Source organism: Myotis nattereri (genome assembly GCF_964212035.1).
Source record: "Myotis nattereri genome assembly, chromosome: 12".
Lineage (NCBI taxonomy): Eukaryota > Metazoa > Chordata > Mammalia > Chiroptera > Vespertilionidae > Myotis > Myotis nattereri.
This window is the reverse complement of record NC_138087.1, coordinates 36,521,937-36,594,025: the sequence shown is the minus strand read 5'-3', so window position 1 is coordinate 36,594,025 and position 72,089 is coordinate 36,521,937. Positions and strand designations below refer to the sequence as shown.

At 43.0% G+C, this 72,089-nt stretch overlaps 1 protein-coding gene across 2 annotated transcripts; it reads left to right on the top strand.

Moving 5' to 3' along the window:
• The first annotated feature begins 33,531 nt into the window (after positions 1-33,531).
• VLDLR (very low density lipoprotein receptor) lies at positions 33,532-67,638 on the top strand. 2 transcript variants are annotated; one of them, XM_081103230.1, is made up of 19 exons: positions 33,544-34,254; positions 46,100-46,219; positions 50,344-50,466; positions 51,839-51,961; positions 53,647-54,018; positions 54,121-54,243; positions 54,330-54,452; positions 54,885-55,004; positions 55,109-55,234; positions 56,011-56,182; positions 56,768-56,986; positions 58,029-58,147; positions 58,959-59,098; positions 59,430-59,571; positions 63,154-63,300; positions 64,410-64,493; positions 64,869-64,949; positions 65,783-65,952; positions 66,809-67,638. In XM_081103230.1, exons 1-19 carry the CDS (start codon positions 34,173-34,175, stop codon positions 66,842-66,844), a joined length of 2,622 nt encoding a protein of 873 aa, XP_080959356.1. In that variant the 5' UTR covers positions 33,544-34,172; the 3' UTR covers positions 66,845-67,638. The 2 variants fall into 2 exon arrangements, with proteins under 2 accessions (XP_080959357.1, XP_080959356.1); XM_081103231.1 differs by lacking the exon at positions 64,410-64,493 and having other exon boundaries at positions 33,532-34,254.
• Positions 67,639-72,089: the final 4,451 nt, after the last annotated feature.

The window sequence follows — 72,089 nt, the reverse complement described above, 5'->3', positions numbered from 1 at the left end:
TGAGCATAGCCTGGGAACACACTTACACATTAGTTAGAGTAATGCCGGCTGGTGTGGCTCAGTTGGTTGAGGGTCATCCCATGCACCCAGAGGTCACTGATTCAATACCCAGTCAGGGCACATGTCGAGGTTGCGGGCTCAATTCCCAGTAGGGGGCATGCAGGAGGCAGGTGATCAAAGTTTCTCTCTCTCTCTCTCTCTCTCTCTCTCTCTCTCTCTCTCTCTCTCCCCTACCTTCCTCTCTCTGTAAAAATTTTAAAAAGCAACAACATATTTTTTTGAATTAGCTAGAGTAATAATCCACATCAAAGTAATTGGTTTCACACTATATCTTCTATTTCCTAACTTATTTCAATTTCCTTAGTCCATTCAAAAATACAGTGACATCTTGGCATAGAAAGAGTATCTCCTCATACACCCATCACGAACTCTTATTCATTAGAAAAATATGTATTTGCTCAAGAATTTTTTAAACCATCATTCATCGATCAGCTTTTAATCAGTTGTCTATTGGTAGCACCTGAAGTGCCAGAGCTTGTTTGCCATGAATGGCAGGGTAATTGCTAGTGTATGGACCAGTTTATGGACCAGCAAGACCACATGGGTAACATGAGATTGAAAACGCCATCACGTTAAACAGTTTTAAATGTTTTTCAAAGTTTAAAGATTTTTTTCAAAGCATGCACAAGAATCACCTAGTTGCTCATACCTACCCTTAGTTTGAATGGAAAGTAATTTCAAAAGCTACTTTTACATGGAAATTTTGAACATGAATTTGTTGTCCAAAATCTCTTATTTTAACTCTTTGATCCTGTCTTCCACCTGGAGCATGTTCTATTCTATTCTACTATGCAGTTCAACTTATCTCACCTTCACATAAAGATTATGAGGACTCCAGAGGTTTCTCCCTTCTTTGAGTTGCTTTGGCCTTCTCCTATAAGTCATTAAGACTCTTCATATGTGGTCATCTGTCATTTTTTCATGTACAGATGTCTTTTGTTCCTTGTAAAGATTATACCTTCTCTGAGAAGAAGAATTAGATATTATACACATCATACTATAACAAAACCTTATGGAAAAATAAAGTAACTGCACTAGGTCTTTAAAATAGAGGAATTATGACATGGTGAAAATTTGGAGGGAACTGACTACACAGTGAGAGAAGGGTTGAGAAGCCAAGTGGAGTGACCCAACCCATGAGTTAGCAATAATAAGAGGCCTCTCCACCCTTAGGAACAGGGAAGACCATGGGAAGAGCTGTTACCACAGCCCAGAAGCCAGGGCCCTCCAGTAAGAGCTGGAACCATGGAGGAGACACAGCTACTGTCAGAGACATCAAAGGAAACAAAAAGAGAGGTGAGGATTCCCCAACTTCTTCCCTGTTCTTGCCTCCAATGCCTCCTTTGGACACATACTTGGAAGCCGAAAAGTAAGAGAGCCTATATCTATTATACAAATCATAGAAGAAAAGAAGGAATGGATCTGAGAGTAAACAAGAAATTTATAGAAAGTGATCATTAAATTTTTACTGATAGACACAGAAATCAATTAATCCATGTGCAATCATTGTATATTACTACTCAACTTTCCCTTTTAGAATGATTAGTGTAAAAGACTCCAGGATGAGATATTGTTTAAGAGATATTCAGAATAGGCTATTGCTTCGAATAATGGTAGACAAGGAGATATAGACCAATCCTTCTACTGAGGATAAACTAAGGTACACATACACATATACACACACATCATATACATATACACACATATATACACACATATACATATACATATACATATACATATACATATACATATACATATTCATATACATATACATATACATATTCTGCTTGACACATTGGGGAGCTAACATTAGTAAAGATCCAATGTTTGAATTTTTCTTCTGGGGGAATTTACCAATTCAAGAAGAGTCAGCCAAAATGCTAAGCAGCACTTTTGGCAGTCAATCTCATGGGGATAGAGTCACAAATGTTGTAGTCTGGGGCTTGGTAAGAGAGCTTAAGCCACCCTAACAGGGTGAACTAGAGGGGACTGGCTTTTGTAGTAACTTCAGTTCAGCTTTGAATCATCTTCATGCTTGAATTGGGATGAAGATGATTCCAGATGCAAAAGCTGCCAGGCATGTAGTAGAAAGAATATATAAACCTTCCCTGCAGATATAAATTATCCTAAACATCAATTATTTCTACAAATGGGCTTTTAATAGATTTCTGAAACACAATAAAATAATAGCAAGAAGACAGAAATAAGAAACAGCAGAACCAACAGAAAATAGAAATAGACCCATAGGGGATTCAGATACTAGGTTTATCAGGTATGAACCTTAATATAACTACGGTTGCTAAATGTTGATAATTGTTGAAAATGGGTGATAGATTTTTGTGGGCTCATTTAATTTCCCTTCTACTTTAATATTTATTATTATTTTTCATAATAAAAAAGCCTATGAACCAACCCGAAGATAATCTTAGTTGGCTCTTTTGTTACCATGTCAGAAATACACTGAAAACCATTGCCTTTAGGGAAACACTGCATCATCTCTGTGACATTCCTCAAAGTAGGTACGTCATGAATAGCAATGAAACGTAGAAACCATAAAAGTAAAAACAACTTACTCTTTCCAAGAAATAAAAGACTCAATTGTGAATTCAGCACAGAATAAAAATTATTTTTGAAGGATATATTAGATCAAAAAATAACTTAGAAATTTTAGAATTGAAAAATATAATAACTAAGTACATCAAACTTAGAATCAATTCTGTGTCTTTACCTGTCTGATAATGATATTAGTCATAATAATAGTTATATTTGTTATTTGAGTGTTTCTATACAATCCAACATATATAAGATAAGGGTTAATACTCTTTTTATGGCTTATATAAATGTTACATTATATGTCAAATATGGAAAGGTGAAACAGAAGGCCAAAAGAAAAATACAGTAATCAAATTAAGATTTAGTGGATCAGTTTAGAGCAACTGATACACAGCTAAAGACATTTCATAAACTAGAACTAGTGGACAAGGTTAGAAAAAAATACTCAGATTGAAGCATAAAGAGATACAAAGTTGGAAAATATTTTTTAAAAGGGTAGGAGGCGATAGAAAATAGTGAAAAGATCTAACATACTTCTGGAATCCTGGGGAGTAAGGAGAGAAAGAATGAGACCAAAGCAACATTTGAAGAAATAGTGTCTGATCATTTTCCAAAATGATGAAAAACAATAAATTGTGTTCAACAGGTCCTATGAACTTCAATTTGGATAAAGACATTCTCACATAGGAAATCATAGTAAAATGGCTTAAAATCAAATACAAAAAAGAAAAAAAAATTTAATACAGCTAGAATTTAAAAATTGCTTTCAAAGAAGCAAGGACACCAACAGCCATCTTCTCAAAACATAGACATGAAAGCCAAATGAAATGATTTCTTCAAAGTGATTGCCTTTTGGCACGAGAAGGAGGGACCAGGAGGAGACATGAGGGGGACTTTTGGGCTGCTGTCAGTATTTTACTTCTTTGTTTTTTCCTTTAAAAATTTTTAAGTTAAATTTATTGGGGTGACATTGGTCAACATGATCATATAAGTTTCAGGTGTGGGTTTCTGTTACAATTACTTTACTTCTTAATCTGGATATGCTTCTATAGATATTTACTTCATGGTAAACCAATGAGCTATACATTTATGACGTGTACTTTCCTGTATGTAATAGTTCACAGTAAGTTCAAAAAATAGATTGTGATAAAAAATGCTATTATTACTAATCATACCATAACTGCCAAATACCACACTAGCTGCATTTGAAAGCTTTATTGTACCATGGAAGTTTAGGCTACAGCAGGAAAAGGCTGAATATTTGAGAAAAAAAAAAGTGATATGAGCTCCAGGTATATAACTAACACTAGTGTAACCTCACTTCTTATTTGTGATGCAAAAGAAGCCTGGCTCTGTTAAACAAATAAATACGCTAGCCACAAATATTCATATCAATAATATGTTACAGATGCTTCTAAAGTGTTTAGTTGAAATATTTGAAAGACATTTTTCCTCCAAGCTCTTAACTACACACCATCTACTGCTCTTATTGTTTGTTTTTAAAATTTTAAATAACAACATTTAACAAAGGGGCAAGACTAGTTTTTTTTTTAAAAAAATTATCCCCTCATTAATTGTACTATCTCTGATGACTGACTTTTATCTATAATAAAATACTTAGGCCATAAGATCATAGGACTAGAAATGGACTGATGCCATTCATTCTGGCAGTGGTGAGGCTGCATCCATGCTGCTTGTCACACTCCCAGGGTTGCCATGAAAACATGACGAGAAGCTGATCGCACATAGTAAGAGTTTTAATGGATGAGCACCTGACCATTACAGCAATTTCCACTTTCAAAAGCATCCCAACTGCCACTGTTACAGAGCGTCCTCGATGAAAAGAGTGGGACTAATTGGAGCAATTAATTAAAAGCACACAATAGCTTCCATGGCAGAGATTATTTTCTTTTAGTTCTTATCCTCATCGCTTGAGGCCTGTGAGAATTTTATTGTCTTACCACAGTAGGGGTTGTCTGTGCTGATCATTAGCAAGGAGAGAGGACTGGGAAAGAGGGGTAGGGCTCACAGCCCAGCCGGTGATGGAGTCTGGCCAGTTTCCAATGTGGCAAGCCAGGAACAGAGCAAAGACCAGGAGCTGAATGAGAACACGGGGTGCTGTTGCCCAGCCTGAGGTTGGGGGATTGCAAGGTTTGGTGGCTAATTACTAGAATAAAGTCTGATTTATTGATTTTTCACTCATTCATTCATTCATTCATTCATTTATAATGATCTTAATGATTTCAGCCTCCCGCCCTACCAGAATGATAAGCTGGAGTCAGACGTCTCTAGAAAGACATGAAGAGTCAAAAAGGGACAGTCTCCTCCACCCACATCCCTATCTCACAAAGAACTGACCCAGCTCATGCCTGGAAGCATGTAAAGAACATACCAGTAAGCCTGGGGTGCAGGATAGACCACAAAAATCCCTTTACATATTTCAAATCAAGATGTCAGGCTGAAGCTCCAGCCCAGTTATCTGGCCACAAAGGAAGCTGAAACTGATGAAGCGAATTAAAAGTAAAGGTTCTGGAAAAGGCTGCTACATGATCTCATGTGTCCATCTGCAAAGGACCTGCCTGGGTTTTCCTCTGCCTGGGCATTCTGCTGGGAAATACCACCTACACAGGCTCACTTTTTTCATAATCAATCTCCGTTCTGATTAGATGGAGCTAGAATCACGGTGATTCTGGAAAGAGGATGCCCTAGTAATCAAGTATTAGGACCAACGCTTCAAAATAAGCTCTTTTTCATAGCTGCTTTCACGGTCTAGTATATGTTGCATCTGAAAAATAAGATGAACTTGGTGATTCTTGGTTACAAATAAACTGGGTCTTCGTTTCAGCATTTTAGTTTGAGGCTAGAATTGAAAATACCTATTTTTTTGTTATGCTTTCCACAGACTTAAGATGAGTTAAATGCAGTGGCAAAATACTGACCAGTTCTAGAAATTCCTACACATTTAATAGAAACAAATAGTGAACAGCTAGAAAACAACGCAAAACCTATCTAAAAATCTCTTAGCTAAAAATTTGAAACAGGTAAAGCTTGTGATGATTATATAGAGGAAAGAGATTAAATTTACCTTTATTTTCCCACTTGATTCAACACTTAGCTGTTCTAGTAATGACTGGACATTTGATATGTTTCTCTTTAAGCTCAAACATATTTGCTTTTTCTTGGCCATCCCCTGGTTGCACATACATAAATTATATCTACTTGTGTTCAGTAAACATGTACATCACATAGCCTATCAAAAATTTATGATGCTTCAGTGATTAATGCAAAATGCCAAAATAGTTTAATTGCTTTCTATACCCAAGGCTTCAAGCTCACCCTAACAAAACCAATTAAGGCACTGGCATAACGTTTGGCTGCACAGAGTAAATAGATGTAACCTTAAATAACATTCATTACCAATCAGTAAGGGTCAGGAAAATGGTGTCAAAATTGGATCCATGTAGATGGCATTCAGAGCAAGAAGTACCAATATCCTGTCTTAGATCTCAGTCTCCCAGCCTACCAGAATTGTGAAAGATAGAAACCCACAAGAAACAAAAGCAAATAGGAAGCAAACAGCTGTCATAAAGTGTGCTTGTGGGCTCTAAAACGAAAACTTGGAGAAGTTGATATAAACAAGAATGTCCCATTTTTTAATTTAAATTAAGCCTAAATAGCTTTACACTGAAGCAAGCTTACCTACCAACATAGGCAGGAACATAATCAGAGACAGACAACAAGAAGCAGTGACTTTCCCCAGTTCTTAGCCCAATAACTGCCCCAAATCTGACCACTGCCCGAAGGAGGGCGAAGAGAATACAAGGGAGATAAGACAGCTAGGCCTTGTCCCCTTGAGGAATGGTCTTGGTCTTTATAACTCAACTCTAAAATGAAAGAACTAGGAAACCATAAGCTATAATCAATGGTTAAATGTGATACTGACTTCTCTTTGGGTGAGCCAAAAATGCTTTCAGCTAACACTAACAGAAAAAACATCAACTCAACAGGCAATGGTTAGTATAGATTCACCAGCTCAAAGATAACAGAGCCCATGTCTCTGCTATTCTCTTGGTCTTTTTCTCAGATCGGCTACCTCGTGGTTGCAAGATGGCCACTGCAATCCAGGCATCACATCAGAATGAAAGGCCAGGGACAAGGGAAGGGGGTTCCAATATCAATTCAGAAAATAAGACCCTTCCCCCCAAACTGTCAGCAGAATGTTGTTTACATGTAATTAGACAAAACTGTGTTCTATGGCCACTCTTGGCTGCAAGAGTATGAGTGTTCGGGATGTGGGAGAGGGAGTTCTCCTCCTGCTTGGGAAAGAGTACGGGAGGATGATGGGGGCAAGATAAAAATAAGGAAATAAGAGCTTTTAAGGAGAAGACATAAATATCTGGCATCAGATCTTGAGGAAAGGTTACTAGAAGTGAGAAGGACATATTCCTTATTTCTTACATACCAGAAAATATTTTGCCAAAGAGCAGAATATTTCCTATTAGCTTATCCTAACAGGGTGAGTATAGTAAATGGTTTCCCTGGACTAATGTAACCAAAAATGGGACCCAGAACATGTCTGGCACTTCATCAAACCTGACAAGCCAAACTACTTATAGTCTTCTTTAGTATTTTTATCTAGCAAACAAATAAAATGAGGAAATGATGTTACACTAGTATACAGCATAAAACCTTGCATTGACAAGGCATGGTCTAGTGATAAAAATGCCAAAATAAATGAAATAACTGATACAAATAACTTTGATGCAAATGAAATTAAGGCCATTTAAATTTACTACTTCTAAAAGAAGACAATTTAATTCTACCACTCTAAAAGAGTCTTAGAGATATAAAGATTAGAGATGAAATGGGGGAAATAGAAGAGGCCCTGTAAAACGTTTCTAAAATGAATGTTAGATGAGGGGGATTAGGGGGAGGATGCTGTCGTGGTATAGAAATGGCCTTATTATTTCCCCCAAGTATATGAAAATCCATTGGGGCAAAATATTTTGGTCAGGACCATAATTTCACAGTATGTATTTTAAGCTAATGAGGCAAACATACACTACTTAGATGCTAATGTGCTTTGATATCAAAGGGCTTTGAAACAGAATACTTTTCACTTGCTCAATTAGCAAAGTGCTTCTATCAACTAGACTCATTTTGGAGTTTTTAAACTTGCAGATGCCTTGGGCCCCCAACTCCCTAGAAATTCTGATTTAATTGGTTTGGGGGTAGAGCTTAGGCATGGGCTTGTTTTGTTGGTTTGTTTGTTTAAAGCTCTGGATTGATTCCAAAGTGAAGCCAGAGTTGAGAAAAATTGGATCAAAAAGATAATGCTCAGTGACATTGAGGGTACAGGAAAGTCAGAACACACAGAAACACTAATATGTGACAATTAACATCATCTGTCTAAAATACAATTTGGCAATATATCAAATACCTAAACAAAATGATTTCCTTTCTAAGAATATATCCTAAAAAAATGGGCAGAGAATCAAGGATTAATATACTGAAATGTTCCCAGCAACAATAGTTATTTTTGGCAATATCCATTAATGAATAAAATTAAATAGGTTATACATTTGTGTTAAAACATTTTCAAAAAGAAAATTTCAAAAATGAGAACCCACTAATGAGATTATATGTAAAAGTCAGATGAAAGTGTATATATTATGGTATAATCCAAACTATGTGAAAAATGTATACATACAAAAAAGAAAGAAAGCGTATTGAGTACTAACAGCAAAGTATTAGTAAGTCTTCGGGAACAGATAGGGTCCCTAGAGGCTGCCGGCTGCCAGCCGGGGCCTTCCTTCATTCCGCACCACCCCCTGGTGGTCAGCACACGTCATAGCGAGCAACTGACCTCCCAGTCAGTCAGTCGAACTCCCGAGGGGACACTTTGCATATTAGGCTTTTATATATCTAGATATTAATTTCTTTATACTTTTCTGTATTTTTTCAAATAATCTATGTACACATGTTAAACTTATACTCAGGGGAAAAAACTTTTTCTAAAGTCTTTGGTTGTAATACTTGTGGGACCCTTATTTGGTTGGAAAGTACTACTGCCATATTAACTGAGTATAGGGGTGCCTAGAAAACTTGATTTTCAACATTAAGTGATCAAATAAGTTGGAAAGAAAGTACATTTTTAAAGAAAGCTTCCATAGTTCCTTTGTAAAATTAGCATTTCTATTTTATGAAACGTGTAATTTAATCTTAAAAATGTAATTTTAAAAGAAATACAAGTATATACAGTCAGCATGTATAATATGGTTAGCCCGATTTTTTTTTACACCATTGTTGCCAAAATTATTAGCCTCCTAGGAGAAATTTAACCAGAACTTTTCCTTACTATGTTAAATATAGTAGATAATGTGTGATACAATAAACAACATAGGAAGCTGTGGATATTCATTTATAAAGATGTTTCCCAAGACTTAGGTATTCTCTTTTGTTCATTCTTCCTTCTGAACATTTCTCTTTGTTCCCATGATTCTTTCTCCAAAAAGAAGAGGCTGTCCACTGCCCCTCTGAACTATAATATTTATAATATTTACACTTGTAATGTTTGGTTTCGCTTCATGGAAGCTCATAGCTAAACCAAACACACTGTAGCATTGGTTTCCAATTTTACATTCCCCAGGGAAACAGCTGGCTTAATGTCATGGTTTGAGTTAATTACTGTTTTGATGACTTGAGGTAACCCCCTAATTTAAATCATTTTAGAAAAAGTGCACAAGTTCTGTTGGAATCCAGATAGGCAGATGCCCTGCTGTCAATGGACACAGATTCTTGTTGGCAGGACGAGGTGCTCACTGAGAGGTCTGGCTGGTGATTCGAGTCTTGAGCATGTTCTAATTTCCAGAAAGTTAGGGAAGTTTTGTTTTGTTTGGCGTTTTATGTTGTTTAGTTATGTTATTTGGTTTGTTTTTCTTAAGAAGCATGAAAAGGGGACAGGTGAGAGGCATAAAACACTATGCCTTAACCTTGAAGAGAGATGGCATGTTTGTAAGCAGAAAAGTGGACCAATTACTCTTCCTCATGAGCCACAAGTTTAATCACTGGGAGGGGGGTGGGGGTAGAAGACCAATGAACACTAAAAAGAGTATATGTAAAAATAGTTGTTCTTGAATAATATTCTCTTTTTACAGACTCTAAATAGAATCTCCTCCCTCCCCCACTCACCCCTGCCCTGAGCAAATACAATCTACAACACGAGTCCTGAATCTCAGGCACTTGTTGGAAATTATCACCCTACGATATTATTTCCCTGGAATTTAATGAAAGTGAGAAGCGATGATGAAAAATTTGGCAGGCTTTACACAAGGCTGATCAATAGTTTCTATTTCCCTATTTATGTGCCACTACAACTCACCTGCTGAGAGGACAAATAAACTGGATACAGCATGAGAGAGAAAGCCAAACAGACTCATAAGTCAATGCAAAATGAGAAGGAAAAAATTAACATAGAGAAGCTGGAGGAAGAAAGGTGAGAAGAAGCATGGCAATTAAGAAGCTCATAAAGAAGCTTGTGAATTGACTGATTCACATAGAATGAAGCTGGCAGAGTGAGTGAAAAGGTACCCTACGTACACCCAGCAGTATCCTGGCACTGTCAGGCTCAGTTTCCATGTCACTGTGAACATTTCCTGGAGCTCTTGAAAAAAGAGTCTTCAATCTCAGATTCAGTACCAAGAGGAGACCTAGACAAGAACATTGAACTATGGCCAATTTCAACATCCACTCGCTCCTTCTAAGACCTGTCTTAGTAGGCTGCAGGCTGACTTTTAGAATTGATGTTGACAGCACAGACTCCAGGCTCCCTGACCTGCTAAGTCTTGGTGCCATGTTTTTCAGGTCCCTACTTACCCTGAGGACCCGAGAGTTGGCAGTAAGGGAACAACGCTGTGCAGATTTAGGGGCAACGTCAACTCTTAGCCAGGTAGCTTACCAGGTCTTACCTATCTCCTAGCATGCTCTGGTGGGTTCAGATGAAGAGACAATCTGAGCCCATTGCTGAGTTTCTTCAACTAAATTAGGCAGAGCTTTGGGATGGTGTTAGATTTAAGAACATCAATACCAAACCATTATACAACCAGGGAATCAGAAAACAGCCATGAGGCCAGGGCTAGAAATGTGGACTCAGAATCCATAAGAAGCCAAGAGAACATAAAGAATGTGATCAGAAATCCTAAATCCCCAAGTTAGGTTTGCTGGAAAAGAAAGGAGAATAAGGGGCAGTCACAAAGACCTAGCTGCTTACACAGACAGGACTCCAACAAGAACAGGTCCTGTGGCTTGAAAGAACCTAGCTGCATCAGCTGAGGTCTCCTGCACATAATTCTTCCTCACAAGTTCACCCCCTGGGCCGCTCAATCTTCTTATTTTCCCATATAGTAGAGGTAAGAGTGGATATTTATTTAGTTTCCTTCTGGAGACCCCTAGACCCATCATCCTATAATAAAGTAATCACCCAGAGCAAGAGAACGGCCTTTTGTGGGGCTCCAGTTGGCATGGCCTTGCAGACAAAGAAGGGCCATCTGATGAGTCTCTGGCCTGAGGGGATACACACTAGATGGGGATTACCTCCAGGAAGGGTAAGGAAAAATATGGGTCAAGGACATCAAAGGACTTTAATTTCATCTCTAATGTTTTGTTTTATTTTAAAAAAACCAAATTTGAAGTTTAAAATGTTAGTTATTAATTTTTCATAGTAGAAATAAGGTGTTTGTTATATTATTGCCTGTGCTTTTCTATAGTTTTTAATGTATCAAAACAAAGAGAAGAGAGCCCAAAAGATGCTGAGAGGAAGGTAGGGGCATTAGAAGAGAGAGGGTTAGAACTAGAGGGAGGCGGTATGAGAGGAAAGGGGAGTGGATGGGGGAAAGGATGAAGCATTCATGTTGAAAGGCTCCATGAGGCTATCAGTGAACCCAGTGGTAAACTGCTACAGAAACCCAGCTCCGCAGAGGTATTACAGGTACCCAAAGGGAAGAATGAAGTGCTAGAAGCCACGACTGGAGCCAGAAATGCTTAGGATCCAGGGAAAGACCACAGAAGTCCTTCTAGGAAAAGTGGTACCCACGGCGCCAAAGGAGAGAAGACCATTATAGTCAACAGGTGGATTCTATTGACGTTACCAGAATCCCAGGGACAGTGTGAAATCATTTACACAGTCTAGCATGGCAGTGTTTCTCTGGCTTTAAAATGGAAGCCAGCGAGAAAAGAGAACCCACTCTACAATGACTTCTGAATCAACCTGTCAGGAAATTGACCTTTCCGATGATGCGGACCTATATTGCATTTACATTTCTGAAATAGACCTGTGGCCAGTAAACAGTACCACCCGGTGAGAAGCACAAAAATTCATTCCCTTTGATATAACAAAGAAAGCTGCGGTTTCTATTCTTCAGAGACTTTAACATCCAGAAATAAAACTAGCAGCTTATAAAATTTTCAGTGTTGGAGAGGAGATGAAATTCCAAACATGTATCGATTGCTTCCTTTCATTAACTGAATACTAGGCAATGGAGGAGGAGTCATAACTGCCACCAACACACATCCTCTCATTAATCCCAGCTGCTTAATTAAATCAATCAAAAGGTTCTAATTTCATTGTGTCTTTCCAGATACTCACACTCATTTATTGGGAAGGGAAGATTTTAGATGGTTAAAATCCCATTTGATTGAATTTCCTGAGGGGGAAAAAATAGTCTTACTACAAAAGGGATTGTCTGAGACAAGCTACTGACAGATTCCCTCTTCCGTCTTTTTAACCTATCAGAGAACAAAGCGGTTGTGCACAGTGGGACTGATTCCATTGGCCACATAGGATAACAGCAAAAAGGTGAGCCTCTTCACTAGACAGTCACATTTCAGTCCCTAGGGAAGGTGGGATTTTACCACAGCATTTGGCCAGCAGCAAATGACCACAATGTGAAAAAACGTACTTATCCGTCCCTTCCTGGACCAGAAGGCAATGCCAAGTAACTAAAAGAAAGTGGCACATTTCAAAGCCATACGACCAGGGGAGAAGACATCTATGCAAGGTCAACAGTGGGGTATCAGAATCTAGAGGTCACACAAGACACGATTTCAGTGAATCTGTGTTTTACCGCTGGAAAGGAACTCCAACCTAAACAGAGTGAACACTGGGTTGATGGGAAGTGTTTGCATTGGTTTGAATGTAAACCCCAGGGTCTCCCTGCATAATAAAAGATGACTTTTGGTACCCACCCCCCAAAAAGAAGAAACATTCTTGATCATGAAAAAGGAACTGCTAGAAGAACTCCTTTAAATGAGAAAAAAACTTGCCAAATAGCACCACTATAATGTCACATTTGTTGACCCATTGAATGTTCTAATTTTACCTCGTTTATGAAAAGGCAGATCTTATTCATGTTTATATATTTTAAAAAACATTATAGGAGGTGCACTTACTTCACCTTGAGATACACATGAAATTAAAACCCGATTCCCACATTCGGTGGGGAGCCCCAAGGGTTTAGACATCCTCTATGGCAGCGGTTCTCAACCTGTGGGTCGCGACCCCTTTGGCAGTCGAACGACCCTTTCACAGGGGTTGCCTAAGACCATCCTGCATATCAGATATTTACATTACGATTCATAACAGTAGCAACATTACAGTTATGAAGTAGCAACGAAAATAATTTTATGGTTGGGTCACAACGTGAGGAACTGTATTTAAAGGGCCAGAAGGTTGAGAACCACTGCTCTAGGAATTTATGTTCTCACAGAATTCCTCCTCCTGATTCTAGGTTCCTGTTATGCTCCTTCCCACTCTCAGGTCTCACCCTCTCCTCCCCACGACCCCTCTGGTCTCTTTACTGATCACCAATCCATTTAAACAGCCTCCTGTCTTATTTTTCACAAAACGCCATGTATTTGTGTCATGTGACCATATTACACACTCTACAGAGGGCTGCAGCTATGGTGGGAATTCTATCCCAGCACCCACACACCAAACAATATAAAATACATTAGCTTATTTTATGCTGCTTAAAGAAGAATGATATAACCTTGTATGCAAATTATGATTGTGTTAACATTATCTATTGGGAGAAAAGGAAGGAAATATACAAAAGGGTTAATAGCAGTTACCTTAAAGCAGCAATTTTCAACCTTTTTCATCTCAAAGGTTGGCACACATAAACTAATTACTAAAGTTCTGCTGCACACCAAAAAATATATTTTATTGTAGATCTGACCAGAAAAAAAAAGGTATAATTTTGATTCATTCACACCAGGCGGCTATGGTTGTGTTGGCTGTTGTCATTTTTTTATTTGACAATCTAAGGGAAAAGAAGCCAGGGCCCCTGGCTAAATAGGTATTGCATGATTTTAAAATTCTTGCAGCACACTGGTTGAAAATTGATGCATTAAAGTAATAAAACTATCATTCATTTTTTTCTTCCCTTCCCCCCAAATTTTCTACATCTTTGATGCATTTGCCTTTGCATGCAGAGGTGGGTAGCCTTCTCTCCCAGCTTCCATACCTTTGGTTTTCTTTCTTTTTTAAAAATCCTACCTGAGGATATTTTTTCCATTGATTTCTAGAGAGAGTGGAAGGGATAGGGGGAGAGAGGGAGAGAGAGAGAGAGGGAGAGAGAGAGAGAGGGAGAGAGAGAGAGAGGGAGAGAGAGAGAGAGGGAGAGAGAGAGAGAGAGAGAGAGAGAGAGAGAGAGAGAGAGAGAGAGATGAGAGCGACACATTGATGGGTTGCCTCTTACATGCACCCTGAGCAGGCCAGAGATCGAACCTGCAACCCAGGTACATACCCTTGACCAGAAATTGAACCCATGACCCTTCAGTTCTTGGGCTCTCTAACCACTGAACACACTGGCCAAGGCAGGGTTTCATTTTAACATTCATAAAGCAATGTCATTTCTGCCCCAGCTTATGGAACTGTTTTAAGCCGGTGGCTCCACATTTTCCCTTTTCCAAGGAATTGCATTCCAGGTACTTATCAGAGATGACCTCTAACTCTTCGTTGCTCAACATTTCACAAACGCTCAGTTGAAAATTGAGAACACAAATGGAAAATTGCCTGGAGGTCCTTTCTCTGCCTTTATAGAATGATGCTTTGACAAAACGCCAACGATGAGAGCTGTCTATAGTCCCTTATAATTCAGTAGCAAATGCCAACAATGAGGGCTGTCTACAGGCCCATATAATTCAGGAGCAGGCACGGGGGGGGGGGGCGGGGGCGGGGGGGCTCAGAGGAAATTCACCATCAGAGCTCAAAAATGTCCTCTTCACTACTGCCTGTGAGAACACTGACTTCTGTCCTCAGTGCCAGGGACAACTGCGCCCATCCTAAGAAACTTCACTTTTTAACAGTTATGCAACCAATTGAGATTTTCCTCTTTCCCTGGTCACTGGGAAGCCCAAAGCCACATTTTTGCTCTATCGGCACACATGTTCTGCCCCAGCTTTGCCTTATTTCTCTCTCCCTTCAGTCCTTCTTATATTGTGCATACTTGTTTTTTCATGGCTTTAAAGCCTTTATGAGACAAAGACAGTATTTTTATGGGCCTGGGTTAATGTTATAAAGGAAAACAAATTTGGAAAAAGTGCCCCCGGATTGATGTAAGCCTATAACCAGAACTTCCTTTCACTCTGCAGTGAAAAAGACAGTCAGCATCTTCTTTGGCAAAAGGATATCGATAAAGAGAAAGAAGAGTATTTCTCCAACCTTCAAAATTTCCTCTAAGAATCCCGGGCTGTTTTCCATAAGAAAGCTGGATCTCTTTAAGAATTGTTAAACTTGGAAAATGTTTCCATTAAATACATTCAAACAGTTCTTCTCTGTGGTTTCTCCCAGGAAAACGTGTATGCACAAGAAAGCCTGGTTGCTTGTTTTGTATGAGCATAGCACATATTCATATTCATTTTTTTAGGGACAGATTGAAGGTAAGGAAGAATCCTGAGTTTCTGTTCCAGGCCCCTTCCCCACAGAGAAGTAGTAATAGGTGCTAACTCTGTTTGGCTGAGGAGATGACAAACCTGCAATTCCATGGCAGCCCTTGAATATACCTCAGTTGTATAAAGATTTTTGTGTGATTGCCATATTCCCCTAATTCCTCAGAGGTCCCTTAGGACTCAGCATGAAATATGAAGAAGGAATACCCTTAAGTATTAAGGGTCAGAAGGATATTTTCTCTCATGTTTAAAACATCCCATTGAATGTGATTCAGAGCTGATTTGTTTCCCCCCTAAATTACTTTCTAGAAAACCTTCCATCCCTTTTTGCTGAAATAGCGCTGTGCCTTGTCACAGGGCTGTTCTGTGTACCCGCAGTTGTGACTAATGCCCTCCCCACAAAAACAACTCCTCAAAGGATGGCTGCATTAGCAAGAGCAACATCGTTCAATGGAGTGAGTTCTTACCATGTGCGTGGAACCCTGCAAAGCTCTTGATGCAAGATCTCATTACCCCTCACCCCCAGTTTTTTGAGGAAAAGCTATCCCCATTTTCGTGCTGAGGCTCAAAACACTGAGTAATTTGCACAGGGTCACAGAGCTAGCTGCCAGATGACAGAAGTAGTATTAAAACCCAGATTTGTCCCACTCTCAGGTAGATGCTCCTAAACATGACTTGATTGGAACTCTACTTGTCCAGAGGAGCAAAAAAACCTAAATTTTCTTTCCAGGGTCTTCCCACCTCAACAGATCTAAGAACTCCCCAGTATTTTCTCATGGACAAAGGGTCTGTTAGTCCTTGCCCCCAGTTAGACCCTAGAGCCAGAACTCAGAGGTGCTCCTTGACCTCATAGTAGGAGAGCATAGTAGTTTCCAATAGAAGATGGTTGCTTTAGAAAACAACGGTAGGCCAGAAACCTGGTGGTGTAGAATGAATGTTTGTATCCAAATGCTCAGATGTTGAAGCCCTGGAGGTGACATCTTGGAAATAACTAGGTTTAGATGAGGACATGACATGAGGGTGGGGCTTCCATGATGGCATTAGTGCCCTAAGAAGAGAAGGAGAGACCAGAGTGCTCTCCCTGCCATGTGAGGACACAGCGAGAAGGCAGCCGTCAGTAAGCCAGAAAGAGAGCCCTCACCAGGAACCAAATCAGCTGGCACCTTAATCTTGGAATTGCCAGCTTCCAGAATAATGAGAAATAAATTTCTGGTGTTTAAGTCATCCAGTTTATGGTATTTTTAAAATATTTTTTTATTGATTTCAAAGAAGAAGGGAGAGGGAGAAGGACAGGGAGAGAGAGAGATCAATGATGAGAGAGAATCATTGGTTGCCTCCTACATGCCCCACACTGGGGATTGAGCCTGCAACCTGGGCATGTGCCCTGACCAAGAATTGAACCATGACCTCCTGGTTCATAGTTGACCCTCAACCACTTAGCCATACCAGCTGGGCCAATTTATGGCATTTTTTATGCCAGCCAAGTTGATTAATATACCTGGTGTTCTACTGGTGTTCTGGGGCCAGCCATGTGGCTCAGTGGTTGAGTGTCAACCCATGAACCAAGAGGTCCCTGGTAGATTCCTGGTCAGGGCATGTGCCCGGGTTGCGGGCTCAATCCCCAGTAGGCATGTGCAGGAGGCAGCCAATTGATGTCTCTCTCTCATCAATGTTTCTCTCTATTCCCTCTCCCTTCTTCTCTCTCCCTCAAAAAAAAAAATCAATAAAAACATATTAAAAAAGAAAAGTGACTTGGGCTCCCACTGACATCTCTTTAGATTCACTCACCCAAGCCATTTGCTTAAGGCCAAATCCTTTGCTTTTTTCGGAACAAGGCAACATCCAGAACATTTTTCTATCCTGGGGGCTTTGATAGAGGCCTCTTTATACTCCTATGGTAGTGAATCACCAGCACATCCTGAAGGTTTCTGTGATCTGAAATTATAGGAGATGGGAATGAGATTTTGGTCCCTTCCTTCCCAGGAGTGTCATTAGAGTCCTTATGCAAATGTACTTACTCCACCCTCTCCATCCTCTATAATTTTAAATTCTGACTGTCAGTACAACTGTCACAGCAAAAACCTCACTGGATACTCCATGAAAACCACTGACAATCACTTATATGTACATTCTCTCTTTTGAGTCAGATAAGATGCTGTAAGAGATAGGCAGGGCAAGAACTATCTCCTTACGCAGATGAGGAAAGTGAGGCTCAGGAGCAAGTAAGGGGCTCTCTTCAGGACACAGAGCTTGCAAATAGCAGGACCTACACTCAGCTCCCAGTTTTTGAATCCAAATGCCAGAACAGGTCACATAACATTAAAGGGATGAAAATGGAAAATGTTGCAAAGCTATCCCAGGGTCAAATAGGCCCCTCTGCCTAAATATCCTCTAGACCTGTGGTCGGCAAACCGCGGCTCTTCCACAAAATACCACGTGCAGGCACGCATGTACAGTGCAATTGAAACTTCGTGGCCCATGCGCAAAAGTCGATATTTTGTGGAAGAGCTGGTATTTTGTGGAAGAGCCACACTGAAGGGGCCAAAGAGCCACATGTGGCTCGTGAGCCGTGGTTTGCCGAGCCACAGTTTGCCAACCACTGCTCTAGACCAGTGGTTCTCAACCTTCTGGCCCTTTAAATACAGTTCCTCACGTTGTGACCCAACCATAAAATTATTGTCGTTGCTACTTCATAACTGTAATGTTGCTACTGTTATGAATCGTAATGTAAATATCTGATATGCAGGATGGTCTTAGGCGACCCCTGTGAAAGGGTCGTTCGACCGCCAAAGGGGTCGTAACCCACAGGTTGAGAACCACTACTCCAGACAGAAAGGATATTTATAATTGGACAGTATTTTACCACCAATAGGGGCAGAAATCCTTCTAATCCTCTCACATCCAATCTCCCACCTGTCATTTCCTTGCCTGCTTATTAATGGGACACATCCAGGAAATTTAAAATTGTGCCCAGGGGCTGCCACCTTCCTACTGGAATTAGCAGACACCACTGCTGGTTATCCCCTGCGTTCCTAAGCCCAAAGGCCCTGCAGAGCCTGGGAAGAGCAGGACATTTCAAGAGCACCACTCCTGGTATGAGTTCCTCATCACTGCAGGACAGTTAAGGTCTCTGTCTTCTCTGAAATCCTGTGTTGCTTGGACAAGGGCCATTCTGTCTTTCCCTTATCAAACACGGGCCCCTCACCATTTCTCCTCAGAGGGCATGACAGGTTCCAGTGAGCTGCATGCAGCTCTGTGAGTGAGAAAGGCTTTGGGCTTCTGGGACCCAGAAGCAGTGTTGTTACCACAGGCCTGCAGCCCCAATGCCCACCCATCAGAGCTCATCCTTAACAATGGTGCTTGTGCTGCATAATCTACATCAATGAACAACTATCCTAGATCACATTCAATGGTTAAATCACACACAGTGGAATCCCACTGTTAACTTCTTTCCGTGAAGCAACTTTATTACAAGACTAGAGGCCTGGTGCACGGATTCGTGCACATTGAAAGGAAATTAATTAGAAGGTGGCCAGACACACCCTGGAGCCAACCTCCTGTGGTCCCTCCCTGGCCGGCCACACCTGGGGTGGCGCCGGGGCTTGAAGGGCATCTGTGGAGTGAGTGGGGCCCTCTGGCAGGTGGGGTCACTTGGCCTGGCCTGCAGGGATCAGGCCAAAACTGGCAGTCCTACATCCCCTGAGGGGTCCCAGAGTGTGAGAGGGCACTCTGCAAAGTTGCTGTTGCTCAGCAGCTCCTAAGTTAAGCGTCTGCCCCTGGTGGTCAGTGCACATCAGACCTACCAGCTGGTCAGCTGGTCGCTTAGTCTTTTATATATATAGATAGATTTCTCCTGTGTACAATTCCAGATTCTCTGCTACCAAGTTACACAAGGGTTCCAGTACAAAGGGTAACATCTATGAGAGGCCATGCTATGTGCTCCAAAGGACAGAACTATATGAGCGTTTCCAGTACTGTGAGTCTGAACCCTGATTCCAGCAGGAATTTCAGTAGGTTGTGGAAGGTACAGTCAGTACAGGCTGGGTACAGATAATCTTAATCAACCACTGAAAGAGCTCTTTACATGTGTGCATGCTAGCCATTCCAGAGTCATCACATTCTAGTGTGAGCTCCCAAAATGTGTGATCCCAAAAATTACAGGAATGTCAATGTAGTTAAAAGTCTGGGCAGAGCCTTAAAAAATTAAAAATAACAAAAGGAGGGCAGAGTTACATGTCAAACAAATAGTCATGGTTTGTGATTCCCAACTGGATATGACAACATGTATATAATGGCAAAAATGTCATAGACACCCCCCCTCCCCCTTCCCACATGATACTCGCTCCAAGGTAAACGATGAGAATACACATGACTATAGCAGGGGTTCCAGGTGGGAAGAGGGTGTGGTGAACTCACAGAGATGGGTGGGGACAGGAGGCTCCAAGTATCCATATTAAGGAGGTTAAATTTTGAAAAGAAAGACACTGGACATTTCTCAGCAAGAGCAATGTGTACAACAGGAAAGTTGAGAAGATGAATTTGGCAGTCTCATTCTAAATAAATGACACAAATCATCACCATCTCTCATTCAATGCAAATAAGTCAAAGATTCCCACCATATCCCCAAGAAGATATTTTCAAAAACTAACAAGGGAGGACCTGGCTGATGTGGCTCAGTTGGTTGAGCATTGTCCTGTGCACCGAAAGATCACCTTTTTGATTCCTGGTCAGGGCACATGCCCGGGAGGCAATCGATCAATATTTCTCTCTTACGTCAATGTTTCTCTTTCCCTCTCCTCTCCTCTCCTCTCCTCTCCTCTCCTCTCCTCTCCTCTCCTCTCCTCTCCTCTCCTCTCCTCTCCTCTCCTCTCCTCTCCTCTCCTCTCCTCTCCTCTCCTCTCCTCTCCCCTCCTCCTCCTCCTCCTCCTCCTCCTCCTCCTCCTCCTCCTCCTCCTCCTCCTCCTCCTCCTCCTCTTCTTCTTCTTCTTCTTCTTCTTCTTCTTCTTCTCTCTCTCTCTCTCTCTCTCTCTCTCTCTCTCTCTCTCTCCATTTAAAAAAAAATAAAGGAGTATTTAGAGAAAGAAACACAAAAAGCCCTCAAAAAAAATCCAGATAACCACATGAAAAGGCAGTTGACTTGCTGCTGTGATTGTCAGTCCAACATGCGCACTGTCAGGTCCAGACACAGAGCAAGTATTTACAGCAGAGCAAGATTTAAATGGCCAGTAACACTCCCTTCCAGAGATACTTTGGTGGTTAAATAAAGTTTATAATGAAACAGCTACTCTGTCTGACAGGCTATCAGACCTGTTAGTAGAAATCCATGAACTGAAGCCAGTCACATCAGAGTCAAAGGAAATGGGAAGAGAATTTGACCTGATGTTAATAGTTCCTGTTTTCACCCTCAATTTCCAAATAACCCTTGTTGCAATATTTCCGATAATTTCTCCAGTGAATCTTCCCCTGAAGTGGACTTGATTTGAGGAAATGATATTAGATCTACAAGACACAGTTCCATTTCTCTTCATATCCTGTAAATTTTTTCCCATGGACAGTACCTCCTGAGTTCTTTTTTTTTTTTTTAATGCTCACCCAAGGATATGTTTTTATTGATTTTTCAGAGAGAGGGGGAGGGAGGGAGGGAGGGAGGGAAAAAGAGGGAGAGAGAGAAACATCAATGTGAGAGAGAAACACTGATTGGTTGCCTCCTGTACTCACCCTGACTGGGCATCGAACCCACAACCTTTTGGTGTACAGGAAAATGCTCCAACCAACTGAGCCATCTGGCAAGGCCCTCCTGAGAATTTTTAAGAGAGCCGGGCAGAAGGCAGGGCAGGGACTGTGAGTGGGGGGATGGAATGAAGTAAAGAAAAATATGCAACTTTAGTCGATATGATTTAAATTTCCTTGCAAAGACGAAAAAAAGAAATAACTACTGCCATTTTTTCCCCTCATGTTATTAACAAAATTTCTAACTACTGCACTCTGCCATGAGGTCCTAATCAAAACAGAGGGAGAAAGAATGTTTTCATGTCTCTCTTCAAGGAATCTTGTCTAAGACTCCAGGTTTTACCTGGGATGAGAATTTGGTTCTGTCATAATAACACAAATGCTACTTGGCATCTCTTGTTCTGTTCTATCATTTTATTTTTGCCTGGCTCAAAAACAAAAACAAAAAAAGATGCTAGATGGAGGCTAGTTCTAAGTATGATCCTTTGGAAGAAAAGAATAAGAAACTATAAAAATTTACTTTTTGAAGCATGAGACGTAGAATTCATCAAGAGACCTCACTTAGACTTCATCTAGCCATGTTTAGTATTAATGCCCATCTTATCATGAGATTCAGAACTCATGCTATCTGGGGACACTGGCTTAAGCTCAGTAAGGACATGGGTCTGTGCCTGAGCGCCTCCAAACTGCTGTAGAGGGATTATTCTCCTGAGAGTCAGTCCTCAGTCTCCACCCAGGGAGTGATGATGTCATGTTTGCAGAGCACTTTGAACCTCCTCAGCAGAGGAGTGTGCAAACCCAAGACATTCCTCTCACACGACGTAAGACATAGCCATCATTACTTTTTTGTTTCACATATTGAAACTGTCCTTCTAGCGAGGCGAGCTCCATGGAGCCACTAGCAAAGAAAGAGATCTTCCATAAATGACCTCATAGATTTTTCTGTGGGGTATTTTGAATAGTCTTTGTGCCAGCTAGCACTCTCTCCCTCACCTCTTTGTTCTTTCTTGTTAAAAATATGTTTTTATTGATTTTTTTTCAGAGAGACAGGAAGGGAGAGGAAGAGAGAATGAGAGAGAGAGAGAGAGAGAGAGAGAGAGAGAAGAGGGAAACATCGAGAGAAACATGGATCGATCAACTGCCTCTTGCACGCCCCGGACCAGGGATTGAGCCCGCAACCTGGGCATGTGCCCTGATGGAGAATCAAACCTGCAACCGCTCAGCGCACAAGATGACACTCAACCAGCTGAGCCACACTGGCCAGGCCCTCACTGTTCTTTCCCGGAGCGACTGCCAAAGGGCAGGAAGAGAGAAATGAAGGACTATAAAGAGAAAACTAAACAATGATCCATCCTCTTCGCAGTCACTTATTCCCAGAAGGGTGCCTTTCCCACGTTCACCAAAAGAACCTGATTAAAATTTCTGTTTGTACATTCCAATTCAATTTTACATACAGGGCCGGCCATCATCATTTTTCCCCCTCAAAGTGCTTACATCTTATAGTGGAGGCTGAGGGGAGAGTAAATTTTGATTTCAAAGGACATTGGTAATGTTGGGGTGTTGCAGATAAGAAGGTAAAAAGCAAGTATTTCATTTGGAGAAGTCTCAGGTATGTCTCATTTCTCAAACTCCCTCATCTTAATCCCAATCCTTCCCCATCTCTTCACCTCTATCTATGTAAGACCTCTAATCTGTGATTCCAAATGGCCTTCCTTTACCTTCTTCCAAAAGCAAATCCTAAATAATTTAGGAACAAGGTCTGATTTGGGTCAGTAAGCATCAATTGTCCTTCCCTTTGGGGTCAATAACCATGAACTATCATTCAACTCTAGAAGGAAACCTCACCCAAAGGGTGAAGCCTTTTATTTCCCTCACATGCAAGAACCGCCCATTCATAAAAATAATCAGACCTAGAAAACTACTGTGATAAACACACTTTCTGAGAAAGTCTGATTTCTCCTGGTGTAGGGAAAATAATCCTTAAGATCCCAAAACAGAATTCCAGTTTCTACCAGGCGTTCAGTCTGTTGCCACCATGGTTTAGCAAAAGCACAATCTGCACTTCGTTATCCCATCAGATGATCAGCTAACGTCACTACCCCTTTATATTAAAAAACACACTTTCTCTCCCACACAACTGATTCAAGGGCTCCTTTAAGGTTTCAGTGGGAGACCAGCTCCTGCTAAAAGTGCTTCTCCAATTACAGTGAAACCCCCTTCACTCTTTGATCTGTCTATCCATTTACTCCAGACTTCTGACTCTAGAAATCATTAAGTGGTCCTTCCTCTTTCATACGGCAAACTCTGTCATGCCTCATAATTGAGTGGGCACTGGCTAAATGAATGCTATAGTGCTCTGAGGAATAATACACTTCCTATTGGCAGCGAATCCAAGAGAAAACTTAGAAGAAAGGACTGTCAATGACCACTTAACAAGCCCGATTTTGGCTCCTATAGAAAAAGCAAACAAAGCGACAGCAACTCACTCTGCAACAGCAACCACTTGGCCATCTAGCTGTTGCCCTCCAGTCACCTGGCAGGCGGCTGGTCCCACAGAAGGTACTCCACCGGCCCTTGTTGGTAGATCGAATTGTAAAGTCATGAGACTGGTGATCTGTAATCCATCACCGATGGGCAGAGGCCAGCTGGGTTCCTAACAGTCTGGCTGTGCAGGCCTCTGACCACCCACAGCCCTTGGCTCTCTGACAGCTGAGCAATCTAGTTGGACTTGAGATGCCGAGCCAGGAGCGGGACCCACAGTGTGAGGAAGGGGAGAGCATTCTGGAACACTGGCAGGGAAGAATTCCAGTGTTGGCAGTCTTAAAAGCTCTCCTGGGAATTTTAATTTGCGGTCAGAGTGCAGAACCACTGCCTTCCGGTTTTCTAATCCTGGGCCCATACCTGTAGCTTCTTTGCTTATCTTTTATAGGGTGCCTGCTGATAATAACAACAATACTAAATGTCATTATTATTAACAATAGGAGCTAACAATTCCTGAGCATTTATTACATGCACTTCTGATCATTTTCCAGGTGAAAAACCCGAGACATAGAGAGAGGTTACATAACGTGCCTAAAATATCAGTTAGTAAGTGAGGGAACCAGGCTTTGAATCCAGAAAGACTGGCTCCAGCACCTTCTCTTTCTTTTTAAAATTTTATTTTTCTATTACAGTTTACATTTAACATTGTTTTGTATTAGCTTCAGGTGTATGGCATAGTGGTTTTAGACTGGGGGTCCTCAAACTATGGTCCGCGGGCCACACGCAAATACAAATATTGTATTTGTTCCCGTTTTGTTTTTTTACTTCAAAATAAGATATGTGCAGTGTGCATAGGAATTTGTTCATAGTTTTTTTTAAAACTATAGGCTGGCCCTCCAACGGTCTGAGGGACAGTGAACTGGCCCCCTGTTTAAAAAGTTTGAGGGACCCTGCTTTAGACCATCACATACTTTACAAAGTGTTCCCCCAATATTTCCAGTGCCCACCTGTCGCCATATTTAGTTATCACATTATTGCTTATGCTGTGCTTTACATCCCCGTGATTATTTTGTAACTACTAATGTGTACTTCTTATCCCCTCCTCATTTTTCACCCAGCCCCCAACCTCTCTCCCCTCTGGCAGCCATCAGTCTGTTCCCTATATCTATGAGTCTGCTTTTATTTTGTCTGTTCGTTTATTTTGTTCTTTAGACTCCACACGTAAGTGAAATCATATGGTACTTGTCTTTTCCTGACTGACTTATTTCACTTATCATAGTACCCTCTAGGTCCACTCATGCTGTCAGAAATGGTAAGATTTCATTCTCTTTTTATGAGTAATATTCATATATATCCACTCATCTATTGACGAGCCCCTGGGTTGTTTCCATATCTTGGCTATTGTAAATAACACTGCAATGAACATAGGGGCAGCACTTTCTCTCCTAACCGTTAACTTACACTGCCTCTCGGCATTAATTCAATGCACGAAGGCTTGCAGGTACCACCTGGGTGCCTTCCAGACCGTGTACAAACATAATAACCTTCTCAGATAGTCATTCTTACAAGTACACATATCTGATCTCACTGTCCCTTGATCAAAAACTTTTGGTGGCTTAGTAACTTTTTATTAGATACAAATCCAAACCGTATTCAAATACCTTATGCACTTGTCCTCCCACCTTACACCAATCTACCCTCCAACAATTCTGAATTACTTGCACCTCCTTCACCCCACCATTGAACCCTAAAGTCAGGCTCGAGCATTAGGACTCTCCGCCCACTCTAGATATGACTGTTATTAGCATTGCAGCACCTCGTTAATGTGTTTCTAAAACAATTAATGGATGTGAAGACAAGACCTTCCCAAAGAGCCAGGTTAGAAGGACGCATATTCATTCAGAAACTCGGCCTTTCAAGGAGTGTGAGCAATAGCGTAAGATAAAAGTAAACCATACAGTAAGTAAGAAAGCGTTAGATACATCCACTAACCACTCCCACAAAACTAAGCATTTGAAAATGGAAATTTCATAGTTAAATGATACCTACTGCATCACTCATAACTTGCAAATTCAAGTTCTTATGTCCAAAACTGCACCTATACTTAGCTAGCCCAGTAGGGGCCACACAACCTCCTGTTACAAGAGTGTTTTAAATGCTCTAGCTTTCCATTCCAAAACCTCTGCAAATCACATTTATGACAAATGAGAACAATCAAGTTTTGGGCCAAAAATCATAGGGATTAATTATCAGAGTTTCTGGAAAGTAAAAGAGAATTGGTCCAGTGCTTTATTCCTCATAGAAAAACAAGCCAAAGACAACGCAACACTTTGCAAAACTAAAGGACACCAATGAGTTCACAAGGCAACCAGAACGTAGGTGTCCTCTACGGGGCTACTTCAGTTTAATTGTAAACTGTTCGTGGTTTGCTTCACATCTCCCAGGTCTGTGGATGGACCCACTGCCCTGATGCTTTCGTTGTTCAGAAAGAGACCATCTTTTTACTGGGCCATCTGAGTTCCAAACAATGTACCCCTACCCTTCTCCAGACAGAAAGCTCACACATTCCGAAAATCATCTAACTTCTCATAAGCCTAGACCAGGATGTTTCAACTGTGGCAGCACTGACACTTTGGACCAAATACCTCTTTGTTGTGGGGACTTCCCTGTGCACGGTGGCATATTCAACAGCAGCCCTGGCCTCTACTGCCTAAATGCCAGGAATACCTTCCCCAAGGCACGGACGCTAAAAATGTCTCAAGACATTACTAAATGTTCACTGGTGTTGTAGTAAAATATAGAAATGTTTAAAAAAAAGTTTTAAAATGTCTAAAAATGTCAAAAAGGTTTTAAAATGTTTGAGTTAACTTTCCTGAAACCTAAAGCGTGCTGTTAAGGACACATTCCCCACTGCCCTGAAGCATGTGTATCCCGTAGATAAGGATTTGATCGTCGATTACTGACTTAGAGTGACTTGCTATGGTAGCCATATGTGTGAGGGATGTACTTCTCCAGATATGCACCTACGAGTGCACACCCTGATTGATAAGCACATGTAGCCCCTCGCCCTGTTAAGATTAACATGTATGCATTGACATAATTCATTGATCGCCACCTGAACTGCTGCGGTACGAACAGGCTTTAAAAACGGGTCTTGACCAGCCAACAGTGCTCGCCTGTCCAGACAGCCACAAAGGCACATCCTTTTGACAGTCCGGCAAGCGATGTCACACTGTGCCGCTCCACGCTCCACTCCCTGCCAGATGACAGAAGAACGGCTAGTACCCCCCCACCCCCCAGTCAAGACACGACCAAGCTCTCTGGTGGGGAACGCTGGCCCCCTGCATCCCGACCGGACCAGTCCAACTGCCGGACCCCAGAGGACAGCACCACCAAGATCCCGTTAAGCCTCTACCTGCAGCATCAGGAACTTTTGTGGGTAATAAAGTGCTGTGTGATTTGCAACTGCATGTGTTTTATGTGGTGTAATTCCTCCGGCCGGTAATTGAATTGTTTTGCGTATGCTTGAAACTGAAATTAAGGTTTTTGGTCTTTTCGGTCCTAGGCCTGCCCTTGGTCCTGCTTGCATAGAGCAGCCTCTTTACTAGCAACGACTTGAATGTCCCAACACCTGCACGGTTAAAGTTTATCTCAAGGGAGGCATTGGATAAACACCCCAGATGCTTTCCCGGGATCTACTTGGGACAACTGGGGACATAACTGCTCCAGCTGGGAACCACTGGACTAACCTCATACTCAACTCATTTTGAAGTTTCACTCAAGCCATAAACTCTTTACCATATTTGACCATATTTTTCTTTCTTAAATTGCTCAAAAACAGTCTGCAAAATAGTTTTGGACTTGGGGGTTTCAAAAAACATATTCTTATTAGATCAGAGCCAGGGGTCCTCAAACTACGGCCCGCGGGCCACATGCAAATACAAATATTATATTTGTTCCCCTTTTGTTTTTTTACTTCAAAATAAGATATGTGCAGTGTGCATAGGAATTTGTTTATAGTGGGGTTTTTTTTAACTATAGTCCGGCCCTCCAAAGGTCTGAGGGACAGTGAACTGGCCCCCTGTTTAAAAAGTTTGAGGACCCCTGGATCAGACCCTCAATAAGGGTTCATTAGTAGTAAGTCCTCATTGAGCGTTTGAGTTGGGATAGAAGTAGGAGTGAGTGTTGACCCTGCCAGCATGCAGAAGAAAGCAATTGTTTAAGACAGTCCTTACTAATACCTACATGCCTCTTCTGAATACTCTCCAGGAGGGGTCAGGCATGTTATTCCCATTGGATGGCCACATGTGTTTTGCTCAATGCCTACAGTACGCATATTATATCCCTCAAGAGGGCACCTGTGTCAGTTAGGTAGCAGGTAACAGAAAACTCAAACCAAACTGGCTTAAGCAACAAAAGGAATGTACTGGCTCAGGTAACTGAGAAGCTCTGCAGAATGGCAGCTTTCAGGAGACGCTAACCTGGGCTCAATTTGGATGCCATTTCTCTGATTCTCTCAGCCTCCTCTTCTCTATGAGTGAGTCAGTCTTCAAATTGGCTTCCTTCCTGGGGGCACAATGGCTACAACACTTCTGGCCTAATATCCATACACCACATCGCTTAGAAGTACCTTTCTAATCTAGCCAAAGCCCTGAGCTTCACTGTAACTGGATCGACTTTGGTAATGTGCTAAAGGCTGAAATAGCCAATCAGTGTGCCCAGAAGACCACAAGCAGACTGATTGAGGCCCATGAATCAATCACAGTGGCTGAGGGGGGAAGTTATACTGATGGGTTTAAAAGAGTGGTTCTCAACGTGTATTCCCTGACCAATGACATCAACATCACCTGAGGACTTCTTAGAAATATAAATTCTTGGGCCCCCTTCTGGACCTGGTGAATCAGAAACTCTTCGGGTGGAGCCCAATAATCTGTGTTTTCACAAGCCTTCCAGGTGATTCCTATGAAAACTGAAGTGTGTGATCCACTGGTTAGAGCATCAGGTCCTCCCTAGGGAATCCAAAGTGGGGAAAATCCCACTCATTTCACTGAGTTGCCACACAATTAGAAAATGATTACATGAAGGCCTGAGAAGTTGCCGGCAACTACTTCAGAAGGGGACATCTTCAGAAGGGGACAGTTCATTTCACTTCCTAGTTCCTATGGTGAGGCTATGGCATAGAAAACACATTAATCAGTGCTTCAAACTAACAAATTGGCTTGAAGATCACTTCTGCTGCCCATATTTATTAGTTTATAGAACTTAAAAAGAAAAAAGCCCAACATTAACCTTAGCATTTTTTATGGAGAAATTGGACAAGTAAATATACACATATTTGAGAGAAGAAAGCTACATGGTAGTTAAAACTGCATTCAAGAAGAATTCTCTAAGAAAGTTTCTTAGTCATGGCTAACCCGAAGACTCATCTGGGGTCAGGTCACACACACAGCTTCTTGGGCACTGCCCTACACCCACAGAATCAGGGTCTCCGAGGGAGAACCTGGGAATCTGTGCTCTCAGCAGACATGACCAGAGATTCTTATGGATTGTGCATGTCTGGAAAACACTGTTCTAAGAGATACACCCATAGGACTGGGGAGAAAAACTCATAAAGGAGTTACATGAACATTTTTGGTTGCCAATAGCTTCTTCCCCTCCTTTCTTTATGTGTTCCCTCACCACCAGAGTCTCTATCTGTCCTTCCTCTAGTCTTATTTTACTCTGCTTCCCAAATAAATCACCCTTCATACCACTGACAGAGTGAACTTTATAAAACACACTGGAGGTCTGGCCTCTGATCAAATGCATCACAACAGCAGCTTCCTTCAGGGGCGAAGGCTAGGAGATGCCTATGTGGAGAAGCACCTTGGTGGATGTCTTACTGTGAATATTCCACTTCTTGGGCTCTACTAGTGGGCTCATGGATATATATATTTTTAATTTACAAAAGTAAATTAACAAATAATTAAATAAATAGAGCCATAACTGTACCAATTAAAATAATGTCAATATAATTCTGTGAAAAAAAATTATATATATATAATTCTGTGACTTGAGGACAAAATTAAATACATTTTTAAAAGGAAAGAAATAAAGTATGTTCATATCTCTGGGTATTGAAAGTATGCTTTTAAAATTTTATTTTTCTCTGTATTTTATAATAAATTGCATAACTTAATAAATTTTTTTATAATTAAGAAAAAATGATCACAAGTCCTCATCATGGCCTATGGGATGAAATCCAAAGTGTCAGCATGACATTTAAATATCCATATCATCTAGTCCAGGGGTCCTCAAACTTTTTAAACAGGGGGCCAGTTCACTGTCCCTCAGACCGTTGGAGGGCTGGACTATAGTTTTAAAAAAAACTATGAACAAATTCCTATGCACACTGCACATATCTTATTTTGAAGTAAAAAAACAAAACAGGAACAAATATAATATTTGTATTTGCATGTGGCCCGCGGGCTGTAGTTTGAGGACCCCTGATCTAGTCCTTGCCTGTCTTCTGCCTCACTTCCCACCATTGAGCATTCCTGAATCCCTTGCATTTTCTTTAATATTTGATGCTCTTTTGCTTCCCTTCCTCCTTCACCCCCTACATCAGTCAGGTTGATGCTAGGTCATGCTGAGGTAACAAAAACTCAATAGATGAAAAAAAAAAAGGGTTTATTTCTCACTCACTCTGTGTTAGGGGTCAGTGAGAATTTTTTGTTTTCTCTAGAGACAAAGATGGTAAATATGTTAGAATTTGTGAGCAACATATGGTTCCTGTTGCATAGTCTTCTCTCTCGGCACAAATATATATATATTTGAGGCCACAGAGAACTTTGATATGTTGTGGTCTTCTTTTCACTTTACAGGTCAAAGGCAGGCACAGAGATGCACAATGATTTTCCCAAGTTACACAGCCAATCAGAGTCAGAGTCAAAAGTTATGCTTCCCTTTGATTCAACAAAAAAGCTATGGGACTGAGCATAGAGCAGCAGCTAAATTCACCAACAGTTTATTTGTATCCCTTAGAGAGATAGAAAGCATAAGATATATTTGTCAAGTATGCCTTGTTTAACTTGTCATATACATTTGTCTCTGAGTAACATATATATGTATACACACACACACACACTCACACACACATACTATTCTTTTTGACAGATCATACAAAACAGGCCAGTGACCACTTGCTAATTTCTACCCTCTGTGATCGTTGCCAGAGACAGGCAGAAAGTGGAGAACTATGTTCCAGTCTGCAATTGGCACCCTGTAACTTCTGCTCACAAATAACTGGCCAAAATTAATCTCTCAGTCCCACCCAACCATTAGGAGGCCAGGAAGTACAATCCTGTCATGTGTCCAGCAGTAAGAAGAATTGGAGTTGCTTGGTAAAAATGACGAATCTACTCAGCTTGAAGACAAGTGCTCTAGAAAGCCTCTCCTGTTACCCTTGCCCCCAGCCGGCTTAGCTGCTTCCCCTCTGGAATCTTATAGCACTTGGAGCATCCTTGTGCTGTGCATAGGGTAGTGTAATTGCCACTTCTCTGCCTCCCCCACCAGATCCTGCATGAACTTCCTGGGGTTAGCGTCTCCACATGCCCACTGCCTAGCACAGTGCCTGCCTGCCCTTCAGGGATGCTCAGTGCATATTCCTCCAACAAATAAATAAATGTGGTGGATTGTGGGAAGAATGGGATTGCCTATGGACTTCCCTGGAGGCTTCTGAATCTCTCTAACCCCAGTTAGTTCAACCACACTAGACTCCATTCATGATACATTTACCTTTTTGGTCATTCAGTTATTTTCTATATTAATCAAATGCATTCCTCCTTATAAACCTATTCTTCTAAAAACCAGTACTTTATAGAGAGCTGATACTTTGAGGCCACAGAGAACTTTGATATGTTGTGGTCTTCTTTTCACTTTACAGATCAAAGGCAGGCACAGAGATGCACAATGATTTTCCCAAGTTACACAGCCAATCAGAGTCAGAGTCAAAAGTTATGCTTCCCTTTGATTCAACAAAAAAGCTATGGGACTGAGCATAGAGCAGCAGCTAAATTCACCAACAGTTTATTTGTATCCCTTAGAGAGATAGAAAGCATAAGATATATTTGTCAAGTATGCCTTGTTTAACTTGTCATACACATTTGTCTCTGAGTAAAATATTAAAAACAAGCCATACGACTGTTTATTAATACTGTGTCTATTCCTACGAAGGCCACAGTTCATTACCAGATGCTCTTTCAGAATCCTCAGAATACTGAAGGTGCTATGCACCTAAGGTTTTACCATCACACTGTAATGCCCAGTAAGTGAATACTCGTAGTACCTCCATGCATTTTCACTACTAAATGGCATAAAACAAATTTTAAATCAGTTTCACATGCAACATGTGTGTGGCTGCTGTAGGTCTCAAACATGTAAACATGGGGTGGGCAAAATAGCATTCAAAATGAGCTGCTGTGCAAGACCCCACCAATACATACATAGACTTAAGCCCTTTCATGGGCATTAGTCACTATGTGGATAACCTCTGGTCCTATCAAAGTGTATCCTTCTGGAATTTTCCTATCCTCTTTGTCTCCTGGACACAGTAAGTTGCTAATAAACATGCCACCTGACAACTAGCCTTGACAAATGCCCAGGAGAACCAGAACAAGGAGAATACAGCTAGGTAGTGCCCACCGCTTCCCATCTCAACAACAGAATAGAGCCAGAGCGCGGTCCTATTCGAATCAGCAGAGTTTGAGCATTCGTGATAAAAACAACTTTTTTAAAAACATAAACTATTTATTTAAGAAGGTAAAATAGCTCGGTGTGCCCACTGTGTCCTGTTATGTCTAACAGATCACAGCAGGGGAAACTGTGTAAGAAAACTCAAGTGCCCAAAAAGCATTTCACGTGGACTCGGTACTGCCAGGCACCAAAAGAATCCATCCTTTAGAGAAGTCATGCCTTTGCTCCTTTTTTCCGTCCCTGGGCCATGTAATTGAATATTACAAACTACATCAGGAAGAATAAACTTGTGTGTTTCCCCTCCCCCAAACAAGAAAAAGTTAAGCTTTTAATTACAGGCCCTCAAACTATCATTCTGTGCAATTAGCAATTAACTCTAATGTTGATGAGAGAATGCGGGGCTGCTGTGACAATTTCCCTGAGTTATTTTAGTCTGGTTCTATACAGGGGACAAGCCACAACCTGCACGCTCTCACCCACACTCTCACACACTGAAAGACACATTTAATTTTTAGCAAACATGGCATCTCGGCGTGCAATTGAGACAGACATCCCGAACCCCACATCAGGGCAGCCCGCACGTTTGGACCCCCTTCTCCTGACCACTTTCACTCACGTGGGAAGCAGAGGCCAGAGGAAGATGCTACCCACCAGCCTCACATTACCAGTCTCTCTCTGGGGCGCAGGAGAGGGTGGTAGCGAGATGGGTAGTGCCCCCTGGAAGCTGCGAGCAGCGTTAGTGGAAAGGCGGTGGCAACAGCAGCAATCGTTGCATCAGCGTTAACTGCTGCTGCTGCCCCAGCTGCTGCCGCCGCCGCCGCTGCTGCATTTACTGTTGGCGGCTGCTGGGAGGGTACAGTCAGTAATGACTGTAGGGAGCGCACAGTTGCTGCGGCGGCAGGTTCCCTGGATCAGGAAATTAGGACAGGCATCCAGGATTGGAGGCGCGGGCTGCCGGAGAACCAACCAGCAGCCGCTCCGGGCCCCCGTGAGCTCTGGGGGACGTGCGGAGCAACCGGCCCCGGGAGCAGTCCGGGTGGCAGCGGCGGCCACGGCCAAGGCTACGGCTACGGCCACTCGCGCCCGCATGCTCACACTCGCACACACACTCACACCCCCCAGGCACAGGCACCTTAGGAGACCAGCGCATCAATGAGAAAGGAGGGCTGAATCCCCCCCTCTCCCCCCGCCCCGCCGCCCCGCTGACCACTCCCCCTGCTGACCCCTCCTCGCTCCTCACCCCTAGCTCCAGCAGTGGGTGCTCGGCTGCGGGCTCCTCTCTCTTCGGTCTTCTCCTTGGTTCTCGACTCCCCACCCCCTCTTCCCTCCCTCTCCTTCTCTCCTGCACCCTCCCCTCTCCTGCAGCGCCTGCATTATTTCTGCCCACAGGCTCGGCTTGCACTGCTGCTGCAGCCCTGGGAGGTGGGTGGGTGGGAGGGTGGGTGGGCCAGCAGGTGGGGAGGAAATTGTGCAAGTTGTAGGAGAGGGGGTGTCCTCTACTCCCCAGCTCCCTTTCCCCCCTTCTAACTCCTTCCCCTCCTCCTTTCCCCTCCTCTCCCTGCCCCCAACTCCTTCCTCCTTTCCGAAAGGCTGGTAACTTGTTGTGCGGAGCAAACGGCGGCGGCGGCGGCGGCGGCGGCAGCGGCACCATCCAGGCGGGCACCATGGGCACGTCCGCGCTCTGGGCGCTCGGGCTGCTGCTCGCGCTGTGCTGGGCGCCCGGGGAGAGCGACGCCACCGGAGCAGGTAAGTGAGGATGCACCCCTCCGCGGGCTGCCCGGACCCAGCCGCGCCCAGGGGCCCCGAGGCTCGGGTCTCCTCCTGCCCACCCCCCTCCTAGGAGGCACCTCTCCACTCTCCTCGCCTTTCCCCCCTCCCCACCCTGGTGGCGCCTCTGAGCTGTCAGCGTAGCCGCCACGGAGAGCCGGGCTTGGGGGAGAGAGGGGTTTGGGGTGTCCTAAAGCCTTGCCTGAACTAGTCTTCATTCCCTTACACTCCCTCCCACGGTTTCGCCTCCTTTTTCAGCCCCGCTTGGCGGGGGCGAGGGCATGTGGGCTTCTGAGCCGCTGAACAATGGTGCTGCCTCCCCTGCCAGGCGGAGTGTTAGCGAGGAGGCAGAGGGCCCGGAGACGTGCGCGGCAGCCCGGGCGCGCTCCGTGGACTCCAGGGAGGGGGTGGGTGAGGGTGGGCGTCTCTGGGGACACGGCACCCGGGAGAGGGGCCCGGGTGTCAGCGGGGGCTGTCAGCCCCCCTGTGGCGCTGAGCAGGGCGCACGGTCCGTGGGCTGCAGCCCGTAGTCGCCCGGGAGCTGCTGGAAGTGTGCAGCCTGCGCACCCGGACTGACTCCCCCGGCGCCGGGCTGTCTCTCCGGAGTGCAGGTTAGAGGGCGAGTGAGGCTTGAAACTGGACTCCCCTCTAGGTGTTGCTCCCCTCTCCCCTGCCCACCCCGCCCGTGGCGGCGCTTGTACACCTCGTGGGTCTTCCGTTTAGCTGAACGGGGGAGGGGAGTGGAACAAAGACTTAATCAGGTTAGTTTGCTGATCCTTATTCCGGCGAGATTTCCTCCAGAGGAACTGGGTCCTGATCTAGTGACTGCAATTAGCCTTCGACTTAAACAATGGATCAAAGGGGATGGCGCGAGAGCTGGTGTGCGGCTGGGGCTTGTGCGGAGGGCAGTGGTGACCGCTGTCGGGGCCCCGGGGTCTGCCCCCTGGGCCTGGGAGCCCTGGCTCTGCCACCCTCCCGACTGGGGACGCACAACTTTCCTGGGCAAAGACAGGAAGCCCCTCTCAGGGGACTCGATCGGAGCCCTGCGGTGATCTTGGCGGGACACCCAGGGGGCTTGCTCGCCAGCTCCAGGGGGTTGGACAGAACGCTGCCCCGTCCTCAGTGCCCATCTCAGAGTCCCCGGCTCGGGGTGCCTGGGGGCTGGGGAGACCCGCCGGCCTGCAGTCACGTGTCTCCCGAAGTGAGAGCGAACTTGAAAGCGTGTGGTCAGACAGCCTCTCTCCGGCAATACTTGGTGGTTGTAAGTCTCCGAATGCCCCCTGCCCTTTGGTTCCATTTGTCCCGGAGCGTGTGTGAAGCTGGGACGGACTTGTCTGCGCGCTGCGATTGGCTGGCCGCAGGGTCACGTTTAGGTTGGTCACATGGCTCTGCGGACTCGCAATTGAGCAGCCCGAGGAGTGTTATCTTTAAGGGAATGTAAAAACCCCACAGGCGGAGACCCACTGTTCTCGCGAATGCTTTCCCCTGCCGGGCCTCCTCGGAGAGCGCCCTGAACATGGCCTCTGACGTGTAACAAACCCGGGAGCCTGAAAAGCGCTGCTCACAAGTTTTCAGATTCCAACATTAATCATTAATGGATGAGCAGCACTAACTTACTAAGCCATTTTTCAGAATAGTGCCATGACTTGCATTACACTTTCCACACCATTTCCAGGACTAGGAAAATATACGAGAGCTTACTGATAACTGCCCAGGAAGGTGGGAGAAAGCACTCATTTGTACTCCAGCTTCTCTTTGCTGTGTGGAATTCTCTTAAATTCACACAGGCCTTTACATTGGAGGGTAACTGGATCCTCTAAAATGCCAGGAATGTACTTGCATTGTTGGAAACAGTCACTTGCAGCCATATGCTCACCTGTGTGACGTAGGTGAGGACCCTCCGCTCCCCTAGGTCACTTATGAAATGTGTGACATGCCATGAAGAGTGGAGAAGCCCACGCAAGACTTAAATGCTTCAAAGGAAAGGAGGCACAGCCTTCTGACCTCGTGGGAAGTTGGAGTCTGCTGATGTAGGTACTGACAAACCAACCCAGACTGGCTCCTGTTTGAAGTTCAAAGTCCCAGGGCATGTAGGCTGACATCTGGCCCTGGTCTTCTACACTTTCCTCCCTGCTGCACCACCCCCCCTGCCCCAACACACACACACACACACACACACACACACACACGCACACACACACTCACTCACTTGCGCACATACACTTATGGTGCTGGTCTAAAATACTCTAGGGCAGGGAAGGTGTGCTCTAAGGCCCTGGCAAGGAACGTAAGGCAGGCTAAGGAGAGGAGTTAAAATTCAGTGATGCAGTATACCTGACTGCAAAATCCCTGGAATTCTACGACATTTTCCTCCAGCCTATGGAGTCAAGACTAGGATCTGGGTACCATAGACTTGTTAAGGCCAAAGCCCAGAAGAGCAAGGTTGTGTGAGAGCTATTCAGATATGGCTAGCAACAAGCAAAAGAGTACACAGCGCTTTTCTTATTGTGGGGGGTGGGTTGGTGGAAAGGCAGTGGTCATGGACCTGGAGGGATAGGAGACTAGAGGGCAAGAAGGAAGTAACCCTGGTTCATCTGGTAGCACCAAGGGAAGGTGTGGCAATGGCCATAATTCTCATCTGGGCCAAAGCATGAGGACATGAGCAGGGCTCTTTAAATGGCGGGAGAGGGAGGGGGTGTCATCAGGCAAGCCCGTATTGGCAGAGACAGCTTCTTGAGCAGCTTTGTGTCCCCAAATCGCCCCAAATTGGCCACTTCATGTGACATTCAGCCATGCACCTGTCCTGTGTCATTTTGATTCTTTGGTTTTATTGCCTGAGTCACAAGATACCTAAAGCCAAGTTCAGTAGAGCTGCCAACAGTTAAGACTTTGGGACAACAAAACTGCACATGTTAATTATGGCAGGTCTGTTAGAAGTGTTTCTGCCTTTGATACAATTGGATGGCCATAGACTCGAGTTCACTTGAGTAGTTTTTATAATTCTAGAAAATTTGAGAAGTAGTTACAAGCCCTTCTGATTCAGGAGGAGCATCACATTGATAAGATGTAACAAGATCTCCTAGAGTAGAACATGGCTGTAAGATCAAGGGAACAGATACTCCCAGCTGTATGGCTTTGAGTTTTGATTCAAAGACCAGAAGACTCAGAGCACAGCATAAATATATAGATACTCGTTAACTATAGACCATTTTCTATTTCTCACAGAATGTGAATAAAGCTGTCCTTCTCAATAGAGCAGTAGTTCTCAACCTTCCTAATGCCGTGGCCCTTTAATACAGTTCCTCATGTTGTAGTGACCCCCAACCATAAAATTATTTTTGTTGATACTTCATAACTGTAATTTTGCTACTGTTATGAATCGTAATGTAAATATCTGATATGCAGGATGTATTTTCATTGTTACAAATTGAACATAATTAAAGCATAGTGATTAATCACCAAAACAATATGTAATTATATATGTGTTTTCTGATGGTCTTAGGTGACCCCCTGTGAAAGGGTCGTTCGACCCCCAAAGGGGTCGCGACCCACAGGTTGAGAACCGCTGCAATAGAGGGAGTAGTGATCAAGTGTAGTCAGTCACCTATATGATTTTGAGTCATAATTAAATTTACTCTGGATGCTGACCTTTCTTTGGAAAGCTGCCTTCACATATTAGCCTGTAAGAAATTAAATGCGCCCAGCTGGTGCGGCTCAGTGAATTGAGTGTCATCCTCTGTACGAAGAGATTGCTGGTTTGATTCCTGGTGAGGGAACATGTCCGGGTTGTGGGCTCGATCCCCAGTAGGGGGTGTGCAGTAGGCAACCAATCAAAGTTTCTCTCCCAATGATGTTTCTATCTCTCCCCATCTCCCTTTCTCTCTCCCTAAAATCAATAAAGACATATTTAAAAAAGAAAAGAAATTAAGTGCCTCAGCAGGCTATGATAAGGTCTGTGATGATGCTTATAATAAATGTACCTGCCTTAGGAGAGCTTCTTGGTGGGCTGATGCAGCTGCTCTCCAGCTCTCCAGATGGTTAGTTGATAGCTTCAAAATTGCTTAGGATGTTCCCTTCTACTTCAAGTTAATCTCAAAACAGTACTTAGGCCACAGCACAGTGACTATTTTCAAGGCAACAAGTCCAAGAATACCTTCTGCAGAGGGGATGGATTAGATGTACTTGTTGAGCAGAGGTAAGTGGTCCAGAGGCAATTTCTTTTGCCCAGCTAAAGAGTTTTTAGCTAAGAGACCCGAGGATAGCTTTTCATAGGACTTCAAGGCTGAGTATGCCTTAGCTCTACGAAAATCTGGCTTCGTAAGTGAAAATCATCTCGATTTCACTCTGTGCATTTTTCAGTTTGAATCGGCATCTCTTTGCTAAGCTCTTCTGTTGGTTTGCAATAAAAAAATCTGGATATTGTTAATGCCACCTGGTTAGATCTGCTAGGTGCACTGCAGGATCTAATGAGATGGCAGGTGAAACCTTAAAGTTAGCACACTTTCCCCTTCATGTGACGTTCCCTAGGAAAGCCTGGGCCTGATGGCTATTTGGGGCTCTAAATTAAGCAAGAGGATGCCTGCTGGGTGCTGGGGGACAAAGTACAGATTCTACTTTAGAAAAATGTCTTCATGTCTGCTTAGGGATCCTTTGCCCACTTTGTATTTCAGAGATGCCACATTGGGGGGGGGGGGGGTGTTATTCATGGCCTTATATTTAAGAGATACTGTTGGAGGCAGACACTAAAGATTGGACCACTGGCTAGAATGGTTCGTCTTGCCACCAACTTGGGTCATCCATGTTGGCCTTGCTGGCTAGGAGCTTTTATGTACCTAGATGTGATATGGGGGATGGAGTGAGTCTTGCAAGCTGCCAAGCAAAGGGGGTGATAAAACCTTGGCAAAAGACAACTTTTGCAAGTTACTTCATGTGTTTTAACTTAATACTTCACCCAAATACCATGAGTAAATAGGGTTCCTCTTTTACAAACTGCCTCTGATCTATAATTCTCCTAAGAAGCCTTCCCAAGATCTGAATGATTAACTGATCTGTAGGTTTACTAAGTAGGTGGTGGAGTGGTGCTGACCTTTGTACATCTGCTTGAGCCCACTTTACCTCTAATCTACTGAGCACCTACCATATGGCACCAGCCATGGAGACACTGTGACCAGGTGGTTGGTCCCTTCCTTTCTGGCATTTAATCTAACGAGGAAGTTAACCTGAGAAATCAGTGATTCAAACACAGCGTGGAAGAGAAGCACTGGATAGAAGTGAGCAGACCAGAGCTTAAGACTTAATCATAAAAGAGGCTGCCAGCACCTAAAAGTTGCTGGAGTTCCCACATGCTGCCTGGGTTACACCTTACGAAGTTTCCCCCAAGTCACCAAGAACTTAGGTTCCCATGTGACAAAGCCAGAAACTCTTCCACCTCTGCAGATGATCTTACAGCTGTGATGCAACTCAAGCCCCCAATAGATTGCTGCCAACATTACCACAGAGCGCTCAAACATGTCAGAAGTAAAATCTGGGCCCCACATATCCAATTTCTAACTTTACCAGTCAGCCACTGCTAACTTTCCCTGTGTGTCAAACCTTTCTCCTCACATGGAAATGAGGCCGACATACCCACACTGGCACCCTCATTCTGACAGATCAGTTTGGAAGAAGCATGCTTTTAAAATGAGAAAGTGTCACAAAGATAAGGGGAAGGAACCCTCAAAGGCATAGGGAACAGTGGCCTTTATAACCTAGATTCTTTCAAAGTACTCGAGCTAGTGAAACGGCTTGTCACACTTGGTTTCAAGTTCACAAAAGTTGGGAAGAATGCTTGGGGAAAGTCTATAGTTCAAACCAGCTTTATTAATGAACTAACAAATCAACTAGCGCATCCATGAATACTCACTAGTGCTGAAAGAATCATTAGCGGTAGACACCAGGGCCTGAATTACAAAGATAAATTCCAGGCCCTATGTTAGGGGATGTCCACTGGGAGAGATGCAAACCGGTGGGTAAGAGCATCTCAGACCATGACATCTGTATGATTGGCACAGGAGACCATGGAAACACAGCCAAACCATACCTAACTGGTCAAGATAGGAACTGAGGGCCTCATTCAAGGGGTGACATCTGGACCCACTCCTGGTAGATAAATGGACAGGGGTAACACGAGCAAATCAAGACAAAGCAACAGTGAGGGTGCAGGCCTGGGAAGTGAGCGGGGCAACTTGGTGTAGCCAGAGCAGATGGCAGGGGGTAATTAATAGGAGAGAGTTGGGAGGAATATGTCATAAACTAGACTCAATTCTAGAGTCAGTAGGAAACCTGGAAGTGATACCATCCTTGGCACTAGGTTGTTTGAATCACCATCTTGATTTGGATACAGAATGTGGCAGCCTAGAGGCAGACGGACAGGAGACAAATTTAGATCAAGTGAGAGATGAGGGCTTAGACAGGCCAGGGCTTGATGCCAAAATGAGAAGAATCTGGCCTCGTTTTTGGATTACTGATGTAGAGGAAGTGATGGGGCCAATCAAAGATGGGACACATGAGAGATCAAGGCAGATTTTAGAACCACATTTTTCGGTGCGTGCTGATTAAGGCATCTGGATAAAATTTCCCTACCTAATGGGCACAAAGGCTTTATGGCAGGCTGTCACCTGATATATTTTGTAAGGCTGGCATTTATCACCAATATCCATCCAGTGATGGGCAGGAGGGCTTATGGGGATGAGTACTGTAAATCCCAACCCTGAAAATGGAAGTCACTTCCATGGTCGGTAGAATCTGAGCCTTCTAACCTTCCTGCAGTGGTTTCAATGTGTGGTCAGGGGCCAGGAGTGTCAGCATCATCTGGGAACTCCTTACAAATGTAAACGTGGGCCCCACTCTATACCCACTGGATCAGAATTTTTAGGGGGTGGGGCCCAGCATTGTGTCTTATAAGCTCTCCAGGGGATTCTGATGCAAAGGAGAGCTTGAGAACCACCCAGTGAAAACCAATAGCTTCCAAAGAGTACCAGAGGGCCTTTGCACTACTTGTCCAATATGTCCTCAGTAGGAACACCAAGCACGGTTGTCCTCCTAGGAAAGGACCCGCTAGGAAATGCTCCAGGATACTCAGGAGCATTTTTTAAAAATTAAGATGGGGACAGGAGAAAGGGCTCCATCTCCACAATAAAGCTACATGGGATAGTGTCATTAGGACAAGTGAAAAACTACCTAATTCTGGAATAAGTTGACTCGACTGGCCAACTTACAAATCAACAGGACACTCTAGAAAGAAATAGTCCTGAGTGAGGTGCTCTTGGTTGCATACATGCTCAGTAACACGGAATTTGGAGCCAGACTGCCCAGGTTCAAATTCTAGTTCTTCCCAGAGTGATCTTGGGCAAGTACTTTACTTCCGTTCTCTGAACAGGTTTCCTGATACACGTATACAAGGGGAATAGTAGCTCTGACCCTGTAGCATGGAGGTGTGAATGAGTTATTTGTCCATGATCCTTAAGATCATTTCAATCTGACGTAAGTGGGAAAAACTGTTTGACAATTGAATTATAACAGTGGTCGGCAAACTCATTAGTCAACAGAGCCAAATATCAACAGTACAACGATTGAGATTTCTTTTGAGAGCCAAATTTTAAAAACTTAAACTATAAAGGTAGGTACATTGTTATTAACTTAATTAGGGTACTCCTAAGGCTTAGGAAGAGCCACACTCAAGGGGCCAAAAAGCTGCATGTGGCTCGAGAGCCGCAGTTTGCCGACCACGGAATTATAAGATTCACTCATTGCAGTGAATCAGAAGGCTTAACCTAAGTAGTTAACAGTTTTTAGTTGGCCCCCACCTGTGTTTCAGAGGCTGCCTTGAAGGCTAGAACACAGACTTGGTGCTTGATATCTTGGGGGCCTCTCGCTGAGTTCCTCTTACTAACCTTCCCTGTGGGAAACGTTGCTGACTAGGATATCTGCTTGTCTAAAAACAAGCTTTCGCCTATGAATAGAAAGATTGGCATTCAAGTGCCAAGCAGAAGTGAGTCCTACTAAAAATAAATGCCCTTGGCAGCCTCAGAAGTGCCAAAACAAATGGACTGAAGAAATTCCAGTAGATGATAACACCCGCATGCTCAGGCTGAGAGGAGGGGTGTGGGCGATTGGAGTACTTGGCCCTGCTAGTCCCAGCAGTGTGGCCACACGAGCCCCTCTGAGTAGTCGAAGTTCAGTCTGAGCCTGATACTCAGAAACATCTGCATATTCCAGGCATTGCCGGTGGACACTCCTGCCAAGGTGTCACTCCGAGCCCTCCTGGGACATTTGTAGCCCACTGTGAGGCTTGGTATTTATTATAAGGTCTATGCCATTTTTTACTGAAGCTTACGTATTGCTCTTCCGTGTAACCCTTGCAGGGACAATTAGACACTGGCAGGCTGACTTCTATTTGCATTGAAACCCTGAGTTTCTTGGAGCCAGTGAGCTGCCAACGTGCCTGGGTAGTCAACTATTTAGATACGCAAGGCTCCTGGGACATGGGCTCCTTGAAGTAAGTTTGCATAGTCTGATTCCCTCTGTGTAAGTGACAGTATGAGTGAGTAATCTTTCGACACTTCATTCAGTACAAATTTAAATAGCCATGTGTGTGCCGACCCTGATCCAAAGGGGTAGGGATATTCAAAGTGTCAGAGCTAGAAGGAAACCTAGATCCAGTCCAACAGTTTGAATTCTCAAAGCAATAGAACCCTTTTCAAATTCTTCGATGTAACTCCAAGTCAAAAGAAAGTCATCCTGCTTCAAACCTACTTCTGCCCCACCCTGTAGAGTGCCTTGCTCCTCTACTTCACAGGTTATTTTTCCAGGCATCGCTGGCTCTAGCTGCGCCTAAGATTAAAAGAATCACAGTATGTGATTTCAAGTTCATCCTGCTCCCTCTATGAAAGTATAACCCTGAACTTGAGACTTAACTGTTCTGGGTGGAAACAGACTACAGGTCCACAAGCCTGTAAACCCCAAAGCTTCACAAACCAAAAGCATCTTAACTCGTGTGGTGCTTTTGGCTCTCCTCTGGGCAGCAGCATTCCCAGGTGAACCTTGGAGGCATAAGGCAGAATCCTTCTGAAACTCAGACAGAAAGCCCACACGGGGTTGCAGTCAGGTGGCCGAGGTCTCAGCACTGGAGTTCGTGTCTGAGCTCTGCCGCTCTGCACGAGGCAGGGAATTAACAGAACCGGGAGTACCTCCTGCCCAGTAACAATCTCTGGAAACAAAGTACTTGGGAAACGGAGAGACGCGGCCATGAAGCTGAAGGCCTTTATGCGCCTCACTCTCTAAAGGGTCCTTTATAAAGCCTGGCAGCCTTACCCAGCCCATCTCGCTCCTTTTGTAAACAAGCAGGGACATTTAGGAGCAGACTGTACTCCTAACCCCATGTGCCCCTCCTTCTTAATGGAGGGCTGTGCGTGTGTCATGGTAAAACACAGCTTTATGACAGCCAGGCAGAAGCCTGGGGGAAGTGGAAACAGCTCAGATAAGAAAAGGTAGAAATTACACTCCTTTTCATCTTGGGCTATTGGAATAAACACTAAGAAAATGCTCATGCCTGCCCTGAGCCTGCTCAGTATGGACACGGGAAACAGCGTGGCTGGAATGGTTAATGTCTCTTGTTACTGTTGATAGCTTGTATGTTACAGCTACATTCAGAGCCCCTCTTGAAGGGAACATTGGACTAAACATCAGGCTTAAGGGGTTGTGTGTCTGTATTTAATCTCAAGACAGTTTGAGTGTCTATAAAATATGTAGCTTCCAGGTGACTCATTTGTAAGGAGATTTCCAGGTACCTAACCCTGACGTGGAAAACCATCATTAGGCACCTACTTTTAAGTCCATGTCCAAGTCTGACCATACGGTTACCTTTGTGACAGTGTAGATATCAATGTCAGTGTTTTTGTCTCATTTTGACCTGGGTGACTAAAACCTTTGAAAAATTCAGAGCCTTTCAATCTGCACAGTATCCTAACTATAACCCAGCTGTTCTTTCCAAGTACATTTATATCTATGTACTCTATCAGTTGTTGTTGTTTTTCCTACTTTTTAAATGCAATGCTCCGCATAGATCCTTATTACTCCCACAGACCTCAAACATAGTGGGGATACAGAACTACAGCCAATGGCCCCTGGAGCAGGTACCTCAACCCTGAGCATATTGAGAATAGATTGAGACTAGACTGATGATGAGGGAGAGTTGGGAGGCAGCCAGGTACTTCTATAAAAACTAGCAGGTGATGCTTCCTGACAGCAACCTCTACTCTCCCCTGTTTTCCCTTCTAAGTCCCTGGTATCTTATACCCAACAAAATATTTGTGGAATGAATGAATAATATGAAGTGTATGTAGGAAATGCGATCGAATCACACTGCTTTTTACCTGGGTCTTAGCTTAACTAGACTCCTGGGAGCAGGTTTTAAGCAAATACATTTAGTACCTAAGAAAATAACCACACCCATACGGTGAACTTGACTTGGACCAAATTTTAATCTCCCTGGGAATTTGCCACAAAGCATAGAATCTTCCCGACAGTGGGGAGTAGCCAGCCAACAGTAGGGAGGCCAACTAGAGTATTGTGTGCATAACACAAGAGTTCCAGTCTGTGCTTGTCACTGTAGCATCTGTTCTGACGCCAGCATGTCACAGCTGCAGATGCTGAAAGGTGGCAGGAAATCGGAAGGCCTCCCTAAGTAATCTGCTTGAACTATATATGGCTCCACTGGGTTTCTCGAATATTTGCAGGATATTGGCATTAAGCAACCGGATCTTTGCCTTTTATCTCAAAGACATCATATCCTCCAGAAGGACAGACCTGCTAATGATGGGAAACACCTGGATGTTAGCTGTCTGTGCCAGGCAAAAAACAAAAACAACCCAAGTGCCCTACTTATTTACAAGAATTAGTCCATATCATTGTGTGAGTGAAATGTTTATACATTGAACATAAGAAAACTGATGTTCGGAGGAATGGAACCCAAGTCTGTGGCTCTACCTTACTTGCTTTTCTCCTGTCACTAAGTTAAAAAAGATTTTCATTTGTCTCTAAACTATACCTTCTTGATGCTTTTTATCTTATCTTGGAGTCATTGTGTAAACATGTGTTTTTTGCAATCAGACCTCAAGGTCTGAGATGAGGAACCATGGTATTAAACCTCTATGTCTCCCCTTTCCCGGCTGCTCCTTCTAAATCTCCTTCACTTTGCTTGTAATAGGAGCATCATTCATGAATAACAGTATGGAATGTGGACCAGAAATGCCATTGAAGGATTAGGATTTGGCTGTGTGGTTATAGCCACACAAGTGACTTTTAAACAAATGAGAGGAGTGAGTCCAGGGCAGATGGAAATGCCCCATGTTCTCTGGGAAATCTAGATCCCTTCTATCTTGATCTGGCTGCATTGGTCCAAGATCATTATTCCAGCCACCAGGCCCAAATTTCAGGAACCAGAAAGGAATAAAGGGAAGGAAAATAGAGGATATTTCCTAGAAGTTGTATATGCCAATCCTGCTTACAGTGCATTAACCAGAATTGATTTTCATGGTGATTCCTCATTGCGAGGGAGGCTGGGAAATCTAGTCTTATCTAAATGGTGTGTGCCCAACTAAGAACTCAGTTACTATCAGTCACTGCCCCAAGACCCACCCAAGTCTGCATCCGAGAATGTGTTAGCCTACTGAGTCTGTAGCTGTCCTTCTCAGAGGACCCCTGTCCATAGGTTTTGGGTAACTGGAATCTCTAACTTATCACCCCTATATCCCAGGCTTAGCTAAGTGTTCCCTCCTGATTTTAGGAAGAAAAGCCAAATGTGATCCTTCCCAATTCCAGTGCACAAACGGCCGCTGTATCACACTGCTGTGGAAATGCGATGGGGACGAAGACTGTGCTGACGGCAGTGACGAAAAGAACTGTGGTGAGTCAAGAGTTTGACAGTCTCACTTGCCACCTCACTGGGACTAATGCATTTCATTGAAAAGGGGTGATGTTATCTTAGTTTCTACAAATGTATCGAGATTCTGAAAACAGAATCTACTCCTAAGACTTCCTTTGAACCAGCGTCCAAAGATTCTGTACTCCCTGGTCTAGAGGAATATAATTGAATGTTTGACACGGGGTTATCAACTTGGGTACAGAATGTTGAAGATCAAGTGGAGTCCCTTTCAAATGACAGGAGCTGGTTTATCTGAGATCAGGCAAACATTTGGTGTAGGAAGCTAGGAGAAGGGAGGGGAGGACCAGAAGTGAAGATAGACAGAAGACTGCTTAGAACAGACTTTCTTTGTCCAATTTTCAAATAGCTTTGATTTCCCCCCTCCCCCCAAAAGGAAGTCACAGATGGTAAAAAGATCCCATAAAGTTTCATGGGATCAATTAACTCCTGGCACAGAAGCTACAAGCCAGCACAGATCAAAGATTAGATAAGAATTATTCTTTAATTCTCTGTCTACAATAGATGCTAATTCTAAAGCATTAGACAGGGTGGAAGACATCTCTCCCAAGACCACGGGGATATGCCATCGTGACAACTGATCAGCATCTATGAAAAGATCATTGTGAGGAATGCTTGTTTATGCAATGTGTATAACCTCATGTCAAGCCAGAACCGCTGAGAACTACATGTTCTCATGTAGGTACCTTGACCCCTTTGTTCTATGCTGTAAAAATAATGTTGTGTGTGAATTCCGGTGATAACATCGTCATCTGCCTTTTAAAAGATGTTACATAGAGATCTCCACTATATAAACTAGAAATACAGAAGAAAACTAGCTTAATGTAAATTTCACCAACTGCTATCTTGTTATACCGTTACCTACTTCTTTATGCATCATTACTAACATGTTATAGAGTGAACATTGTAGCCGACTGTCCTGTGCTTGAGCTCTCACCAACACCATGGATGTTGTCGTGCCAATCTGTGGATTAGTAGCTTATGTGGAAGCATAAGAAGTCCATTCTACAGTCTCGGGGAAGAAACTTCTCTCCAATCTCAAGACAAAAAAAAAAAAAATAGTTCTGGGCAACACTTTTCCATCATTTGCATTCTAACACTAAGATTTTCATATATTCTATAAGACACTCAGTTCTATGATATTTCTGGGTTTACTTAGTTAGGTACTATAATTTCCTCAGTAACTATCCCACTCGTAAACTCACTCTTGTCAGCTGTTCTCTTGGTGTAAGTAGTAATTCTTCCTCTAGTCTAAGCGTACATGTTTGGCAAAACCCACTGTTTTTTCTTAGAAAGTAATTATTCTCTTCATGGGTGGGAAGTCTTTTACCATCTGACCAGTTCTGTAATGGGAAGTCAACTAAAAGCTGACAATTTGCTGACAATTTGAAAGGGACCGCTTCAAGTCAGGGGTTTAAACTTGGTCCCACTCTCAGAGTTTAGAACAGTGGTTCTCAACCTGTGGGTCGAGACCCCTCTGGTGGTCGAACGACCCTTTCACAGGGGTCGCCTAAGACCATCCTGCATCTCAGATATTTACATGACGATTCATAACAGTAGCAACATTACAGCTATGAAGTAGCAACGAAAATAATTTTATGGTTGGGTCACAACGTGAGGAACTGTATTTAAAGGGCCAGAAGGTTGAGAACCACTGGGTTAGAGTGTCCTGAAGGAGAGGGCCACTCTGGTTTAGCCTCTGATATTGTAAAGGGGGAAACAGCGATGAGAGTCAATTACTAGTAGGAACTGACCTGGGTCATCTTAGGGTCATCGCTGGCTTTTCCTAAAACAGTCTTTGCATAAATAACTTCTAGCCGCATGGCAGGAGGGCTTGGAAGAGGTAAAGAGAAGGATGTGTATCAAGATCACACAAGATGGAAAAAATTAAATATTTCTTCACTAGAATTTGTCTCCACCTCCCAGGTATGAAAGCGGGAAAGGAAAGCGCTCAGGGGATCCCTGAATATGCTTATTTTGAGATGTTCCAAAGGGGAAAGCTACACAATTACTGGAAACTTATAAAGCCACTTTCTGTTTTTCTGGTCCAACCTCTTGATATTGAACTTGGTTACAGTTTCAGCCGAGCTCTTTCTTTCAAGTATGTCAACTAGCGTATTTAGTCAACTGCAGCTTGAACTCCACAAGCTGTGTGTTCTTGTTGGCCCCAGTACCTCATTCTTGTGTGTGAGGCTGAGCTGATTATCAGTGACTCAGATACCCTAAGGATGCAAGGAGTAGCTCTCTTGCCCTGTGGCACATCGAACTTTCTATCCATCTCAAGGCTCAGTTCAAGTAGCCTCCTTACCCTCCCAGTCTATGCTCAGAATAGAGAGAGAGATGAACTCTAGCAATCTGTCTGTCGCTATTTATCTTTTTCTCAAACACTATGTAATACAGCCAGTCTTTCCTATTCCTGTAATATTTTCTGCTTCTTAAAGACATGTGGTTTCTTTACAACCAGCCATCTCCTACTCCCTCTTTTACAACTTCTAAGGAATATCACAGGTTGAATTACAGCAAGTGGCTTTGTAAACTCCCCAACTCCCATCCACCCCAACCCCACTACATGCTCAGGAGAACATGGGCCTAGGATATCACTTAAACATTAACACTGGGGGGTTGGTATTTTCAGTGATTTTAGAAATAGGTGTGACTCGAAGAGCTAATGTGGCCTTTCTTGTTTCCTTGGCTACACAATTCAAGGAGATAAATAACCCTTTTCGAATCATTATAATTCCTCATCTTGAGTTCTAGCAATTGACTCTAATCACTGTCTCCCCGCTTTATAATATCAGAGGGTAAACCAGAGTGGCCCTCTCATTTAGGATACTCTAAGCTCTGAGTGTTGTTCCTAGTTTAAACCCCTGTCGTGAAGCGGTTCCTTTCAAATTTTCAGCAAATCGTCAGCTTTTAGTTGACTTACCATTACATAATATTTGTTGGAGAAGAATGTTTAAAACTAGAAATTACGATGGAAGGTATAGACACCTGGGTAAGGAAGAATATAGTCTGAGAAGGACGAGCCTAGAATATCCTATGTGGCTACTTTTTAACACACTTCTTGCCCTCTGACTTCCTCGTGGGTAGGGGGACCGAGCTGCCTGGTTTACTTAGGATAGCCGTGGTTTATGCTTATCTTCTTGGTACAATGAACAGTGCCCCCTTTCTACTGAGATTGTTCCAACTTGGACAATAAATTGCATGGTCACCCTAACTACAGGAGAAAAGGCCTGCCCTAGTAAGAATAGCAAAATGGATACCTTGCAGGCCATCCGTTATGGGTATTTGCAACTGCAATCACTTCAAGCTGGATTCTGGCACCTCTCCTGTTTTTGGATTCAAGCTCCGTTTATTTCTTACTGAGTGGGTTCCTCTCCCCTATAGACCTGTAGGGGTGACAGTATTCAGTACTGAGGCTTCATCTGTCTCTATACCAGCCGTGGGCAAACTACAGCCCACGGGCTGGATCCGGCCGTTTGAAATGAATAAAACTATTGGGGAAAAAAAGACCGTACCCTTTTATGTAATGATTTTTACTTTGAATTTATATTAGTTCACACAAACACTCTATCCATGCTTTTGTTCCGGCCCTCCGGTCCAGTTTAAGAACGCATTGTGGCCCTCGAGTCAAAAAGTTTGCCCACTCCTGCTCTATACCATGTGTTGTTAAGGTATGCCCCTAGAGCAATTATACTATGATCCAGTCAGAGGATGGAATGTTTGGCTATTCAATTTACAAAGAACTTGAAAGAGTTGGAAGAAATTCATGAAGAGCATGAAACTATTACTTAATCTCAACCTTATCGAACAGACAGGAGCTGTACGGAACCCCTGGGCTGTAAGATAATTAGCAACCTTGGTCTTAGCTTGACCTCAGTATCCTCCAGGTTTCTTGAGTGAGTGGCTTTGGCCTCTGGGGAGGGTGGGGTTTTTCTATAGTTCTCCTGGATATGGGCAGTTGGGTGCTAACTGATTCAGCTTCATTTCACAAGTGAAATACATCAAAATGCAGTTTTACCCCCATGGGATTATAGGGCTCTTGGGTAAGGGACTCCAACTTTAACCCTGCAAATAAACTTTTGTAGAGAAGAAGACATGTGCCGAGTCTGACTTTGTGTGCAACAACGGCCAGTGTGTCCCCAGCCGATGGCTGTGCGATGGGGATCCCGACTGTGAAGATGGCTCTGATGACAGCCCAGAACAGTGCCGTGAGTGTGCCTTGTTTTAGACTTGAACTTTTCTAAGCCGTTCTGTCTCTCATATCTCTACGTATTGTTTAATCCAATACTTGGTGTTAATTTCCTTTGACTCCCGTGAAGTGTAGGCCAATTGACTCCAAAGTCAGTCAAGTCATGAACAGTTGATCAGTAGCCTCTAAAGAATGTTCTCCTTAGTTTAACAAGACTGACGTTCTCTTGGGTAGCTTCACTATTGCACATTTAAGACTGAAGCCAGCAGACTTCATTGAGAACTCCTTGACTAGGTGCACAGATTTCAAATGTTTGATAATGATGAATATGAGCAGATGGTACTCTGGTCCTGGAAGCTAAGTCAAGATGTAAGGCTCCCCTGTAGGCCAAATATAAGCTTTTAGATACACAGCTTCTCCTTTTAAAAAAAAAAAGGAAAAAAAAATCTGTTACAGAAGAGGTAGAATGGCTAGAAGTAGGGTGATATCGTTATTTTGAATAAACATGTAATCTAAAGTTATTAGAGTAGGAAACTTACAGCTTGTTCTTAAATAAGAGAAATTTCATAGTTAAGCAAATGTATATCTGAGTTCTTAGGCTGATATTCGGAAAAAACCTATGAGGTGATAGAGGAGGAGGATATGCAATTATTTGAATGTCAAGATGAAGAAAGTCTAGGAGTTCATTTTCAGGCAATAGAGACCTATTGTGGAGGAACAATGAACAAAGTTTTAGTTGGGAAAATGGTTACAAAAGCAAATCAAGCAGAAAGGAAAATAAATGTGTGATATCAATTTTCTAGGCAGGAAGCAAGGGGAGTAATAAGAATCTTGGTTAAGGCATGTAAGCTAGTACATGTAAAGACTGGTTCCATAAAGATTCAGCCCCACATTTTAGTAGAGGATGACCCAGTAAAGTCAAAATGTATGGGATGTCACTACTTTGCAAAATATAAATCTAAAGGAGATTGTGAAGGAGACCTGTAAAGGAACTAGAAGGAAGACTTCATGTGTCTTAGACCATCTGGCCTTTAATGAAATTGGGATTGTGTGTACCACTTGATAGCCAACAGATAAACAATGGTCCAGGAGCAGGCCAGCCAGTAAACCTAACTAGGCCAAGTAAAACAAAAGCCAGAACTGGGCACTCCACGGAACCTTGAAGGAGTAACACGGTCAAGGCTCTCAGGTGTACTGCCAGGTAGCATAGGTTGGCATGGCTTCTAAGCAACGGAGCTGGCAAAGGATCTACCCAGGCTTCAACTAGTTAAGTCCAATTTCACCAGCATGCCAGGCCACTGAGTCAATAGGTGTACCTCCAAGCAGCACAGGAGCAGCGACTTTGCACTGATGAGTCTGGAGGCTCTTTTGAGACTGTATATCATCAACAGATATGAGAACATGCCGCACAAATGAAATCAGCTGTGGCGCCCATTCTACTCAGTGTATCCCAGAGTCCTGGAGATGTGATGGTGAAAATGATTGTGACAATGGAGAAGATGAAGAAAACTGTGGTAAGAAGATCAGTGTTGAGTGGCTTATCCCAAGGACCCTTTTGCTCAAAGAAGGGTGGGCAGGGGAAGCTAACTTAAGCATGAAGAGGCAGTTACGTTGACTCGCTTTCCAGTGACTTTACTATCTGCTCAACTACTTGCCCTTCCTAACTGCCCCAAAAAGTCTGAAAGGAGTTCACATGGTCATTGACCACGGCTTGCTTTGGTGTTTCTTCTAGACAAATAGAAATAAAAAGGTAAGTCATTCAAGGCACTTACATTTAGAAGTAGCCCAGTCAAGCACCAAGTGGGTGGGCTTTTGTCTGTGTGAGGACAGTAATTCATGGGCCTTCCTCGCTTTGGCGCCATCCCAGGAGGGGAATAGGGCCAGCAAACACATTCCTTGGTCTAAATTGGATCTCCCGATGGAAATAAATTACTTAAGTATCATACCAGCATGTCTTAGCTCCAACACCAGATTCTATTTTAACCCTTCCAGAAGTTAAACTGGCACTGATGTGTTTGTGAACATCGTTAGCAGATACCCAAAGAAAAACTACCCAACTGGTGGTAATTTTGTCTTCTGTCAGTTTCTACCTGTAAAAGCCAACTCTGTTTCCTTCCCTTTCATGCTTCTGTTCTTGGAAAGTGTGTAATAAATGCTACACCTTAAAGGTGAGGCCCTGGGAAAATCTCAAGGTTGAACAAACATTGTTTGGAACGCTCTTTCAAGCTACCGCCCTTTTTATAGGGCCTCTGTAACTACAGCTGCCCAGGAGCAGGGGCCTCCTACTGCAGTAGTGTGCCAGGGAGCTGAGGACGCTTGCAGCTGAACACATCCTCCGTGTAGAAATTAGCTTTGGAGGTCAATACCACTGCACCTAGTCCAATGAGTTTTGGTGTTTAATCCTCGAATTAAGCTTTGTGTGTTGGTAAGCCCTGGAGCTGCCTAGTGTTTCCCTCTTAAATCTAGACTTTGCTTCCCAAGAGAGTCGTGGTGTCTACCATAATTACCACCAAATTGTGACTGAATCCATTTGGCCCGAATCTGAATCAAAGTACAAACTGGCTTATCTTTGACTCTGGCTAGCTTATCATTATTAGCATACCTGGCTGCTAGACTGTCATGCTAGCCCTCGAACTGACTTGCTGAAACTTTTAAGTATTTACGACCTGTTAATCCTGATCCTCATTTGAGGGATGTAAAGAGAAGGAGCCATGCATGATGGTATAACATAATGGCTCCGTTTGGGTGATCGTGTGATAGTGCTTACGATGAGTGTACATTTGCCTGAATACCTGATGCATGATCGTCTCAGCTAATAGTGTGGTCTGGCCTGATAAGTACTATGTCCATTTAAAGATAACTCAGTCTCTGCCTTCCAGAAAGGAATTCCTTGTTTAAGTTATTGGTCACTTCCTGTAAGAGTTCACTGTGGCTCTCATCTCAAATTAATTTCTGGTCTTCAACTCTTTTCTTGGTCCTTTATTTCTGTTCTTATTCAAGTGCCCCTGCATCTTTTATGTGGTGAGACTGTTCCTGGTATTCCAGGAACTTGGATATTGAGATAATTACACTTTAGCTTTTAAGTTAAGCTAGAAAGCTAGGATTCATGACCAAAGATCTGCAGGTTAGATTTCCAGACAAAAGTCCTAAAAGGACCAGTCCTGATGCACTTTCAATGGGGCCTCCTCTCTCTTAATAGTCAACGTAACATGCAGCTCTGATGAGTTCACTTGCTCCAGCGGCCGCTGCATCTCCAGGAATTTTGTGTGCAATGGCCAGGATGACTGTAACGATGGCAGTGATGAGCTGAACTGTGCCCCGCCGTCCTGTGGTGCCCACGAGTTCCAGTGCAGCGCCTCCTCCTGCATCCCCCTCAGCTGGGTGTGTGACGATGATGCCGACTGCTCGGACCAGTCTGATGAGTCCCTGGAGCAGTGTGGCCGCCAGCCAGTGATGCACACCAAGTGCCCAGCCAGCGAGATCCAGTGTGGCTCTGGCGAGTGCATCCACAAGAAGTGGCGCTGTGACGGCGATCCGGACTGCAGGGATGGCAGCGATGAGGTCAACTGTCGTACGTAGCATTCTCATCAGTGTGGCATGTTCGGTTCTCTTCCACGGATCCACTGGGGACAACTTGGCTGGCCTCATCCCATGGTGTTTCCTCCCTTTGTAGCTTCTCGAACCTGTCGACCAGACCAGTTTGAATGTGAGGATGGTAGCTGCATCCATGGCAGCAGGCAGTGTAATGGCATCCGAGACTGTGTGGACGGTTCTGACGAAGTCAACTGCAAAAATGGTAAGGGCCTCTTCGTGTGGGTTTGTCAAGGGACTACCCTGATCGGACCCACTCAGGGAGTCTCTCTTCTGTGTTTCTCTTTGCAGTCAATCAGTGCTTGGGTCCCGGAAAGTTCAAGTGCAGAAGCGGGGAATGCATAGACATCATTAAAGTATGTAACCAGGAGCAGGACTGCAGGGACTGGAGTGACGAGCCCCTGAAAGAATGTCGTAAGTGAAGGGGTTGCTTGGGGACAGAGCTGGGATGGCTCGTTCAATCTAGCATGGCTAATGCATAATGCCTGGCTTCACTTTTAATGAACTAAGTTCAATTGTTGGACTTAAGAGTGAATTTTTATGACTCAAGAGCCCATGCACTGACAAACTAGTTCATAATTTACCTCCTTAAAGATAACTAACCAGTAATAGAGAAGCTTGATCAAATCCTGCTTAACCAACTGACCAGGGAGATGGGCTCCATTATTCCCCCAGTACAGTCTAAGATGCATATTTATAAGAAAAATTATTAGAGCTTGGAAAAATCATAGATTTGAGCAGACTAAGTAGATAAGTTATTGCAGAGAGCCTGGATTTTTAATGTTACTAGGACAAATATCAATTTGGAATAAGTTGTCAAGTAACTCGACGACATTTTTATTTCAGATGTAAATGAATGCTTGGTTAACAATGGTGGATGCTCCCATATCTGCAGAGACTTGGTTATAGGCTACGAATGTGACTGTGCGGCTGGGTTTGAGCTGATAGACAGGAAAACCTGTGGAGGTGAGTCAAAGAAGAGGCCCTCAGCCCTGGGGGTGGCGGGAAAGGACAGTGAATCTCTGTAGGTTACCCAGGAACAGCAAGACTAATTCTAACTTCCCTCCTAGATATTGACGAATGCCAAAACCCGGGAATCTGCAGTCAGATCTGTATCAACTTAAAGGGCGGTTACAAGTGTGAATGTAGTCGTGGCTACCAAATGGATCTTGCCACTGGCGTGTGCAAGGCTGTAGGTAAATGGACTGGGACTGGTGTTGCTCTGATATCTTTAAGAGTTAAGTGCTTAGGAAAGGTACAGCCTGTGATGACAATAGCCAAATTGAAGATGAATCTAAAATAGTACTTGAGAGCAATGCTACTAAGATCACAGCGCATTCTCTATCACAGGTTACAGAGATCATTTCCCCAGATTCCTGCCTTGGTCTATTCCTTTTGCACATGATACCATGAATACCTGCCAGCTTTGCTTACTTTCTGCTTCCAATACTTGAGTACAATTCAAATAAATAACTTACTCGCCAGCGGCCCTGTTGTTGAATGCTGAGACCTCAGAACTGCCTTCGTAAGTAGTGGAAAGCACTTGCAGGTCTCTGGGGCACGGCCTCTGGCACGAGTATTCCTGAGGTGTTCAGCAATGGCTTCACTTTTTTTTTTTTTCAATCCTCACCCAAGGATATTTTTTCCATTGATTTCTTAGAGAATATAAGGGAGTGAGGGAGGAGGAGAGTGGGAGGGCGAGAGAAACATCAATGTAAGAGAGACACATCAATTGGTTGCCTCCCCCACACACCCAAAATGGGGTGGGGATGGAACCTGTAACCCAGGTATGTGCCCTTGACCAGAAACCAGACCTGAGACCCTTTGGAGCATGGCTGATGCTCTAACCACTGCCCACACTGGCCGGGGCGGTGGCTTCACTTTTTAAGTGCTGCTCTCTTGGGAGGAGGTAACTGAGAAGGACCTTACCTTCTTGCAGCAAAACTAAATGCACTGGACTCCTGTCTTGCAGGAAAAGAGCCAAGTCTAATCTTCACTAATCGCAGAGACATCAGGAAGATTGGCTTAGAGAGGAAAGAATATATCCAACTAGTGGAGCAGCTAAGAAACACTGTGGCTCTCGATGCTGACATTGCTGCCCAGAAACTATTCTGGGCTGATCTGAGCCAAAAGGCCATCTTCAGGTAACTTTCAGTTCCATTTTGGTGTCTTGGTCTAAATCGCTTGGCCTTTGGGAAGCTTTGAAGGAATTTCTCTTGTCTCAATCTAGCATCTCGTTAGCTGTAGATAGTGACTCTTAACACCCATCCTTTAACTTTTCCATGACTATCAGTTCCTCGTTAGAAATGAACAGTCACCTATGAAATAAAAAGTGTCTACAGCTAAAAGATGATCCCAGCTGACATCTGAATGTCTCCTATTTTCTCCCCTTAACTGTTAATTGAGAACCGTTTATGGTGGCTACAAATAGAAATGGAAGCGCAGTTTTTCCTTAGTGGGAACTAGAGTAACTCAGATGATGGCTACTGAAACAAATAGCTCCACTTAGAAGTGTGTGTGTGTCTGGCATATGGAACACATACGGCAACTAGTTAGCCTACTGTTAATGCGGAGCCAGTGAGCAGCCTGGTTCAGTCATTGGAGCGGTGAGCGGTGTTACTAGAGTTCTCTCCGAACAAGGCTGCGGACCATTTTGTAAGCAGAAAGTCTGTTCTCCAGCCTCCGATGGCGTCAACCTCTGAAATTTCTTGTGACCTACTCTGTTTCAGCGCCTCCCTGGATGACAAGGTTGGTAGACATGTTAAAATGATCGACAATGTCTATAATCCTGCAGCCATTGCTGTTGATTGGGTGTACAAGACCCTCTACTGGACTGACGCGGCTTCTAAGACTATTTCAGTGGCTACCCTGGACGGAACCAAAAGGAAGCTCCTGTTTAACTCGGACCTGCGAGAACCGGCCTCCATAGCCGTGGACCCCCTGTCCGGGTGTGTATTCTGTGTTCTGCATCCCGTAGCCTTTTGGGTGCCGTCTGCATAGACCAGGAGCCCTCCTCATGCCTGAAGTAGAACTGAAATATCAAGACCTATCAGCTGCCCATGAGAAAGAATTGTCTGGCTCAACATGTCATGGTCCCACCTGTGTGCCAGGCCCTCCCGGGGCAGCCTGACTGCTGGTGGAAGTTAAGGAAACAACGCTTCTGATTTGATGTGCAACAGAGGGTGGATCTGAACCCTCGTACCCACTCAGCTTCTACACAAGGGACTTTGCATTTTTGTCGGAATGCTTTGTCAGGTTAGCTCTGGATGATCAAACCTGTCTTAGCATGAGTTGTGAGGATTTGGGTAACTACATTATCTCAAAGCTTATCCAAAAGTCCAGTTGAAATTGACAGACCTCGCTAGAAACATTTCATGGAGAGGTTTCCTAAATTGCCACTAAATAACAAACAGAACAGCTAAGGAAGCTAAGCCTGCAGTCATCAGAAATGGGCCCTGTAACCTCACCAGCACACGGTCAGCTACCCCTGCTATACAGCTTAACAGTTACTCTTCTTCACTCCTCAGAAAGAATCAGCCTTTTAAAAATGGAACATAGCTCTTCCGGTTTGGCTCAGTTGTGGGGGCATTGGCCCTCGGACTGAAGAGTCCCGGGTTTGATTCCAATGTACGTGTCTCTCTCACAATGATGGTTTTCTCTGTCTCTCCCCCTCCCTTCCAGTCTCTCTAAAAATCAATGGAAAAAAAATATCCTCCTCAGGTGAGGATTAACAAAAAAATAAAAAATAGAAATAAAAACGGAACATATAATATGTGACTTTTGGCTGACTCAAATACATTAATATAGTGAATGAGCTTGTAGGTTCTTAGTGTTTTGTTTACGCAGAACATAAGTTATAGTCTGAAGTGTTACTATTTGTCGTAATCAATCCCTAGAATTTTTCTGTTCACTCTTTGAACGTTTGTCCTAAGCTACAACTTTATTCGTTCTAAAACCACTGAGGCTTATTTCTAACTTCATTCTTCCCAGATTTGTTTACTGGTCAGACTGGGGTGAGCCAGCTAAAATAGAAAAAGCAGGAATGAATGGATTTGATAGACGGCCGCTGGTGGCAGTGGATATCCAATGGCCTAACGGAATTACACTTGGTACGTATGTTCTTCCTGTGTTGACCACCAGTTCAACAGCCGTCACCTGGCTTTAACTGATCTCCACTGTTAACTCTAGACTACAGCAAACAGCGCTAGAGCAGTGGCTTTGGATGGAAATAACTGGGCAATACCAATGGAATGGGGAATTTAAATTATATACTGCGTAATTACTAGCTAGTCCATGGGGGCCTAATATCTGACACAAAGTCAGTGAATGGTGGGTCTTGGGAACTCTCACCCTAAATACTCCTGGTCCAGGTGCCTTAGCATTTCCTGAATTGCAAGCTTATAACAGTTTTTCTGGCTCAGAAGGAGAGAACCACAAAATGCTAGCCTCTTTTAAAACTTCTATCATGTGAGTAACATTTCTTAAGTCAGTTACTTTGAGAACCGTAGGTACCCCTTGAGTTTCCCGAAATGGCATGCCATTTCACAAGATTTGCCGGATCCCATTAAGAATCCCTGCTGGAGCCCTAACCGGTTTGGCTCAGTGGATAGAGCGTCAGCCTGCGGACTGAAGGGTCCCAGGTTCGATTCTGGTCAAGGGCATGTACTTTGGTTATGGTCACATCCCCAGTAGGGGGCGTGCAGGAGGCAGCTGATCGATGTTTCACTCGTCGATGTTTCTAACTCTCTATCCCTCTCCCTTCCTCTCTGTAAAAAAATCAATAAAATATATTTAAAAAAAAAAAAAGAATCCCTGTTGGAGCAGGAATCATAGAAGTCAAATATTGGATTCCTTAGAGATTTTAAATGGAAGCCAGAGCCATACGGACTTACCATGCAATGCAATTCTTTTCCGGCCTAGACCTCATAAAGAGCCGTCTCTATTGGCTTGATTCCAAGTTGCACATGTTGTCCAGTGTGGACTTGAATGGCCAAGATCGGAGGATAGTGCTCAAGTCCCTGGAGTTCCTCGCCCATCCTCTTGCACTAACGATATTTGAGGTAAGACGCCTGCCTCACGTCCAAGTGTATACCTTTGAGTTACTATAGCACCTTGGGGAGAAGGAACAGGCATGGGGGGCGGGGGGAGAGCAGAGGGCATGACTTGAAAAGCTACTGTCTCTTAAAACCTGGGACAAGTTAGATACTCTTTGATTCTTTGTAGCACTTTAAGAAACCTGAACTTGCTCTCTTACAGTTTCTCATCCAGTATCCCAGACCAGCCTTAAATAAACTTGGTCCATTAATTTGCCAGTAAATAATAATGACCTTAGTTAGACAGTGATATGTGTTAATCCTACATACACATGCTAATTTGGGGGTTCTGTTTTAGGATCGTGTCTACTGGATAGACGGGGAAAATGAGGCCGTCTATGGTGCCAATAAATTCACTGGGTCGGAGCTGGCCACTCTAGTTAACAACCTTAATGATGCCCAAGACATCATTGTCTATCATGAACTCGTCCAGCCATCAGGTAACCGGGGAAGCAGGACCCTTCATGGCCACTTTAAGGGCAGGAGCATGACACAGTACCTGCTGGGTATCAGTAGCTTGTTAGCAATTCAACTTGCTCTAAAATGGAGCTTTTCCCTTCTATACCAAACACTTCAAACCTGGAGTTTGGGATATTTTATTTCTGGCTTCCTAGTAAAAGAGCTTCAGGACTTGAGCTCTCCTATTCCCTCCCAACCTTCCATGTTCAGTCTTTTATTTCAGTCCTTTCCACATCCCCTCGGCCTACATCCCCTCTTGCTAAGACTATGGCACTAGCCTCTGAAGTAGCCACAAACTTTCCCTTCCTCCACCCCCCATGACGCATCTTGTATAGGATTGTGTAGATGCTCAGACACATCTGGTCATATTGTCTCCTCAAAAGACTTGATTGGTTCTATCTAAATGGAATTTTTAATATCAACCTAAAGAGTTTTTGTGCAGCAAAGGAAACTACCAACAAAATGAAAAGACAACCTACTGAGTAGAAGAAAACATTTGCAAATGATACATCTAATAAGGGGTTAATATCCAATATATATAAAGAACTCATACAATGTAGCACCAAAAAACACACAACAACCCAACTGAAAAATGGGCAGAGGGCCCTGGCCAGTTTAGCTCAGTGGATAGAGCGTGGGCCTGTGGACCAAAGGATCCCGGGTTCGATTCCAGTCAAGGGCATGTACGTTGGTTGCAGGCTCCTCCCCGGCCCAGGCCCTGGCTGGGGCACATGCAGGAGGCAACCAATTGATGTGTTTCTCTCACATTGATGTTTCTCTCTGTCTTTCCCTCTCTCTTCAATTCTCCCTAAAAATCAATGGGAAAATATCTTGGGCGAGGATTAAAACAACAACAACAAAATGGGCAGAGGACCTGCCTGAATTGATATTTCTCCCAAGACAACATACAAATGGCAAACAGACATATGAAAAGATGCTCAATGTCACTAATCATCAGGGAAATGCAAATAAAAATCACAATGAGTTATCACCTCACACCTGTCAGATGGCTATCATCAATAAATCAACAAACAACAAGTGTTGGTGACGATGTACTCAAAGGGAACCCTCATGCACTGTTGGTGGGATTGTAAATTAGTACAGCCATATGGAAAACAATATGGAGATTCCTCAAAAAAATTAAAAATAGAACTTTCATATGATCCAGAATTCCACTTCTGAGTATTTACCTGAAGAAAACAAAAATTCTAATTCAAAAAGATATATGCACCCCTATGTTCATTGCAGCATTACTAGTAATAGCCAAAATATGGAAGCAACCTAGATGTCCATCAATGAATGGACATCAATGGAATATTATTGAGTAATAAATAAGAATGAAATTTTCCTGTTTGCAACAATATGGATGGACCTAGAGCAGGGGTGGGCAAACTTTTTGACTCTAGGGCCACAATGGGTTCTTAAACTGGACCGGAGGGCCGGAACAAAAGCATGGATGGAGTGTTTGTGTGAACTAATATAAATTCAAAGTAAACATCATTACATAAAAGGGTACGGTCTTTTTTTTTTCTTTTTCGTTTTATTCATTTCAAACAGGCCAGATTCGGCCCGCGGGCGTAGTTTGCCCACGGCTGACCTAGAGGGTATTAGGCTAAATGAAGTAAGTCAGACAGAGAAAGACAAATACCATATTATTTCACTTATACATATGTGGAATCTAAAAAACAAAATAAATGAATAAACAGAAACAGACCCAGAGATACAGAAGAGAACAAGCTTAGTTCCCAAAGGGGAGGGGCTATGAAATGGGAATAATTTTTTAAAAATCTATTAGGTGACAGGTACAGTTCTAGGCCCTGGAGATATAAGGTTGAAAAAGACTGAGCATTAGAATCCATAGAATAAAATGCTCCCAGTTTCTCAAGTGACCCTAATGCACATTCATTTAAAAAAAGAGAGAGAACTTAGTAAATCTTCATGTCCTTGAGTTAATGGTTTCTAATATATGATACCAAAAGCACACGTGACAGAAGAAATAGATAAATAATAGAACTAGGTCAGAATTTTTAAAAATTTTGTGTTTCCAAGTATACTATCAAAAAAGTGAAAAGGCAACCCCAGAATGGGAGAAAATATTTGCAAACCATAAAGCCAATAAGAATCTATTACCCAGAATACATAAAGGACTCTTACAACTCAAAAATAAAAAAGCAAATATCCGAGGTAGCATGGAGGGACCTGGAGAGTATTATGCTAGGCTAAATAAGCAAGTCAGAAAAAGACAGGTATCACATGATCTCTCTTAAATATGGAATCTAATGCACAAAATAAAATGATGAATAAAATAGATCCAGAGACATAAAAGCATGGAACAGACTGACAAATCTCAGAGGGAAAGGGGAGGTTGGGGAGGGGGGTAAATTAATCAAAAACCTTACATGCATGGACAGACAATAGTGCAGAGAAGGGGGTAAATGAGGGTAAAAGGGGAAAATAATATAAAAAATTAAAAACGGATAAATTATTTGAATAGGCATTTCTCCAAAGAAGCTCTACATGTCCAATAAGTACATGAAAAGATGTTCAAAACCCTTAGTCATTAGGTAAATACAATGACTTAAGCTATAATGAGGTACACTTCATAACTCTTAATATTGATAAATGAAAGAAGAGAGTTTGAAAAGAACTGTGTAACTACATTTATATGACACCTTGAAGAAGGGGAAACTATCCTATATAATATAATAAAAGGCTAATATGCAAATCGACCGAATGGCCGAATGATCGGTTGCTATGGTGCGCACTGACCACCAGGGGGCAGACGCTCAATACAGGAGCTGCCCCCTGGTAGTCAGTGCACTCCTACAGGGGGCACACCACTCAGCCAGAAGCCAGGCTCATGGCTGGCAAGCACAGCAGCAGTGGTGGGAGCCTCTCCTGTCTCTGTGGCAGTCGGACATCCCCCGAGGGCTCCCAGACTGCAAGAGGTCATAGACCAGACTTAGGGACCGCACCCCCCCCTCAGTGCACTAATTTCATGCACCAGGCCTCTAGTACAAATAATAAACAGATTAGTGGTTACCAGGAGCTTGAGAGAGGAAGGCTGATTAGGTGAACTGTGTGTGTATGTTGTGTGTGTATGTGTGGAGGGGTGTTATATGCATAAAATGAATGAACGAAACTCTTAAACGTCCATATAGTTGGGTGCCTTCCACTTTGTGGGAACAAGGCATGATAAAGCTAGGAGAACATGCTTATCTCCTTCCTCGGAGCCTTCACTATGAGCTTTGGACCAGTAGTTAGTGCCACTCCTGGTCACTCACCTCCATTCTCCACCTACTCCCTCACCATCCATCTGTTTAAGGCATAACTCTTGTTCTACTTCCAAGAAGTTTCTTTGGATCTCTGGTGTCCTTAGAGCATGCTGTCTGTACTCTTATATTTAGTCTTCACTGGTATTGGTTTAACTGGAAGGTTAGGCTGAGTAGACAAGTTTAAACTCCTTGGGGTCAAGGATTCATGTCTTCAGCACCTAGAACAGGACTTTGTGTATATAACAGGCCTTGGTGTACTTCTTTTAAAGGATTTTTGTGTCTGAACAGGTAAAAATTGGTGTGAAGAAGACATGGAGAATGGAGGATGTGAATACCTATGTCTGCCAGCACCACAGATTAATGATCACTCCCCAAAATACACGTGCTCCTGTCCCAATGGGTTCAACCTACGGGCAAATGGCCGGGAGTGCCAAAGTAAGACTTTTTACTTTTCATCCACTAGCCAGACATACAACAGGCTATAGAATAAGACACTAGCTATGAAAACTAGCCTGGATTTTAAGAATTCTGTTTTAACTAACTCTAGGAATAGCCTGGTACTATTGCCTACCAGGTACTCATGGCTTTACTTCAGAGTTGACTTTTTAACTCATTTCAACATCAGATGAGTCTATAAGTGACACTTTTGTCAAAGTATTAACAGGCCTCTTACTGATTAGTCCCATAACAACACTGAGCTAGGCAACGTGCAGATAACAGAACAAAGCCTTAACATTTCCTCTGAAGAGAGAGGCCAGAAATTATGCACAAAGAAGGTTATGGTTACAGGAAACCTCATAGCCCCAGTGCGTGACACTATCTTAAACTCACACTTAAACTTACATTTGTAGTCTTCTGTTCTTAGATTTTGGTTAAGCAGCAAATTTAACTCAAAAGTTGTAAGCAAGGAGCTCATATAGTGAGGCTTTTATTAGTTTAATCCCGAGTCCCTGAAGGGACTAGCTCCATTTATTGAGAAAGTAGTTGCAAGACAATCTGGGGTAAGACTAGTATTCCTGGTCATCTGTTTTCAAGAGCATTTCTTTTTTTTTTAATATATTTTTATTGATTGATTTCAGAGAGGAAGGGAGAAATAGCAATGATGAAAGAGAACCATTGATTGGCTGCCTCCTGCATGCCCCCTATTGGGGTATCAAACCCACCACCCAGGCATGTGCCCTGACTGGGAATCGAACAGTGACCTCCTGGTTCAACCACTGAACCACTGCCGCCGGGCTCACAGGCTTTTTTTGTAACTTTCAGGAGCCTGGACATTGCTTCGAGGGGTCATGAAGTGTGGCTGTGTGCCTTTTTAAATTGTCAACTTTCAAATGCTTGCTCTTCTGCCTAAAGTCTCATGTGTCTGGTTTTGTCCGAAGACTGCTGTTTCTCCCAGTTTTGATACATCCACCATGCAACTTAGTTCAGCAGTGATTTGTCTGTTTCTGTGGTATTAAAATAACCTAGCCAGGGCTCATCTGGACTAAACAACTAGGCACTCTGGAACCTTGGCATTAACCAGGTTCTTGGTTTTTATAATTCAGGTACTGCAACTACTATGGCTTACAGTGAGACAAAAGATACCAACACAACAGAAAGCTCACCAGCTAGTGGACTAGTTCCTGGAGGTATTGGGTTCAGTACTGCAAACTGTTAATCTCAACTAACAGCCACACTTCGTATCTATTACTTAAATAATTAATACAGCCTTTAACTACTAGCTCTGCCCCGATTGGTAACCTACTTTTAAACTGCAAGGACTAAGAAGCTTCGAGTCTTAGTCTGACCTGACTTATTAAGGTCTGTGTTAGAGAAATGTTAATGAAATGGCTATAACAGCATGTGACTCTCAAATACTTCTAGATCAGTTGTTGCTGCTATACAATCATAGTAGATACTGAGCATCGTGATGGATGCGAGGGTATGAGGCTCTCCACGAGATGGGTGCATTTCCAAGTCTGAGTTCAGATTCTTCTAAACTGGTTCTTCTTATCCGCCTGTAGGGATCAACGTGACCACAGCAGTATCGGAGGTCAGTGTTCCCCCAAAAGGGACTTCTGCTGCGTGGGCCATCCTTCCCCTCTGTAAGTCGATTCTTTATATATGTGGAGCCCATGAACTTCTTAGATACCAGATGGGCATTTATAGTTCATCTAGAGACATACTTCCCGTGGCCCCTTGTACTTTCATAGCTCTCATGATACTGAATTACATTTTACTCCCTCCCCAACATGGCACAATGAGTTGAGAGTCCATGCCTTTCTCTTCAGTGGTATCCTTCCCACAGTGACTGGCAGTGATAAATGTTCAGCTATTACATGAAGGGTGCTTATAGCTTTCTACTTCAGAGTGGTTAGTCTGGCGTACTCCCTTTCACAGTAAGTCCCTTTAAGTAAAGAAAACTGTTCTAATTCTCTTGGAAATATATATAGTATTTCACACAGAGGAGATACAATGCTCAAATGCTTTCTTGAAGAATTAGGACGTATAGGGAGTAAATTAAAAAGTTAAGAATTTTCAAACCCAGGGAGATGGACCTCTAAAGCTACTATTGAGTATGTGAATGCTAAGGCACTATACTATAATGGCCTCTTTATCCTAAATTACTGGATTGCAAGCTTAGCGAACACACTAGACTAGGAGGACCCCTTGAAGAGCTCTCCAGAAGCTTCCGTAATTTCAATTCGTTCTGCCTGGGAAGGGGCCCTGGACACTAGGTTTGCCCAGTCTAGAGAATAACACTTAACCATTGGTCTGACCTTGTTTCAAGCTCCTGCCCATTTAGATTCTAACTTCTGGTTATTCAGCATCATAGAACATGAAACTTTTAGGAATGTCGCTTATGGATTCATGAACATGATCTTCTTTCTGTGTTTGGAGACTAGACCTTGCTTAGTTGCCTTCTAACTTTTTTCAGTGCTCTTAGCAATGGCAGCAGTCGGTGGCTACTTGATGTGGCGGAACTGGCAACACAAGAACATGAAAAGCATGAACTTTGACAATCCTGTGTACTTGAAGACCACAGAAGAGGACCTGTCTATAGACATTGGTAGACACAGTGCTTCGGTTGGACACACATACCCAGCAGTAAGTCAGCTTTGTGTCCTCTATGCCATTGCTTGCAGTAAGACTTTTTGGTAAGGAGACTTCAAACTCAAGCTATGACTGTCTGGGCTAGGAAGAGCCAGTAGGATCATGGACCCACCAAATACTTCATTTACCAGAGATTACACAGTCTAGCCTGTTAGAACATAAGTCAGTCAGTTGACCAGCACCTGCCCCATACAGGATGACAAGTAAGTCAACTTCAGGTCATCACTATACTATTGGAGGTATTTTGGGTTATAGAAACTACATGTAAATATTTGCATGAACCAAGTAGCTCCTTTTTGAACTGTTAAATAAGTAAATTAGCATATCATATATAGGAGAGTTAGCTTCAAGTCAGTGTATTGAGCAAGATTCTTTGGGCCAAAATTACCAAATGCTTGGAAGTGTCCTGTCCCACCTGGTACAGCGGGCTAGTTTTTCACTCACTCGTTCTTTAGTTGAAACCCAAATGGAGTATTTGGCCTTCATTTAGGGACCAGTCTGAACAAAACAAGTGCTGAGCACTCCCTCTTCAACATTCTGGTAAAACAAAGAATGGTAGCCAATTCATGGCACACATGTGTCTGTCTATTCATATTTTTCTCCAGGACTTAAGATCATTAAGTAGAAGATGCAGAATTAGTCACATTATTTCCTCTCTCTACCAAGTAGATGCAGCTAAATTCAAGTTAAACTGCATTAGTGACACAACTCAATACTATTTTGGACCTGACTTCCCTTCTATGTACCTTTTAGTTCTGAATGGCAAACTCAAAAGCAAGGTCCATTTTAGTGACTAGAAGTGCTACCAATGAGTGATCAAGCTCACTCCATATTTTTTTCTTTTCCACAGATATCAATTGTAAGCACAGATGATGATCTAGCTTGACTTCTGAGACAAGTCTCAACCTTTGAGATCCAAACCAATAATTCCCCTATTTGGAATGGTAACCGAGCCAGCAGCTGAAGTCTCTTTCTTCCTCCAGCCTGGAAGAACATCAAGATATCTGCGTGGATCAAGCTTATGTACTTGACCGTTTTTATATGACTTTCATAAATATTCCTGTCCACACTCTGCTTCAGCTTTGGATGTGGTTCCCTATAACCCTTGAATTTCTAGACAGTATTGCCACCTCTGGCCAAATATGCACTTTCCCTAGAAAGCCATATTCCAGCAATGAAACTTGTGCTATAGTGTATACCACCTGTACATACATTGTATAGGCCACCTGTAAATATCCCAGAGAACAATCACTATTCTTAAGCACTTTGAAAATATTTCTATGTAAATTATTGTAAACTTTTTTCAATGGTTGGGACAATGGCAATAGGATAAAACGGGTTACTAAGATGAAATTGCCAAAAAATTTGTAAACTAATTTTGTACCTATGAATGAAATCTTTGACCTCAATGGAGGTTTGCAAAGACTGAGTGTTCAAACTACTGTACATTTTTTTTCCAAGTGCTAAAAAAATTAAACTAAGCAGCTTAACCATGGTTTATGCCTATTCCTCTAAGAGAAACTATAAACAGTCTAAATAGTATCAAATGTTCTAACTAAATATATGAGCTATAGGTCGTGAGGTTGTATAATTAAGTCTATAATATTACTATTTTTTAATAACCAAACACAAAAAGGACAAGGTACTACTAAATATTTCCTCTGCAATAATTTATTTTCTAAAAAAAAAAAAAAGAAAAGAAAAGAAAAGAAAAGCTAAGGTAGCATGTACCTTGAATTTTTCTTGCTTAGAGGAAACTTTCTTTTCTCATTAATTTGTTTCCTGATCTAGAAACATATGCTAAGATTTCTATCAATTCGGCTTCTTCATATTAAATTCATTTTTCCATGTTCTATAATTATATATATAGTTCAAGAACCAGTGCCTTCTAAGCCATGGGAAAGGACTTTCTTCCTTTTTGAGTCTACCAGTCTACCATGAAGAGAGCTAAGAAGAATAACCAGTAGTACCATTCTTGAACAATCTAAAGTAGCGGTTCTCAGTGAGGTTAAGGTTAAGATCTCTGTTACCTGGGAACTTGCTAAAAATGTTAGATCAGAAGCTCTGGAGGTGGGGTCCAGGAATATGTGTTTTCACAAGCCCTTCAGGTGATGATGTAAACTAATGTTTGAAAATCACTGTTCTCATGTTATTTCGTGAAGAACCTGTAACATCTCCTAATTTTTCAGTCTAGCTGGCATAGGATGGATTCCTTCTATGGACAACTTCTAAAACATTTAGTATGAAAAGCAGATTTTAGGTAGAAGAAGAAGCTTAATGATACCAGTGTTACAAGTATTATATAGTATTAGTCAACTATAAGGCCCAAAGTCATCATTTTTAAGAACAAAGTATTATTCTCCATTATCTTCTCTTGGATTCAAGTCCCTAGTATGTTCCTTCAGGTGCTAAGTTCCATTTTTCAACCTTCAAAGCGTCAAAAACATCTCATTCTTTTATCTTGCCCTCCTCAGTAAGTAGCCAAGGACAGAAACTTTAACTTAAGAGGAACAAACTCATTTGAAGAAATTAAATAACCAGATATTCCTATTGAACTAAGGAGAGTTATATATTCCCAGTCAATTCAGCATGTAATAGTCATTGATGAGGGACCAGAGCCTTGGGCTTCCATATCCAAACGAGAACATCAAGAATCCTCTGTGAGATGTATTGGGGTCAGTTTGCTATGTCTCTAGAATTTATTGTAGAAGATGAAAATTAAGAGGTAAAATATGAATCTTTGTAAACACTAAAGGAGGATGCTTGGAGTTAAATCAGCCTGTCACACAAATTCACCGAAAGTGGGTCCTCCAGACACTAAGAATTTCTATTAAGATTGATGAAAGGAATAAACAATGTTGTGGCCCCTGGCAAAGAAATTCAGTCAAGTCCCTGAATGCAAATGTTTAAGTGGCCTTTGCAAGCGATCTATTTGGTGAGAAATAATCCCAGCTGTTCAACCAGCTCCCTGAAAACATTCTTATAGCTATTTTAAAGTTTTCGTATAACTTTCAAGCCTTTTTTCTGTTCTTGATAGGAACACAAGGAAATAGTAGAAGTAGTAGTAGTAGTAGTAGTAGTAGAAGTAGTAGTAGTAGAAGTAGCAGTAGTAGTAGAAGTAGTAGTAGTAGAAGTAGCAGTGGTAGCAGTGGTAGTAAGGCTTCCACTTTGGCTCTCACTTCTGTTCCTTTTATCCAAGTCAGATAGTTCTCAAAAAAAAAAAGAAGAAGAAGAAGAAGAAGAAGACAGGCTTTAAATAGAAAAACTATAGGACATTTCAAGGACTAACTCTTCAGTTCACACTTAGAAATGGGAGACTTTAAAGCATAATGTTTTAACTATCTTCACCCCAACCAAAAAACTCTGGTGGGATGTACTCCTGTTCCAGGTAGTCTAAATGGAGTGGTTTCCTAGAATTCTTACCTAGGGAAGCAGCTTATTATTTTGTATCCAAGGAAACTAGAATCCTTGGAATGGTGGGGAAACTCACAGAACAAACAAAAATCATATACACTGAATTTGAGCCCTTCAGTTACATAATCAAGTGTTCAGCCTTACTCTTTGGGGAAACTGAGAATGGTATGTCCCTGTTTTAGGCATATCATGAATCTCATTGTAGAAGTTTAGGAATACATAAAAGTAGTAAAAGTCTGCAAAGGGTTCTTATTTCCAAATACAGGGGGAGTGTATATAAAGATTGAACAAGGGCTTATGTTGGGGGCTCATTTCTCTCAAATCAAGCATAGAAGCTTTTCAGCTTCATGTGAAAGGTCATCGACCTTCTTTGCACATTCCTCACGCCCGTGTACTTTCACACAAGAAAAGCTGAATGTGAGTTAGCAGAGAGGTCCTGTCTGAAATTTGGGGGTCCACAGATAAGCTACTAAGAAACAGATTATAGTCATGGTCCATCTCTCTATTATCTCCTGAATCTGTTTCACGTTTTTGAGGCTGGCTCACCAGGGAAACAGGAACAAACTGGGACCACTGGCTGACAATCCCCCATAAACCTCCTTCCATCTGTGCTCACTGAGGCTGAGGGTAGGGGTGCCAGCTCTGCAGGTGACTCTGTGACACATCATAGATGTTTTTTCTTCACTGTGCTCAAAGGAAAAGTGAGGAGATTGGCAGCACTGACTTCTGCATCAGAGTTGCAGGTGGCACCTCAGGGAAGTTACTAATTTTCTCTCTAAATAGAGATGATGGGACTGTCTTCTGCGACAGGGTCAGGATTAAGTGAGAATGCACACAAAGTGCTCAGCGCAGCCTCTGTCATTTAGTAGGTGCAGGGCAGATATCACTGCTAAACATCACTTTCAATGATATGCCTCCCTTTGCATGTGTGTGACACAGTCTAGAAACTGAAAAGCGCCTTTACCGGTGAGGGATATAGGTAATGAATCAATATAGAGGGTAACACGCATTACACCTTCGGCCAAGTGTTTTCCACTACACCTGTCTGTCCACTGAGATCGAAGTCTGAAATGCAAGTGTGATATCACTTTTGTGTAGTTAGAAAGGCTTAAAGGACTGCGTGGTTTTAACCCCAGAAACAGCTGGGATGGTTCTGCCTCTGCCTTTTGACTTTACTGCCTGAGACATGGAAACAAATATTTGCAGTCTCCCTAAACTTTTTACCATATGCTTAACAACATACTAAATAAATGCTCTCGTGCATTTTATTTGATCTTCACAACACCCCGGGTCGGTAAGTATTATTCCAATGTGAAAACTCAGGCTACAAATAACATGTGATTTCATCCCCTCTGCGCTTATCGCCATCTGCTCTCAGGAAAAGGGGCAGGACTGCGTCAAGGGGAAGTTGGATGTCACACTGTCTGTTTGCTGAGTCCTTGTTGCTGCTGGCCTTGGGGTGCTTCGGCACTTCCTCGGGTGTCTCTGGGCCCTTGCGGCTGGCTTCCACTGCGCAGTGCACAGAGCGTACAAGGCAAGCGCTCTTCACCAGGTCAGCACAGATAACTCTGTTGGTTACCTGTCAACAAGAGGCCAGAAGTTCCACGGTTCTTTTCCTTTGCCATCTCTGTGAAGCAGAAGTAGAGTACTAGATTGCAGAGTAGAAAAGAACGCCCTAGCCGGTTTGGCTCAGTGGATAGAGTGTCGGCCCGTGGATCAAAGAGTCCCGGGTTTTTTCTCTCACAACGATGTTTCTCCCTGTCTTTCCCTCCCTCTTTCTTCCACTCTCCCTAAAAATCAATGGAACAAATATCCTTGGGTGAGGATTAACAAAGTAGAAAAGAAGGAGTCCCTACAGGAATTTGTAGGCATGCGACATCATTCCTGTGTGTAAAATACCGGGGAAACAAGCTGTAAGAGAGCAAACCTTAAATGTTAGGACTTTCATAAAGAGAGTCTTGCCCAAGAAGACGGAAGAACTGTGACTGTGGCAGTGAGTGATGGTGCTGTAACTCCAGGGCTTGGTTTTAGATATTATGGAATCTACCCGCAGAGACCTCGGTATTTCTCTGTTTACACAGGGAGAAAAGAATTCTTTGAACATGATGACTGGCTTTGGAGAAACTATTGTTCCCTTTTAAAAATTGCACTTAATACCAAAGTGTGCTGTACGTGCAACCCAACTGTCACCCTCAGGAGCTTCAGAACTCCAGAGGTACATGTCGGAGTGCACCCAGGCCTGGTGGCCTGTGGATAAATGTTGTTCTTTCATCAATGAACTATACATTTAACTTAAATAAAAGTTTATTTTTGAGATACTTATTGCAAGCTTTTTCTAAAACGTTTTCACTCAGATCTTTCTCCTTTTCTCAACTGAATCACTGAAAATGGCTCCGTCATCCCTTTCTGGGAAAGGACTGAAACCGCCCAATTGAAAGAATGAGAGATGTCCCCTTGTCATGCTTAGCAGTACAGTTAGTGCCTTACCATAGGCAGCCACTGTGCTCCCCTCTCAAACCCACCTTTCCTCTCCTGCCAGGAAAGAAATGAAAATCAAAGCTGCTCTGACCTTAGGCCAGAGCTCCCTCCCTTGGATTGAGAACAAGTGGCACCTGGCACAAGGGAGGATGCCCCAGGGCAGCAGGACAAGATGGGCCTCGGGAAGCAAGGACAATCATTTCCACCTTCTTCTCATCAGCTCGGAAGGAGTCTGTGTT

What these genes read in the sequence shown, in the direction of transcription:
- VLDLR (XM_081103230.1), top strand. Translation starts at nt 34,173, where the DNA reads ATGGGCACGTCCGCGCTCTGGGCGCTCGGGCTGCTGCTCGCGCTGTGC. An exon ending in GAGCGACGCCACCGGAGCAG is followed by an intron (nt 34,255 to 46,099) that starts GTAAGTGAGGAT and finishes TCCTGATTTTAG; the next exon opens with GAAGAAAAGCCAAATGTGAT. An exon ending in TTGCACTAACGATATTTGAG is followed by an intron (nt 59,099 to 59,429) that starts GTAAGACGCCTG and finishes GTTCTGTTTTAG; the next exon opens with GATCGTGTCTACTGGATAGA.